Source organism: Haemaphysalis longicornis, unplaced genomic scaffold (genome assembly GCF_048455015.1).
Source record: "Haemaphysalis longicornis isolate Haplotype H1 unplaced genomic scaffold, Haemaphysalis longicornis Haplotype H1 scaffold_7, whole genome shotgun sequence".
Classification (NCBI taxonomy): Eukaryota; Metazoa; Arthropoda; class Arachnida; order Ixodida; family Ixodidae; genus Haemaphysalis; species Haemaphysalis longicornis.
This window is the reverse complement of record NW_027526422.1, coordinates 125,447,444-125,519,532: the sequence shown is the minus strand read 5'-3', so window position 1 is coordinate 125,519,532 and position 72,089 is coordinate 125,447,444. Positions and strand designations below refer to the sequence as shown.

Genomic DNA, 72,089 nt, shown 5'->3' with positions numbered 1-72,089 from the left:
AGCCCTTGCGCAAGCGCTGTCTCGCACAACCACCGGTTCAATACAAAAGCTTTCATTCTGATAAAAACACGATGTGATCCCTCATTTTCCCCCATGGCTGGTCTCTTCAAACGACAATTTCTTTGCTGTCGTCGGTGCAGCCCTTGAAGCCGCCTCAGATAACTTAATGGTTCAACAAGTAAGAGTGCACTATCGCTAGCAATAATACACTTTTTTTATATAGATTAGATGCTGCAACAAAATAATGTAATCTTGTGAGAAGGGAAAAGTTTCTTCGCGAATATTTACGCACCGGCCATTTTGATTTTGTGGTAGGTTGCAGCCAGGCTGCGCCACAACCTGGAATAGCGGACACACCTGTGAACATATCAGCTCGTAGAAAAAACAACACTCGTGTCCTCGGGTAACCAATCGGGGCAGCATAGCTCAAACACCAAGGCAACTACGGAAATTACCATCCTCTTATTCCACTGTATTACACGAAAAGTGAGTAGTAAAAGATCCGAGGTCGCTAGATGACTACTGCACACTGTGCTACAGCCTCGCTTGCTTCCTCACGACCAGTACCGTTTCTTAACATGCAGAACTGGAAGTCGTGAATCAGAAAGCCATGTCTCCCTCGAATCACGCTGATACCGGGTCCACAAGAGCGATCACAGATCAGAACAATCGACGAGTTCATCATGCAACGCACAACAGGTCGACTGTCTAATATATCTCCGAACCACTCACTCCCTCTGCGATAATTTAAATCCGCACTGCACAAACAGAGTACAACAGTGGGCCTGAAAATTATTATGCAGAAAACCGAGGTAATGATCAATAACCTCGGGACAGCACAGCGGTTTGAGATAGGTGGCAAAGCAGTGGAAGTGGTAAGGGAACATATCTACTTAGGCCAAGTTGTGACCCCGGATCCTAACCATGAGGCAGAGATAATTAGAAGGATAAGAATGCGGTGGAGTGCATACGGCAGACATTCTCAGATAATGAATGGTAGCCTACCATTGTTCCTGAAGAAGAAAGTGTATGACAGCTGCATCTTACCGGTACTCACCTATGGGGCACAAACTTGAAGGCTCACTAAGTGGGTTCGACTTAAATTGAGAACGACTCATCGGGCAATGGAGCGGAACATGATAGGTGTAACATTAAAGGACAAGAAGAGATCGGAGTGGGTCAGGGAACAAACGCGTGTTAAGGACATATTAGTAGAAATTAAGAAGAAGAAATGGACGTGGGCAGGGCATGTAATGCGAAGGCAAGATAACCGTTGGTCATTATGGGTAACATAGTGGATCCCTAGAGAAGGCAAGCGTTGCAGGGGGCGGCAGATAGTTAGATGGGCAGATGAGATCAAGAAATTTGCGGGAATAAATTGGCCGCTGTTAGCACAGGACCGGTGTAATTGGAGATTAATGAGAGAGGCCTTTGCCCTGCAATGGGCGTAGATAGGCTGGTGATGATGATGAAATCTACACGTCTTGGCTTCTGCCGCCCCACCGTATATCCGTATATTCACGATTGGCATGTGTCCTCCAAAAAACAGGCCACCCCACAAAATGCGGGCCATGGATGGGTGTATGCGTACTACCTCACACATGTTCTGAACCATTTACGTGGCTTAAACGCCAACGCCTTGGGGAAAAAACTTTTCGAGTCACGGCGTGGACCAGTCCTTCTCACCCGAGCTTGAAAGGCATTCTTCTCTTCCTTTGGATCGTGTTGGAACTGCAGGCTATTTAAGACGGCTTACAGTACGCGCAATTCACATTTCTAATTGGTACTATAAATTGGCTCCCGAGACTCGACAGGTCTGCCATCACATACACCTGCTTCATAGGCAAGTGTTATCACGAGTGTTTGTACTGTGAGTGCTCGACCGCAGCAATGTTTCTGGTAATTGATGCGTTGACGCTCTGGCTCAAAATTTCCGAGCACCACCGTAACCTGCTCTGCTCCCACGAAACCTACGGACCAGACAAATGCCTGCCGAGAAAACTAAACGCGACTGCTTTATACACCACGTTCTGTACCCCCCCCCCCTTTGAGGTTATTGTACGGAAGATACGGTTGGGGGTAGCTTTTACTCCTGCCGGCACGAGCGGATATAAGGGGGACCATCGCGGAGACCTTTCATTACGAACCTGCTTAGGCACCACTACCTTTGATAGCTCCGCAATTTCTCCTGGATATGCTATGGAACCAATGACACGCGGCAAAGATATGAGATACCGATACGCCTGTGTTTGAGGTAAGACACGCGCTACCATCGGTGACCTTACTGGCCTGCCTACCGTGCCTCTCTTAACTACATCATCATCATCATCTTCATCATCAGGCTGTCTACGCCCACTGCAGGGCAAAGGCCTCTCCCATTATTCTCCAATTACCCCGGTCCTGCGATAACTGCGACCACTTTATCCCCGCAAGCTTCTTGATCTCATCTGCCCATCTAACTTTCTCCCGCCCCCTGCCACGCTTGCCTTCTCTAGGGGTCCACTCTCCAACGGTTATCTTGCCTTCGCATAGCATGCCCTGCCCACGTCCATTTGTTCTTCTTAATTTCTACTAATATGTCCTTAACACGCGTTTTCTCTCTTACACACACTCCACTTTATTCTTGTCCCTTAATGCTACGCCTATCATCTTCCGTTCTATTGCTCGTATAGTCGTTCTCAATTTAAGTTGAACCCTTTTAGTGAGCCTCCAAGTTTCTTCCCCGTAGGTGAGTACCAGTAATATGCAGCTGTCATACACTTTCTTCTTCAGGGACAATGGTAGGCTGCCATTCATTATCTAAGAATGCCTGCCGAATGCACTCCACCCCATTCTTATCCTTCTAATTATCTCTGCCTCGTGGTTGGGATCCGGGGTCACAACTTGGCCTAAGTAGATATATTCGCTTACCACTTCCACTGCATCGCCACCTATCTCAAACCGCTGTGCTGTCCCGAGGTTATAGATCATTACTTTAGTTTTCTGCATATAATTTTCAGGCCCATGATTCTACTGTGCTTGTCCAGTGCGGTAATCATGCTTTGCATGCCGGATGATAACTGGCCTTCTGAATGCAACCCCAACTGTCTTGTCATACACTAAAACCTGAGGTTAAGAACAAACATAGCCACAACGATAGCACTACTTCAACCTCCATAAGCACAGCCCACATTCCCCATCACTACCAACTGGGAGCAGGCCCTGGGTAGCTTTTGGCTCGTGGACCAAAAAGCGCTGATGCAACGGGCTCTACAGGTCGCTTCAGCCAGCCGGGCTGAGACCCCACCCCCAACCAGGACCTTGTGTCAACACAATCAAGAGTTTTTCTCTCCCTATATCTCACGTGGGTAGTACACGTATCCATTTTGTTAGTTCATAGCCCCACAGAGCCCCATTCCGACCCTACCACCGGTCTATTCAAATGGCCTAGTCTTCCCTTCTAGTACTCCTCCCCATCTCACACATATTTAGTATACCTGCGCGGGTTTCTATGCAAACTTTATGGCCTGCTATAAAGTACAGGAAGCGCACAAGAAATTCATCATGACTTGCAGATTTTCTCGTAACAAAAACACCGGTGCCAAAAGAATACAACATGCAAGTGCTGCTCCTGACCCGCGTTTGTATGCTCACACAAGACTTAAGTCATTGCGGTCGAATGCCCAAAGTTGGAAATCTAATGCTTAGCTCGAAAGGCCAGGAGCGTCACCTGGCCGGAGACAGCACACATATATGAACACACGGCCAATACCTCCTCTGGTGATCAATCAAAGCTTCGCTTCATTGATATTTGTCAGGCCCGCCATCTTCATTGCTTGTTTTCCCGGAGTCCGGAAGTGCGCGTATTGCGCAGTCAGTGACGTTCTCTGGGAAAACTTAATTGCTACTTCTCTTTTAAATTCCATTGGTCAACATCTCCTGTTGAGACCTGACCTTGGGCGAATTTCTTTGAGACCGTTCTTTAGACTCCTGTATATGCAAGTAACCCAAAACAGCAAAACACACTTTACTCCTCCTTCACAATACGGGTTTTTGTGACGTTTTGCAGCACACCATCAGTACACGGAATACAATTTCTTTTTTATGAAAAAATGGGCAGGTCTCATATGGTTTACATATGTTAAGTGACAATGCTCTCGCTAGGGATACCCCGTACGGTTCCCATGAATGCGCAACCACCCCGCTGTATGAGTTCCTGTGAGACTCTCTGGAACGGGATAGGGAAGTGTGCAGCCTTCAGCCACATGTGTCCACCTACTGGATACGACCATGTCCTTGAATCGCGAGATGGTTAGTGTTACCCGCTGTATAGAGGATGTCGTAAAAGAATACGGTAATGTGGCCGGCGGCAAGTCCCCTATTTGTCTATGCGTTGTGTCCAAGGCGCCCTATTTTGCATTCAAATTTAAATCATGATTTCGTTAAGACCACGCCTTTATTCGGACCGTTAGTCTATTGTGCGTGCGACATCACAGCGCATCGTGATATGCATGCATGCTGTACAATAGAAGCCTGGAAGATATCTTCTTCAGGCTAACGGGTGTAACTGTCAACTTGTCAACTCGGGTTGCATTGTTACCGCGATCATCCGGGTTACGTGTCGGTGGTAGTTTGGTTTCGCATTTTGTGCGTGACGCACGTCTCACTCATGCTGAGTCGCCCAATTATCCGGATTGTATGCCTCAAGCGAAACAATACGTCGTAAAACGAATTGGTGTGCACACTATACACCGTCTACCCCACTCCCGATGCGCCTTTTATATGCTCAAGTAGCTGCGCCCACTGCATATTTCATCCCCTGAATTGCCCACAATGTAAGCGTTGTAAACGTGCTCGTTAGTGGTCATCACCGATTACCATCCCCATATCTGTGCAGTAAAGTACTACATCGTGGCGCACGTCCCATGCGGTACTATGTCTCTCAGTGTTTCAAAGCTGCTTAATCTTTCTGCGGTACCTGCAGAAAGAGCAGTCTTGCCAAAAAGGTTGCCCTTCTACCCTTTCGCTTTGGCTACGTGCTTGCTGAGACAAGAGATCATGGCGAAATTTTGTTAGGTTTAGAACACTACAAGGTACTTTGCTTGGTTTTGATTGTTCTAACGCTGCAGAACAAAGGGGACGTATCTAGTCACCGCAGCCATGACATTGCATCCTCGATTCTCTCCCTCCCGCGTTGAATGCGACAGGAACGTCGGTAAGTGCTTTACTGGAAATCATAAGAATAATTCTGCAGGGTTTCCACGAATTGAATGCTTAGCATTCTTATGCCACTCGTGTCGAGTGTGAGTTCTTTACAACCAATTTTTTTGTGTTTTCATTAATCATGTCCGAACAATTATGCCCATTTACGCTGTATTAACTATTACAGGTGAAACTTCCGCGAAATCTGCATTATTGTGGAAATTCAGGGCGTAACACGGTTTGCCCTTGTGCGCAATTTTTTTTATTTTCCTTATTTTTTGTTTAACATTTTTTTTTGGCAAATTATCTCTGTTTACGCTAATGTAACGACTACATTAAGAACTTCCACAAAATGTGCTATTACTGTAAAAATGCAGGGCGTTGTACGGTTCGCAGTTATGGGATTTTCTATATTTTGCTTTGTTTTTAGGCTTTCAAAATTTCGTTCGACCAATTATCTCCATTTACGCCATTCTAACGAGAACAGGTGGAAGTTTCGTGAAATCTGCATTATGTATTGGGGGAATGCAGGGAGTTGCATGGCTCGTCATTTTTCGTAATTTTTATATTCTTCTTATTTTTTTTTAGTATTTCAAAATCAGCTTTGGCCACTTATCTCCATTTACGCTATTATAACGATTATAGGTGGAACATTTGCGAAATCTGCGTTATTGTAGAAACGCAGGGCGTTATATGGTTTGCCATTTTCCACTTTTTTATATTTTTCTTATTTCTCACAGTTTCCAAATTTTTCTCGGCAAATTATCTCCATTCATGCTATTAAAACGATTACATTATGGAAATTCGCGAAATCTGCTTTGTGGCATGAATGCAGGGCGTTTTACGCTCGCCATTTTCCTATTTTTTATATTTCTGTTATTTTTTTAGTGTCTTAAAATTTCGGTCTTCCAGTTACCTCCACTTGGGCCAATATAACGATCACAGGTCTAGTTTCCGCAAAATCTGAATTATTATGGAAATGCAGGGCATTATGCGTTTTGCCCTTTTCCGTAATTTTGTTATATTTGTGTTATTTTTTAATGTTAGTTTTTTTTTTGTAATCTCGTGCCACCAGTCACCTCCATTTACGCTATTATAACGATTGCAGGTGGAACTTGTGAGATATCAGCTTATTTGTGGAAGTGGAGGGCGTTACGCGGTCCTGGATAAGGGGGGTGGGGGGTACGCGGTAAAGAATGCTACGCATTAAAATACGGCGAAACTTAAAAAGCTCATGGAGGAATCTTGTGTCCCGGTAAAAGCAAGAACATGTTATTAATACGTAGCATTCTTTGCCGAGTACCTCACAGCCAGGACCGTGTCACGCCCTGCATTTCCACAATAATGCAGATTTCGCGAACGTTTCACCTATAATCGTTAACATATCGTAAATGGAAATAATTGGTCGGAAGAAATTTTGAAAAACTGGAAAATAAGAAAAAAATTTAAAATTACTGAAAATGGCAAAACGTATAACGCATGGCATTTCCGCAATAATGAAGATTTCACGAAAGTTGCAATTCTAATCGTTATAACAGCGTAAATGGGGATAATTGGTCATACAGGATTTAGAAAAACCAAAAATTATGGCTCTAAAAAGCTCAATGTCAAGACAAGCGACATCAGAATGCTACGCATTAGTAGACATTCTCGGTAGAAATTCTAGTAGTAGACATTTTCCCCCGCCGCGGTGGCCCAGTGGCTAAGGCGTTGCGCTGCTGAGCACAAGGTCGCGGGTTCGATTCCCGGCCACGGCGGCCGCTTTTCTGATGGAGGCGAAAAGCAGAAACGCCCGTGTGTACGATATTTCGGCGCACGTTAAAGATCCCCAGGTGGTGAAAATTAATCCGGAGCCCTCCACTACGGTGCACCTCATCGCCTGCGTTGTGTCGGCGCGCTAAAACCCTACAATCAATCAATCAGTAGGAATTCTCGGAATTTCTGCATAACTTTCAGGAGCAAAACTTATCGTACTGGCTGCAGGCAACCATCTCCATATTTTGCGGTCGTTACTTTCAGAGTTCTTTGCATACTGGCAGTTTTATGCCAAGACTTCTACACCCGTTTATGCGCTGCAACACTTCATTGAACGTGTCTGTAGTTGAGCCAGCCACCGTTTCAACCAATGAAATGTACAAAAAGGATTCTCCTTCATGGTATAACACTGCACTCAACTCTGAATAACCTTGGGCTGAAGCAAGGTCTTCCCAAAGCAAATTTATGTTCAACAGTCGTTTCTTTCTCGACACACTCCTAATTCGTTCTCAATGAACAGTATGACCATAAAACAAATCACTCAAGTTTCCCTTAACTGTTGATATGAGCTGGCATACAATGCGATGACTAAAAAAAGTATACGGGCGTCTGCTGCCCCACAAGGCATTTATAGGCCAATAGCTGCGTCAAGTACGCAACGCAGGACAATTACACGACCCAGCATGAAAGATTGATCTTCGCTATGCATCCCGCAATCGAGACAATGCGTGACGCGTCGCATGTCGGGATATCTTAGTGGGGATGTGGCACCTTATTGTAGCACCAAGTGCCACAAATGCTGCTCTCACCCATTTCTCATGTGTCGAGTGTGTCGAGCCATTCATGTACATCTTAATGGCTGTTTCTCTATCCGACTGGTTGCCGAACGCAATGCAAAGTACTTCGCTCGGGTGATGTACGCAGAAGTGAAATTGAGTCACTCACTATCAGTTTTCTCTTAAACTCTGCCGTGCTCCCGGTTAAACTGCTCTCCTTCGTGCCGTACTGCGAACATTATGCATTTTTCTCTGCAATTAGCTGCGCCGCCGGAACTACCGCTAAGATGTTTACTGACTTGTTTGGAGTTGTACGATACGCCTGAGTTATTTTAAGTAAACAAATCTCCGCATGGACCGCAATTCCCTGCGTTTATGCTGGTGGCCCGAGTGCCATACCGGTGCAGCGTACACAATGATGCGTTCTATCCCCTTTTTGCACACAGATATCAACTGCTGCCCCTAAATCCCCAGCCGAGGCCCGCAAATGCGACCAGTTTGCTGTTCACGTTTTGAACCTTTTTCCTGTACACCTTCTAGGTGCGGTAGAAAGGATAAGCCGGGATCAAATGCTCATCCCAGAATTTTCGACAATTTTTCTTTTTTATTAGCTCGTCCATCCAATGCTACTTTGAGGGTTTTGCCCTGATATTTCTTCCCTATCACCAGCATTTTACTTTTTTACATGTTAAATTGGACTCCCATTTCTGCAACTCACTATTCTGCCGCTTTGTAAGGATAATTGGCCTCTTGTTCAAGGGCGTTTCTGCTCTTCGCCACGGCGGCCATCCTCCCGTCGCCCGCCAAGGCTTGAACTTGTACCCCATGTGGGACCGCCTTATTTAATAAGGATGATACCACACTATGTTGCATAGCAATGGGCTCAGTAGGGATCCCTGTGGGGAGCCCTGAGCATTGTTACACTCTAGTTTTTTTTTTCTCGCATTAGTATGACAGCTTTCTTTTTCTTAGCCCACCTACACACAGTACATGTAAGTTTTCGGGACAGTTGTTTTGGGAGAGGTATGAGTCTATGTATTCTGCATTAATGCAATAAAATGTTTTCGAGATGTCTAGTGCTAATAGAACGGCGCTCTCTCCTCTTCCATTTGCTTCCTCCACGATCGGTGATATGATGCTGAAGTGCGATGTTTAAACCCGTATTGGTGCTCAAAGAGATCACTCTTATTCATAAAGTAGTAAAAACTGTTACTAAGTAACTTCTCTAAAACCATCCCCGAAACGGAGGTAATCGCTATGTGTCGCACACTTTTGATGGCGTTCGCCGCTTATTTTTTCTAGCGCCGTCAGAATGAGGATTATTCTTGCTAACTTCCATCGCCGAGAGAAGTGTCCTAGTCTTTATGCTGCGTTAAAAAGGCTTTGAGAGAACTCCTGGTGGTAATTATAGCTCTTTAGGAAGCTTGGGCGTATTTCGTCCGCTCCTGGGCCACATTACTGCGCAAATCAATAACGTGTCATACTCCGTTAAGCGCAGTAAAGAAAACATGGGTGAGACAAGGACCAGCGCTCGTACCCATACGTCATTAACGCAGTTGTGCACCTCAAGTTTGGTGAACAGGCTATTGTTCAGGGCTTTATCCCCTTAACCTCTCATCTCCTGTGGCTCGGTTACTGGAAATTCAGCCACAACTTTGTGTAACTTCCACATGAGGTAGGTGATTGATTTCCCTGGAGCTTTGGGGCAGTCGGAGTTTTGTTTTCTTGTAGTACCCAAAAAACTTTTATTTTATTTCGGGCTGTTTTGTAGGGTAAGTTGAAAGGGTTCTCCTTAGGCGCCGCTGAGCAAAGCTCTTTCCAACTAGCGTGTTTAGCTTTTGCTATGTTTGCCACGTAAGTTTTGGGAGCTTCATAGCGATCTTTTTATTGAGTTTCCGCTCGGGTTCATTCGATTTCTGGTACCTTCTCCGACGCGCCATTACCCATTTCCTCTCAATCTCTAGTACAACGTTCCACCAGTGCTTAGCCTGCTCATTGTTACTTTAAGCCACCCTGGCATGCTTCCCCTTCGGTCATTTGTCTTTTTATACAGGGTATCAATTATTGCTTCTATCTTTGGTATTGTTGCTAATTCTGTGACTGCAAACCATGCGTCGTATTGTAGTATATTGAGGACGTTAACTTCACATTTCACTGTTAAGCGCTTCGTTTTTGTCGCTTCTTCTTTAGAAAGTTTAATTGCTATGCATCTGTGACCGCTGGCCGTATTAAGCCCAAGAAGTAGCAGTTTTTATGTCCCGAATTCAATTGGCGGAAACAGCTCTTACTTGACCGGAGCGTGGGTAGAAATTTTATGACATTTTGAATATAGACGTTTTTCGAAACGAAAAATTCCGATACTACTCTTCCTATTTCTTCTATCTTCTGGCCTCCCCGAACCATAGGCTTTGCGTTGACATATCCTAAAACTGTTATTTTATTGCAGTGATAATTGTCAAATACTTCCTCTATTTGTGTTAATGTCTCCTTGATGTCCTCTGCTGGGGTGGGCGCAACAGTTGATAGAAAGTATTTTATGCGTTTTATAAGTAATTCATTTGGCCACCAGTGCGTGACGGACCCGAACGGAGAACGCCCCTAGTTTAGAGCCAGGAACTATTGTTGCGACTTTGGCTTTGCCGGTTGCTGCAGTTACCCAATTTTTTAAGAGAAAGCCCATCAACGTTTCTTGAAAAAATATGGTTCTTGAATGAGGATGATCTCATGGGGACTGTCTTATTGATCTACATTGAAAAATTAATTAGCTCCAAAATAACATGCTAGGTTGGCTTTAATTAGGCTCAGCGACTCCATACTTTAAACGCACGCCCCACAGTTGCCCTCTTTAGCTGTTTACGGTACACGGGGCACCGGAAGGACTGCATGAGTGGCCACGATCTTGGTAGCCATGGTCGCCGCAGCCGGGGCAGTCACATTTGCTCCCGTTACACCGATCCGTGGTGTGCGGGACACTACAGTGCATACGTGATGGGCTCCTCTGTTTGCACTTCCTGTAGTAATGCCCGTGCCGGACACTGTGCGTGCACCTGGCTATGTTTGGGTTCTTGTAGAGAGCGCAGACTATCCCGCCGGTCTGAGTTTTGTCCCGAGTGAACAGAGGCCTGCTAATATCCTTGGACACCTCGACAACTGCCACGCACGTACCCGCTTCATTCCGCGTGTCCTCCAAAATGCGACACTCTTCTTTTTCGCCCTACAAATAATTTTGTCCGGTAAGCCTGGACACCGGTGTGTCTGGCTCAACGCAAGCTTCAACCCCAACCAGCTTGTAGACTTGTCTGCGCTCGCTACCAGGTCGGACTGCGAGTTAATGAGTGGCCGGCCTGTCCTCTATGGCTAAAGCCAGCTTCTCCAGGCCTGTCTCATCGTCAGCAAGGGCCACCATTTCCCTATCTATGGACCGAATATTAACCTCCTTCCACTCCATCGCCCTTGGGTCGACCGATATGCTTACAAACAATTGGTCCTTCTTGAGGTGGGTGGCCCGAACGTCCTTTGTCGCCACAAGCAGAACTTTGGGCTCGTTTTCCACGCTTTTGGCGCTCTTATTTGCTTTAGTGGTTTCTTCTTCTGCCTCGACTGACCCTTTTTGCTGCGGCTGAACTCTCCTCTCACGCATAACAAAAAGAAAAAAAAATTGGCGCACATTGCACTAGTGGCGCAAGAGTGGAGGTTTAACCAGCCGAGCTGGTGGCTCCTCTACCTTCGTCGGAGACCCCGCTGTTGCACCTTACATAGTTTTTCGAACTTGCCGCTGTAAGTTCTACATTACTGACAGACCCGGATAATTTTGTCATCATGCTTCCACACCTCTCCCAAAGTGGACCGGATTAACATGCGCTAGTACCCGCGGCAACAGGCTACGCGAACTCAGCTTCTGTAGCGCGAACTCAACGTCTGTGCTTCCCGCTTCAGGTGCGACCGCACGTCAACTGTCAAGGAGAACAGCACGCGAGAGTTTACGCCACGGACGCTGGGCAGAGTGTTCTCGAAGGTCGAGATGGCCGACGCCGAGCGCTCCTCACGATGCGCACGCTCACGTCCGCTCGGTTTATTTCTGATAGTTTGTGCTAGGTTCTCGCGTGGCGCGAGCCCACGCGCAAGTCTGGACGACGCCGGGCACTCCCTCCTCACGAGGCACACGCTCACATCCCCTCAGCTGTGCTGAGCTTTCTGGTAACGCTTGACGGCGGAACTGAAAGCTTAAACAGCTCTGCTGTTAAAAAGGGCGGGTGGGAACGAGGGCTCAGGCCTTCGCACATTTTGCTTGCTGTGAGCCGCGAGTGATTCACTCCCGATCATGTGCCCCCAGGGCCAAAAGGAGCTTTTCTTCTGAATTTAGCCAAAAACGGCGGCCGAATCCAACGCTTTCCTAAATGTAGGCACTACTGATCGTCAGCAGAGTCCAGCAACCATGGTACGAAAAAAAAATGGTCACAAAACCATAATTTCGCCGAACTTTTACAAAAAAAAAACTAGATATTTAGATAGCCCTTGTCCTGGTGGTTACATTTGTAGGTTATAATTCTCCGTAGGCCCAAAAGTCGTCTATGTATTGGAGTTCTTGTGCGCTTCCCTGTCCCACGCTGGGTCGTTCCCTGCTCGAAGATGATTCTCGGATGGGCGGTGCGGGCACTTCGCTGCCTGCGCAGATTTACAGTCTTTTCTCTTATTGGGCAACTCTACGATGTATCGGAGGGCTTTTGGAACCCTTCTGAACAGTTTATATGACTTGCCCTTTGATTTTATTATAGTTTCACGACTCCAAACGAACCCTCGGCTGCTTAGGGTTAGGCTGCTGCTATTCGATTACCTTGCTTTCGGACGTAGCGCAACAACTATTTCTAGATTATCCTGTTTACGAATGCCTTTTCAATGCAGCAGTGAAGGCAGGGGGGGGGGGTGTTGGTTGCACTTTTTCAACTGTTTATATACCCCCGCCTAGCGGTTGAATTACCTTATAGAAGCTCTGCCCGCCGGTTTGGCCGGTTAGGGTTACTTTGCTTACGCTTTGCTTACATATCGCCTTTTAAATGCAGAGCATTTCTTTAACTCACGATGTCACCCGGCGTTGTCGGCGTTGGCGTGCCTCGGCGTCCGCAACAGCCGTTCCAGGTGCGCCCTCTCCCCCACTCCTCCTCGCCTGCTCTCCGCTGCTCCTCGCGTGTTCTCTGCGTGCTCGGATCGCGTTCAGCAACAGGTGGGGCGCGCATGCGTCCTAGTTTGGCGCGGGAGCAACAACAGTTGTGGCGTCATCGTGACGTAGTCGTGACGTGGTCGTGGCGCGGTCGTGCCGTGATGGGGCGGTTCGCGGCGTTCGCTCTCGCTGTCAATTTCTTTCGAACCAAATAAAATCGGGTATGTGCGGGGCTCCAATCCAGTCATCGCCTGCGCTCTCTTCAGATGCTGTCGTCGGAGTCAGCGTTGTACGCGATGGAATCAAGACCTTCAACCAGTGCTGCGACGCAATCCAACAACTGCAACAACTGCAACAACATTAACGTAACCCAACCTACTTAACGTCGTGCGCCCCCCGAAAATGCTCTGCATTTGACCGTTCCCCTCGCGAGGGGGATGTTTTTTACTACAACTTTACAAAAAATGCGTCAAAGGAGCTAAAGGGTAAGTGCTCGAAAAATCGGAACGATAATTTTTGAACTGGTGATAGCAACGAGTGATGTAACACAAGGCGCACGGAGACGTGTGGGTTCTTTGGACGTCGTCTAGTTCCGTTTGCCTTCCCCAAATACCCAGCTTTGCGTGGCTAACTCTGATCCCCGATATTATATATTACAAGGCACCACAATACACGATGACTCTATTTTAACAGCGAAGCTGTTCTTGGTCGAGGCTTTTATGGGAAGAAACGCGGTAACGCGGTCGCGGCTATGTGGAGAGGGCATAGCCTAGCGAGGAGGAGCGCAAACGCCAAGCACACATGCAACAAGTAAGAAGAATGTTTCGACGATACGTTTATATAGGGAACGCTTTTTTAAACTACTAAATCTGGTGGCAATGTTTATACTCGTCAACATTGTTGAGCAAAAAGAAAACATTAAGCATATTTGGGCCAATGCATAGGTTATATATTCATCGTTTTTTTAACTAAAAATACATGGCTGCTTTGTTTTTCGATAGCAAATAAAAAATTGACCGCGAAAAAAAAAGTGCTAGCTACTCCCCCTCGTGGCAGTGTTCCAAGTTCAAAAGTAACAAGTGGTTCCAGTAGATGGCGCCAGCGGTGGAACACGGCAAAAATGAATTGGCGTGAACGGGTATCGATCTGCCAGTTTTGAGAGGTTCTATGAAGCTTAGCCTTGTGGTTGGGGAGCGCCAGGCAGCTTCGCTATCAACATCAGCGTTCGCGACGTTAAATCAGCGAGGCTGGGCTAATTTTTTTAGAAAGTCCGAGCAGCTCAAGGCTAGTATGCGCGAGGGCCTCTCCGCAGCAAGAAAACGGTGTCGTTGGCGCCGTCGTGCAACTTTCTATCACTTCACTTTAGCTGCTCCCGATTAAGAAACCGTGTTTAACTAGTTGGCACTGCGGCCGGTGGTCGTGTTAGTGAATGATGTCATAAAATTTTGTCGGTCAGAGTAAAAGAGGTAAAATGATAAGTCTTAAACAGGTGCCAACGATGCATGACGTCCTATTACATGCATAAAACCTTACAAAGCATAGGCATGCATCTGCGGTCTAAGAACAAGGCTGCATTCTAAGGTTGGAGAAGTTATGTTGCCCTAGTTTGTCACGACGGCAAGCACACAAGAAATAAATGCAATAACCCTTAAAGAACCACGACGTAACATATAGCGCAGTGGGCAATAGTTTCGTGCATTATGCTGCGCCCCAATTCGGACCATCGGTAATTAAATCATTAAAATTTATGGAAAGATTCTAATTGCTGGTTCTGGTTAAGTGAAAGAAGAAACTCCGTTTGCATCCTTCTATACGGAGCCCCTTTCAGCTGTGTCATCGTTGTTAAAGATACTGGAGAAATACTCCAAAATATTCCTGCATCCCTGCGGCAGCAGTTTACTTATTACCACCGTCCTGCGTAAAACAACATGCGTCCGCAAGTCAGGAAGGTGCGTAAATGACATTCTACGCAAGCAACACAGAAATATTTGTAGGCTGGTCGTGCCCGGGCGTCCTGCTTATCACTTCCAGCAGTGTGGTTACAGACCACAGTTTTATAGGCGTGCCTGGTAGGCAATAGCCAGAAGAGAACAACCCCCGAGACCATAAGGGCCTCAGCAAATTCATTGGCTCGGCGTCAAGCTCCTCATCATGCCATTTCAGTGTTGTCAGACAACTACCTTCGGTTGCTTCCGGATCTTCCATGAGAAAAAAACAGCAAGTGCACTTTTTTTGCTTGTGAGAAATAAATATATGTTTTTCTTACGATAAAAATAATACTTGCTAGTCAGGGCTGTGCCCATGTCCCTCTTCTCTCACCGGTGTGAAGTGGGCCCGACCTCAAAAATCTCCCCGTAGCCCTGTTTACATTCTTTTTGGTGGTACATAAATATTTTTGAGTTCAGTGGATGAAGGTCTGCGGTGCATGATTGGATGTATACGTTGACGGCGCGAAATGAGAAAACACTGTCGGCGAATTTCGCGGACGAGCTGAATCGGGCCAGCCAATGAACTGGTGTTTCCTTGGGCATATAAATATTATATGAGCCATTGCTATCTCAATGGCCATGTAATACGGAGCTGCGCTGCATATGAAGACGCTAAATACAGAGCCGTCTGAGCCGTCGGGCTCCTTGCCAAATGCAAGCAACACTGCCTATTCGCCCCAGTGGGTTGAGAACCTTGCAGATATCTGCATGAAATTTTTGTCTTAAATATTCAGCTAAGCAGCGGGCTAATGGCAAGAGAATTTGAATGCGAGTAGACCACCCTCGGATAATTGCGCGTGTGTGCGACCCGCTGAAAGCAAAGAAGGCAGCCAACATTGTTGAAACGCGTTTTGCCTGTTAATTCTCCGCTGCCTTCAGCGGGACGTTGTGTGAAAAATTGCGGCACCTTGAAGATAAGATTGCCTTGGAACGCGCTTCTTCGCCAGTGGGCCGTTGTTAGATGCGTCGGCTTTTAACAGTGGCACGGCCTTGTGCCACAGTTGTCTCAGGTTTCTCACACGTTCACATGCAAGCGCCGTGTACAGAATTAAGACGCCTTCTTCAAGCGTAGAACCAACAACCACCCGCGCGTCTTCTGAGGTATTACTGTAGGCAAAACATCATCGTCAGCCTGTCTGCGTCCACTGCAGGGCAAAGGCCTCTCCCATTAATCTCCAATTACCCCGGTTCTGCGCTAACTGCGACCAATTTATCCCCGCAAACTTCTTGATCTCATCTGCCCATCTAACTTTCTGCCGCCCCCTGCAACGCTTGCCTTGTGTAGGCAAGGCAAGCGTTACCTTCTCTGTAAGGTAAGGGTACCCCACTCTGTTACCCTTAATGACCAACGGTTATCTTGCCTTCGCATTACATGCCCTGCCCACGTCCATTTCTTCTTATTAATTTCTACTAATATGTCCTTAACACGCGTTTGTTCCCTGACACACTGACACACTCCGCTCTGTTCTTGTCCTTAATGTTACACCTATCATCTACCGCTCCATTGCTTGCTGAGTCGTCCTCAATTTAAGCTGAACCCGCTTCTTGAGCCTCCACGTTTCTGCCCCGTAGGTTAGGGCCTGTAAGATGCAGCTGATATATACTCTCGTCTTCAGTGACAATGGTAGGCTTCCATTCATTATCTGAGAACGCCTGACGAATGCACTCCACCCCATTCTTATGCTTCTAATTACCTTTGCATCATGGTTGGGATCCGTGGTCACTACTTGGCCTAAGTAGATATATTCGCTTACCACTTCCACTGCCTTGCCACCTACCTCAAACCGCTGTGCTGTCCCGAGGTTATTGATCGTTACTTTGGGTTTTTGCATAATAATTTTCAGGCCCACGTTTCTGCTCGCTTTGTCCAGTGCGGTAATTATGCTTCACAATTCGTCCCCCGAGGAAGTACTTACCAAGGCAACGTCATCAGCAAATCTGAGGTTACTCAGGTATTCTCCATTAACGCTTACGACCACCTGTTCCCAATGAAATTGAGATCTAGGCAAAACATAGCCTACAAAAAGTGCGGGGCGAAAGCACCTGTACCTGTCATTTCCACACAGCGCTTGCCCTTTGTGGCCGCTGTTGCCATTCTGAAGTGTAGGTGAGTCAGAAGTAGAGGTTGATGGGTGAAATGTCAGGGTGGACGCTTTCAGAAGTTAGTGCGGCGTCGCAGATTGCTACAAGGAAAGAAAGCTGGACACCAGTATATAGATTCATTTTCGTAAACGAAACAAACCGCACGAAGTTATTGACTCTACAGAAGTCTTTGCAATCGTGTTCAGGACAGGAAAGCGTTAAAAAAAATGACCGCCCTTCCTCGATCCCAGACGGAGGCGTATGCCATGTAGTGTTACACTACTGAATAAAAGTTCCCGCCAAGCGTAGGGTTTAGTAACAAAGACCGTACTTTTTGCGTGCTAATGATAGTTTCATTTGTTCCACTTCATTTCAAAATGTCCGCTGTTCCTTTTGAATTATCATCAAAAGCCTACTCAGGTCCACTGCAGTACGAAAGCCTATCCCATTGACCTCCAACCGCTTATGTCCTGCACTGCTCGAGCTCGCTCTTTGCCCCGAATTGTCTTATTTCATGAAGATCCTGAAGCGCTCAATTTTCCTTTTACAAGAATAAATAAACGTTTACTCCTCCTTATCCTCCTCCATCACTCAATTGTGTTACCGCGAATTTTAATTACAGTTTTCTTTTCACCTCAACGGCTCTGTTTTTTAAGGAGAAAGATTTAAGTGCCCTACTGTGCAAAAACCGACGTTGCTGCTGTTGTTCGGTAGAAAAAATGGCCGCCTCGGTAAGAGTAAATGTAAAAACCACTTTAGCGTTCGTGTGTAATTTGAATTCGGGTTGCCAGGGCATAAATTGAGTGCGCTACCACAGTGCTACCTCCCTAAGTTGGCAGCGCTTGAACAAAACTTAAAACAGTGCGTGTGGCGTGTCACGCGACGTAACGGCAGGGAAGTAAAAACTGCAGAAAGCTCACAGTAACGCGTAAGACTTGAAGGGAGTGAAGCTGCACGCAACCATCACGGCTATCACGATGGTTTAAGTCCATGATTGCAGCCTATTTGCTCTTCATCGCTGCCACAACGACCTTTACTCCATCATTGTTGCTGTGAGTGTCAGCTTCTTCATTTCTTGGGAAGTGACAATCATTGGACATCACCTTGCAGGGGCGTACGCTATAACCTGTCTTTTCGATCCGAGCAAGTGTTGCCACGATTACGGCGGACGCTGGAGTTTTCTTTTTTGGCCAATCTTGGCCAATCTCACTAAGTGGGGATGCTTCCCTCGACAAACGTACGCGGGGGACGCTGGCCGGTAGCCGCGACGCACGCACACAACCGCTAGACATTTGCTTGAATTTGTTAACTGCCGTGCGGTCGCCGCGAGACCAGCAGTTTCTTGGTATTGTTAACTGCGGGCGCAAAAAATTGCGTTTTGCTACACAGCTTCGCCGTTACACACACGGCGCGCCCCGGCTGCGCAGAACGCTGATTCAGGGGAAGTAGTGGCGTGGGCCACCAGTATGTTTGCTGTATTAATCCGCGCCACAAGGCGAAGAAAAAAATTACACCATCTTCCCTTAGGGTAACCCTGAGTAGTATGCGAAGCAGCCATGGGGTCGACCGAAGTTCCCATTAGTTTTCAGTTCGTCGTTTCTGTTGACGTTCGGCTTCGCGTGCCTTCGTTGTACGCTTCTTGACGTAGTTTGAATGCGGGAAGGACGTAAGGCGCGTTCGGCACATGCTCCCGTCTCGGTTTGTAGCGCAGTGGGAGGAGCGCCACGTACCTCCCGTTGCGGCCAGAGAGTCGTGGGATCGAAACCGGGCGCCGCCTAACTATTTCTTTTTATAGTGGACTGCGCTGACGTCAGCCCAAACGCTGACGGGGCTGAAGAGATGCGCATGCGCAGTAGAATACGGACGGCGGACGACAAGGGAGGGAGGGACACAGCCCCGAGCATGAGATGCTCCGCATCTAAAAGATGCAAATACAATGTTTTTTCAGCAGTAAAGAGGTCTTTGATGCGTATCGCCAGGTTTTCGCCGTCAAAGCTCGTAAGCTGATTTAAGTGCTCAAGATATACTATTCCCCATGCGCCGCTGGCTGTCTTGTCCGTCGTGTCGGTTGCGACGCCGATGAAGACGCTAGCTTTTTTTTTTTTTTTTACCTAACGAGTTAACTAACGTTTACGCATTAAAACGCGAAATAGTTTCACAGTGAAAATACGCTTGGTCGCCATCACCCTAACGTAAATATCTTGCCGCAATTTTCTTTCTCGCTTTCTTGCCCCAAGTACGGCTGCCGTCGGAGGAGACTCCTGTCACGGCTTTAACGGTGAGCGCCGCCAGACTTCACTGTAGGCACCACAAAGCTTATGCGAGAAGGCGGGCTGAAAGTTCGAATTTTCTCTGAGGATAAGAAATCAAGTAGCAAACTTTGTCCAACAACCGGAAATCGTGGATGGGGAAACAATTCGTGAGTTTAGTGTTTTGCTTCCAAGAGCGCTTGCTATATTAGTTGATGGCCTCAATTTGCGCCAGCAAACGCCGCTTCCCACGCCCAGGCAAAGAAGGTACATCCGTACACTTTCCGACTAGCTTACATGGAGGAAACAGTTTGTTCCTCCATACTTGCCTAAAGTATATTCTGTCGCTAGTGTCCACGCCATTCTGCGAAAGCGTTGTATGCCTCCATGGGCGCCAGAATAGTCAGTACTTCGGCCAGACGTTCGGCGTAGCACGGCCGGCAACGTTCTTGTAACTGCGTAAATTTAGTGGTTTGTTTAAACAATGGACGGGCCAAAAAGTTCTGCAGTTAATAAATGCTATTCCGCACAAATGAAGGTTTCTCTAATCCTTTCAAGGTTCGAAGTATGTGAAGCGTTATAAAAAAAAAAAAAGCAGGGGCCTTGCGTTTGCTGTTCACACCCAAACGGAGCAGGCCGTCGTTAATTTGTTAAGAAATAGTTATTACTCCGACCGGGGTATATCTTCGCTTTTCATTAACAGCACGAAACAAAAATATTGAAATGGCTTTCAATGTCATCATTCCACGGAAAGAAAAAAAAGATTATTAGAGGTCTCAGCTACGCAATGCTCCTGACTGCTTACTGGTCGGCGACGGCAATATGGTGCTTTATATTAGTTCCTTCAGAAATCGCCTACCTTAACTGAACACTACGACAACAATAACGCGGATTGCTTTACAGCGAAGCTGAATATCTCAAATCCCCCTAGTTCTCGCGCCTGTGTGGAACAAATACTCGACGTCATCATCATCATCATCCTTGTCAGCCTACTCGGGTCCATTGCAGGACGAAGGCTTCTCCCAATTACATCCAACAGCTCCTGTCCTGCGCCGCTCGAGTCACAGTTTACCCCAGAATTTCTTTACCGTATTTACTCGCGTAATGATCGCACTTCTTTTTCCCAAAAATATGGTGCAAAGTTAGGGGTGCGATTATTACGCGAGGTAAATTTTTCGGGAAAAAGTTTCAGCGAAGAAAATGCAAGTTGCAGGTCAGAATGTTTACGATAAGTCTCATGAACATAATAATAAACATAACAAATAAAAACATAATAAAAACTCCACTGACCACCGAATGACCACCGAGCGATGCAAAATGCAGTGTTTTCATTACGGAACGCGAAGAATTACGGAATTTCGGAACGCGCCGGAACGAGTTTGCTGTGAGGTGAGAACAGGTCGACCAATAAGCGGCTGCTGCTGTCACAGTGTGGGACATCAAGACACGGCTGCCGACGCAGCAAGCCGAGCGCGTTTTATTATGTTTTGTGAGTACATTAAGTGCATTTAGTGAGAGTTTCTTCCGCACCAATAATGAACTCATGCACGCTTGCCGATATCGCTAATATCATCAAGTCCACGGCGATAACGTAGCCATGTCCGCTTTGAAAGATTAGGAAACTAACGTAAGCAGGCCCATCGTCGTCTAGACTTGGCACACAGCGACATATGGCTGCGGCAAGTTCAGGGTGCGATCATTACGCGGGAAATAAAAAAAGTCATATTTTGACGATTAACTTCAGGGGTGCGATCATTGCGCGAGTGCGATCATTATGCGAGTAATTACGGTATTTCATCTCTCCAACGGATTACTGACCTTCCCCTCCTGGACCCATTTCTTGATACCCACTCTGTTACCCTAATTGTCCATCGGTTGTAATTTCGCCGAACTACGTGTCCATCCAAAGTCCATTTCGTTTTCTTTACGTGAACTATGATATATTCTACTATAGTTTGATCTCTGATCCAAGAAACTCGTTTACTTTGTTTAAGTGTTAGTCCGATCATTATTTGTTTCATGGCCCGTTGAGCCCATCTAAGTTGGCTTCCCAGTTGTTGAGTATAGATCCAAGTTTCCGCTTCGTTTGTCATCACCGGAAGGACGCATTGGTTGCATATTCTCCCTTTTAGTGATAGAGGTAGCTCGCTTTTTATTATTTGGGAGTTTGCCGAGTGCACCCTAGCCTATACGAATTATGCGCCGGATTTCTTTCTCGTCGTTGGGATCTGCACAGACGACCTGACCGACGTAGTTAAAATCTTCCACTTGTTCCAGCGTTTTGTTGCACATGCTGAACAGGGCGCTTTCGTCATGTTTATTCATCATTACTTTAGATTTACTTGTGTTTATTTTTAGCTCGACAGCCCTTTCGAAATTTAGTTCCTCAAGCATTTTATGCAAGTGTTCTGCCAGCTTGCTTAGCAAGACTATGTCGTCTGCGAACCTCGAATGACCCAAGCATTCTCCGTTTATTCCGTAATACAGTGTCTTCCCAGCCAACCTTCCTGAATACCCCCTACAGAAAAGCTGTGAAGTTTTGGCGAGACGGTATCACCCAAGCGTACGCCTCTAAGGATCCCGAATTTGTCGCTTGACTTGTGAAGAATTATCCTTCCCGTAAATCCTTTATATATGCCGTCTAGGAGTCTTATACGTTTCCTCTGTCCCCTGGTTTTTGTATACTCAGAGTGTGTGTGTGTGTGAGAGAGAGAGAGAGAGAGAGAGAGAGAGAGAGAGAGAAAGAAAGAGAGAGAGAGAGAGAGAGAGAGAGAGAGAGAGAGAGAGCTGTTTATTAGATGAAAGTAGAGAGGTTTGGCCGGCATGTTCCCGCCTAGATGCTACTCTGCGGGGATCGGGAGAATGGAGTAAAGGCCCTAAAAGAAGTAAGGCAGAAGAAAGGGGGAAAAAGACGTTAAAAGAAAAAGTTAACACAAAGCTTTGCGTGGTGAGGTAAAAGTTCACTCGATCAGCACTGCTGCTGTGCTCACTGAATCAAACGTTTTTTGATAGTCTATAAATGCCACGTGAATCGGTTTAGTGTATTCTGCGGATTTTTCTACCACTTCATTAACGACGCAGATCTGACCCATTGTTGAGTATCCTCTCCTAAACCCAGCCTTCTTTCTGGGTTGTTGGGAGTCTATGCTGTTACTCCTCTGGTTAACTATCATTGTTAAGCGTGCGTACAACTGAGGATAGTCTGATGTGTCTGCAGCTCTTAGGATAATGTTGGCGTTTTTACAGGCTGTGGAACGAAAACTCGGGGACTTGAGTTAGGCGGATGGAAAAATTCACAAAAAATATAATAACAAGGCCTTAGGGCCTCCATATTTTTATATGCGTTATACTGACCCTGAAAGAATGTCCTGCCTGCAGCGCGTTCGTATTTATAGGTGAAGCCGACTTTGAGGAACTTGGTGTATGCTTTTTCTTCATGAGCTTAGTAGGACTTGATTGCTGGCTAGTCGGTTCATGACGTACGAAGGAATAAGTTTGCGCTAGAGGACAACATAAAGGACAACACAATAGAGGACAACACAAGCGCTCGTCTTCTCCTCTCTTCTCCTCGTCGTCGTCTTTTGCGCAAAGTTATTCCTTCGTACTTTATAAGCGTGCTTTCCCACATTAGGTATTGCGCAGTGAAGCGTGGCCATTTACGGAGGGAGACTATGGTTACAGCTCCACTCTGTACACCTCTTCAGCGCCGCCGCCTCTTTCCCGAGTCGTGTATTCAGCTCGTCACGCGCGGCGTCTATCGTCCCGCTGCCATTTTTCGGCGTGCATTTGGGGGGCGTGTACGCGCAGCAGGCTTCACACGGTTACCACAGACATATCCACTCTTCTGTCTCACGCCACTATTCGACCAGAATGCTATCCTTCGTGGCGGAACAGTTTGACAAAGTGTACTGTTGGGCGAGTTGGTAGTTCATTGTAAAAGATGCTACATCGCGAAATAAAACACGGACACGGCAGTAAATGTGTAAGCCGGGCGTCTATTGCGTTGTCAAAAAAAGACAGACATCCTTTCGAACACGTGCTGCACTTTGCGCATGACGTGATTTGTTGGTTGTATAGATTGTGCCAAGTGCATTGAACGCGTGCTGGTATGGTTGTGTAATACTAGAGATTAGAATTTTTTGTAGTTATGTTAACATGAAGAATGTGTATTAAAGGTGCAAGGTTCGAAGTCAGCGCTCGTCCCGTCGTCTTTCTGTGTCCGTTTACAAGGAACAGTTTGGTTTGGTGTACTACACACTCAGCGAGATGCCTACGAAGCGCAGGGAAACGGACAGCCCATGTCTGTTGGAATAAAACTATAGTCCTTCCAACTTCCATTCAACTCAGCTAGGAAGTATGCTCAGTTGCAAATTACAAATAAATGTTCGTGCCCTCCTTCCATTGCGCCCAGCTGCGTTGGTCATCCTTCTTCACAGAGTGGAAGGGCACTGATCTTTTTGCCTTGGCGCAAAACTTTCTCAAATGGATGCCGTATGTTCACCCTAGCTAATTTCACGCAGAATGCAATTTGGGGAAGGGCCTAATAAGCGTCTCCCCGTTGATTTTGGATTTTGGCCGGAGATGGGATGCCAGGGTGAAGGTTGCATATGGCGACGCTGATTAGGCTCTTACCCCAACTTACCGTCTACTGCTTACTGCTATCCCGCCCGCTGCTTTAGCGCCGACAGGGGTTATGGTTTGTTGGCGACTGCGAACCGGAAAATTGTCTTATACCGGGCAGAAGTGCAACTGAATTAATCGGACATCTTGCACAATTTAATGCTCACGGAAGCCGAGGCAGTTAGCCCAGTGCATATGCCAGCTCCGGTTAATGCAAATTTGTTACGGTTATGCATTCACCCTCCATCGCTACGCTGGTTAGTAAACTCACTCACTCCAAATTTTAAAAATAGGGGGGTTTCAAGCATGCTTTCTAAGCCTTCAATATGAAGCTGCTGATACAATGCTGGTCCAGGCTGAATACAACACCAAAACCCCTTTCGAAGTCCATAGCCCGATCCGTAGCCGTACCAATCCAGTTCATACGCTATCCACAATTTAGATGGGGCATGCGATTCCAGCGACTGTTTCTGATTTAGGTAAAATATACACTTTGTCCCTCTCGTTTCACATCCTTCCGCAAACCGCTTTAAGTAGGCAGGTCTGCTGCACCCACTCTGTACCGCAGTGCCTCCTGTTCTGCGTGCCTGCTCCAGATTTCCGCGTATAAACGAACGAAAACGGAGAATTTTGCCATGTGCCACAAAGATCTGCTATCTACCCGTGCCCGTCCTCTTTGCCTGCTCTTCTTGCCCAAGTAGATGCCTGCGGCTCTGATTAGTGATCCCGATGAATAGCGAATCACACGCTTCCGAACGACAAATTCGAAAGTTCTATACGACAAATCAAACTTTCGAATCTACTTGATATACAGCCTTGGAATTTCAATATCTCATGTTCAACCATTTGAGCTGTTTGAGGGACTCACTTTTCCCACTGCGTTAATTTTACGTCGACCAGCTAGTTTGTACTTAGTTTCGGACAAATCTCCGGTGCGAAGCGAAAACAATACACTAACGTTGACACGCCATTTCTGTGGTGTCTACGAACTGGGATCCATTTCTAATTAAATTTCCCCCAGCAGTCCAAACGCAGCCGTACGCAATCCAGCAGGCGCTGTATTACATCATACAACACATTTACATGAAATTTATTTTAAAAAATTCTCCAGCGGCAATCCACTGCGTCCACGTCGTGAGCCAATGACAAAGTCACCGCTTAAGCAAGAACACCTGACATGGCAGAAGCAAGTTTATTTCAAAGCACCCACACACAACACACAGAAAGAAGCAAGATAAAACAAAGCCTCATTGGGCTCCAAACAAGTGAAGGGCGCTAGGAGACAAGTTGGACACGGATTCCACCCTCCCCTCCCCCTCGATTTTTTGTTCCCCTAGTTCGGCCACGGTGCCGCGGCTACTCCAGTATCTTCTTGATCTGGGCGCTGAACAGCTCCACGTTCTTGGTGATGACCCGGACCTGGTTCTCGAAGGCGGCGAAGGCCAACTGCATGGCGTCCATCACCTGGCGACCCGTCTCGTCCACCCATTTGGCCACCTGCGAAAACCAGTGACATGCCTTAGCCGGCCATGCAACGAGTCAAATTTATGGCCCAGTTTTTCAATGCATCTAATTTTGTCTCCAGCGCGCGACAATAGAATTCACCCGAAGACCTGGGGAGCGGGCGCAATATTCAAATCATGCGGAAGTGGCTTCGAACATCAATGAGAAAGTTGCGGCGAAAGCCTACCCAAAGCTTGACGACGCGAAACGTCCACTTATACCACGTGACCACGAGAGGCCTGGCAGCGGAAGGAGACATACCAGCAGTGTATTGGGAGTAATTACTCAGCGGCGGGCCCCAGACACCTAATCATGGCATATGGAAAGCCCACCGATATCTTCCACTATAGGATATCTGCTGTAACGACAGTTCCTGCCCGTGTCTTCTTTTAGGGCACGCGCACATGCCCGCCTTGACCTCTGCCGCCCAAAAGAGGCCTTGCACTGTGCACATGTCAAGGCTTTCTCTAGCGCGCCTATTGGGCGACAGCTAAAGGCACCTGGTAGTTTTTAACAGAGATGCTGTTTAAGTGCGGTTGGGCCGGCGAATGTGCGCAGGAAAACCTTCCCGGGCGATGACGTCATCGCGCGAGCTAGCACCACAGCTTTACCCTGTCCGAAACGCGATACAACTGGAACAAGCACCGCTTTGGAAACGCGTCGCGTGATAGCTCTCTTTATAGCTTGTTGCGACGAGTGATGCAGTTTCGACGGTGCAAAGAAAAGAAATCAGTGCCAAAATGAGAGAAGCCAAAAGGCCGAGAAGCGATAACGTTAATAAACTGTTTAATTAGAATACCACACGCCAGACCCCACAAGCCGAACGGTGGCCACTGAACTTTTTGAAAACCTTTGAGTAAACGCTCGTCCCGCTGCGCCCTTCGCTACTTCTGGGGCTTCATCTCAAAGCCTGTGGGCACGCCTACAATGAGCCAGTGTTCATTACTCTTTGGGAGGCAAACAACGACACCACGCAGAGAACTTGGCCGAGTCTCGAAGCGTAACCACGTATGAACTAAGCCGCACCAAGAATAAGCTAGATGGGGCCGCCAGTTTCGCTGTTTGCCTAGTCTTCGCGCAACTCGTGCGAAGCCGCCCAAATTTTTCTCATGTACCTGGACGGGCACCTTCGCATTTGGTCAGGACCTGCTGTTTTGACCCCCCCCCCCCCCGCCTTCTCTCCATACTTTCCTTCAGCCACACCGGCATGCAGTCACGAGACGTCCAGAGCTGGCCGACGCCGTCGACAATAGCGGCTACTGGGATCTCCACCGTCCTGTCCACCCCAGAGATAACTTACACTGTTCAGTCCTTTGTCTCTAAACCTGTGATATGCACGCAGGAGCTTCGCCAAAAATTGAAAACGTCAAAGGTACAGCATAAAGCTCATGATCTATATATCCCACAAAACAGCAAAAGCAAACGACCACATGAGAGAACTAAACAACCAAAGCTGGGCTAGCATGCGTAACTGCCTACAAAGTACGCTCGAATTCTTTTAAACTGGGGCACTCCTAAAATTAAATTCAAATGTCAAGGGTTTAACGCGCCGAAACTATATACACCTGCGCTATGAGGCGCGCCGTATTAGAGGGCTGCAAATTAATTTTGACCGCCTCGGGATCTAAACCCGGCCGAAATCTCGACACACGAGCGTTTTCGCTTTCCGCCTCCGTCTGAAAAGCAGCCACCACGGCCGGAGTCGAAGCCGCGTCCTTAAGCTCACAGCGCAATGTCTTAAGCACTGAGCAACAGCGGTGGGTACTCCTAAACAACTAGCAGACCCAGTTCAGAGCAGCCAGCAACAAAAAAAAACATTACAAGGTCGAACAGAACTTCTTTGAAGTCAGCAGTCGTAAGCAAAGTACACACCGATGACGTCGTCAACATACAGGTACAGCGGCAACAACGGCCCTATCGTAGACAGCCGAATCACGGTAGGCGCGATCACAAGGGCCCTCAATGACGTAACAAGAAGGAACTCAACACCTGACGAAGGCCAAATAACTTGTAAATACCCGAAGAACCTAGACGGCCCACCCACGAAGAGTGATGCACACTGCAACCGGAATGGACGCCCGCTAAGGAATTTTACCGAAGGCACGGTAAAGTATCAGTAAACAACATGAAGTCTATAGCGTTGGGCTCCTGTGTAGAGGCGCTAATAAACATTTAACCCTGGACAGCATTCAGAACCACATATGCACTAACAATCTTTTCCAAACCCCAACATACGCCTTTAAGCCCGAGTTATCAACTCAAGACATGTTGCGCCAAATAAAAGAGCAAGTCTCATACGCAGCATTGGACTAAGCAGCAATATGGACCCTTGGTATCAACACACGTTTGACAATATCAGCCCACCAAACAGTTCGATCAAACCTGAACCACCTAAACTGCTCACTAAAAATGTTCAACTATAATGGTGCCACCTAATACTGCCGGGCGGCCGCGATAGGAATGCCGAAATACGGGCACACAGGCACGAAGCAGCAACCAGAGGCACACCGCAGGGTTCGGTGGTATGCCTAATGCTCTTAAGCGTAACAATGTACATGCTTTCGAAAATCCCAAACAAGGTTCCCAGTATTCGAAAGCAGTACGTGCGGACAATATAGCCATATACGGACAATACTGCCATACGGACAACCATAGGATGAGAGCGAGAGAAGGAAGAAGCTCTGCACGCAGAAGCAACGGCTGCACAATGGTACGCTCACAGTGCGGACTTCGGTCATTCATTGAGTGATAACCCATTCAACGCGTGCGCTCAATCACGTAAAATCGCCATGACCTTGTCTTCGGTAACCGCAGAATGACGCGTACAGCATCTCTATTAGAGGCGGATTGAGACACCCAAACAGTATCCCGCATCAGGACTCCTGCCCCCACCCCCCACCCCAACTAACCCTTGTTACTCGATGTTGCAAGTCGTTATACCTTGATATGCGCTCAGGTAATTCTGGAGTTCCCTAGAAGGCCCTGTTTTATGTTATGTTCTGCGTTCCAAACTGGCCCCAGTGAGCGAACGGGCTACTTTTTTTACGCGTACCTGTGAAAGGAGGGGATGTAGGATGGGTATTTAAACGCACAGCCAACAGCTTTTTGTGGAGTGCGCGTCCTCTAGCTCACATAAAAGCTAGCGCTTTATATAGTGGTAACTACAAATAATTTCTAAATACATTGGCAGAAACAACTCATTTACAGTCGTAACACTACCATGCATATACAAACACCTCCGTTTTGCTTTCAGCGTGTGAGGCCACGGCTGCGGTACTGTGTGATTAAAAAGCCTCACCAAGGAATAGGAACGACTACACTTTCTTTTTGTATACCTCTTTTAATCTCGGGTACAATTATAAGTATGTTACCGCGCGGCTAAACGGCTAACTCTCATGGTAGCCAGCATTCGTTTTCGCAGCATACTTGATGTCTGCAAGGTCTAAAAATACTGTTTTCAAACGTTCTAGGGCCCTATCACGAAGCCCGTCTCTTTTCAAGGTGTTCTAAGCGATAGAGAGTATATGCTCCGCAAAAATCAGTCGGCTATTTTTTTTTTCAAGCACATTTTCCACTGAAATATCCGTTTTATTTTCGCATAGCCCCCGATGACGGCAGATACGGGGGATTTGTGTTTTTATTTCGTGCTTCACTGGAGGGTGCCTCGAAGCGAGAAAACTTCGTAATCCGCTGTAAGCTTGTATCGAATGCATAACTCGTGTTGCTTCGGACGTTTCTGGAACGTTGCTGTTTATGGTGCGAGGTGACAGCGAGACACGTCGGCGTCAAGCACCGCGCGCCCAGCCTTGACTTTCTTCCTGTTCGCTCCCGATGTCGACATCCGCGCACGAAACAATGGCAGCTTGACGGCACAGGCGTGCTTCCCATCACGTATGTACGCTGTGCCTCACTATGCGACAAAATTCTGCGTCGTTCCTTGAGAAACCGTGTCATACGTTTCGTAATGCCTTTCCGACACTCCATTCGCCTCTCGTTGTGGTGTCAAATACTTGCAATCCCACTAATAAAAGGTCTCGCGACCTATAAAATAAAGGGTCCCCACGGCCTTGTGAGGACGCAGCTCCGGGACTACGTCATCTAATGCCGCTTCGATCCATGATATTTGGGCGTGAATTTTTAAACGATAAAGACAAGTGATGACACTGCCAGGGCTCTCCGAACTGTCCGAACTTAAACCGGCCAGAATATTCTGCCTGGAATGCTGTGTTACGCTTTACCTACGTCTTTAACTCTCCCGGTGGGGTAATCAACTTAGAATGTTGCTTGCACTGTCGTAATAAATATGTCATGACATCGTCGCAAATTCTACCTTTATCTTAACGTGAAAGACGTTCGGTGCTTGCAGCGGGATTAAAAACCGCAGGGTACTGCGGTACTCTGAACTCGAGCTGGAATAAACATGACAGCTAGCAGAACACGCCCGTTATGCGGTAACGTTCAAGCGGATATCGAAGTAAGCAAGCTTCAGAACTGCCTCAAGAAAACAGGCTCGCACACTGCGACTCGTCGCAGCGGATACGTCACTCCGTTTCTGTCTTGCTTTTGCTGCGATTATAAAGTGGCTATTGGATGCATTAATTGCTGGCACTGAAAGGAATCCGGCCAATAGCCGCGACATCTAATCACGTCACTTGAGCGCACAAGCACCAACGCCGGGAAAGAGAGCAAAATTATTTCAGCAAATTTCAAAGACATACGATCGTGAAGGCGCAGTAATTTTTGGCAGGGGTACTTTGCGACCGTACTGCATGTACTGGATGCGGTTTGATACATTCCGAAAGCATTCCAGATTTAGGATAAAAATCCAGTGCTCTTTCGCTCTGTGAAGAAGGATGACAAGCGAAGCTGGGCGCTGTCTAAGGGTGCGTTCCAATTCACCCTTTAGACGGCTTCGCTGCCGTCTTCGCGGACAGTCCGCCGTGTTAAGCCCTGTTCCAATTCGAACGAAGCAGTCAACGAAGACGGCTTCGTAGAGACAGCATCGAAGTCAGCAACGATGCAGACTACCTTCCTGTCTAAACTACTAAGTGACGCCAGCGCCACCTTTTTGCGTGTTAATGTTGTAACAAAAGCACTTGTTCTTTCATTTAAATATTTAGTATAATTTAATAGTGATGAAAATGATTTTGTTTAATTTTTAAATGACGTAATCTTTGCAATAATAACGGTATTTACGAAACCTGCGGCTTGCGTTTCTCAGCATGTCTGGTATACGAGGTTGTCTGTGTTTCTGCTGCGTTCGTGACCGCTGCACCGTCCCAATTCTTATTCCTTTAGACGTCTAATTAGACTGCTTCGTAAGCTGTCTACAAAGCTGTCCGCGAATTGGTACGCAGCCTAAGTGTGCTTAACGTAGCAGCTCCCTGGACGCGCGATCTGCTGCGACGGAAACTTTTTCGCTCCCTCCCCCTTACTTCTAATCCCTCTTCAACCTGGTTTGTTTCGCGCATGCGCATAGGGCTGCGCCGGATGAGCTGCGTACACGGGACCACCGGATTCTTCTTTCACTTACCACAATATATGCTTCGCTTTAGAAGAAAAAAAACTTATTGCTGTCCCGTCAAGTCCCCGAGCTCTGCACCGCGTAGAGAAGAGAGAGCCGCATGTTCGTACGTGCTCGAGGTCAGCCTTGCGCTCGGGCTGGTCGACCGCCTGGCGGGCGGCGGCGTCGAGCTGGTCGATGAGGCCGCCGTACGTCTTGGCCCACTCGGCGATGACGGCCGTGTGCAGGGGCGAGACGAGGTCGAGGTAGAAGCGCACGCCCTGGCCGATGCGCGCCTCGTCGGTGGCGCCCTGCAGGTTCATCGAGTACAGGGCCCGGTTGGCGCCCAGGCTGGCGCACTGCTCGTGCACGTTCTCCAGGTACGCGGCCCACGTTGCCCGCACCTCGGTCTCCAGCTCGTGGCTGTCGTAGCTGAGCTGCCGCTTCTCGAACTGCGCGTGGAGTAGACAGACTTCGTTCCCGCCCCTCAAAAATAACTCAACAGGAGAAACACAGGTTGGCCTACAAATCATCATCATCATCACCATCAGCCTATCTACGCCAGCTGCAGGACAAAGGCATCTCCCATAGATCTCCAATTATCCCGTTCCTGTGCTAACTGCGACGAATTTATCCCCGCAAACTTCTTGAACTCATCCGCTCACCTAATTTTCTGCCGCCCCTGCCACGTTTGCCTTGTCTAGCGATCCACTCTGTTACCCTCAACGACAAACAGTTATCTTGCCTTCGCATTACATGCCCTGCCCACGTCCACTTCTTCGTCTTAATTTCTATGAATATGTCCTTAGCACGCGTTTGTTCCCTGACCCACTCCGCTCTCTTCTTGTCCCTTAATGTTACACCTATCATTTACCGCTCCATTGCCCTCTGAGTCGCCCTCAGTTTAAGTTGAACCCTCTTAGTGAGCCTCCGAGTTTCTGCCCCGTAGGTGAGTACCGGTAAGAGGCAGCTGTCATACACTTTATTCTTCAGGGACAATGGTAGGCTGACATTGATTATTTGAGAATGCCTGCCGAATGCACTCCACCCCATTCTTATCCTTCTAATTATATCTGCCTCATGGTTGGGATCCAGGGTCACTACTACCAAGTTACTCGCTGAGGCAACGCATACATGTCCTTCTGTAACGAAGGATAAAGTACTTCTGTTCATGCGCGTGTATGCTACCAGCATGAGCGGCAATTTTGTTTCTCAGCGTAAGACCTCAGCAGCCTGCTGCGTAAGAGTAGTAGGGGAAAATGACGCGCGAAAAACAACGGCAAGGTAGTAATGCCTGTGCTACGTGGCAACTTTCAATTGAAATTTAGCGCTTGCCCATGAGTGCGCCCTATGTATTTACGACGGGGCACTCGATAGACAATTGGTTCAAAGGCCTTCGGGAGGCCTCTGAAACGGCCGTGTAGCACAGGTGGTGCTACAATGGATGTGCTTGTCCCGTTTAAGCACTAGTACCCTTACCTTACTTCCATGAAAACACTATGCGACAACTGTCCGAATGTTTTACCGAGCACAGTGTTTCCATTAACTATAGAGACCAAGTACGAATGTTTGGAGGCAAGAATTGGACGCGGCCTGAGCAGGACAGGAGCGCTTGGAAATCCATGGCAGCGGCCGTCGTCCTACCGTAGACCAAAATAGGCGATGATGAGGATGATTCGGTTCCTTGGTATTACCAGTACACCTCAGCCGGAGATAATGTCGGGCTAGTTAAGGTTGATGTCCTTGCAATGCGTGCGTTGCACGGAAAGTACGTACAGCATATTTTCCTTTTTTGCTTGAGCCTGTCCTGTGATACCAGACAAAAAGAAGCTCTGAGGCCATGATCTGGGACCATTTCCCCGAACGCGATAAGCCAGAGATTAAGTTCTCAACTGCGACTCAAACGCTGCCTAGGAAATGACTCGTTTGTCCGAAACCTAAATAGGCAAGCGGATAAGTTGGCTCAGTTTACATCGGCTTTTCGGTCACCCACTTACTTGCCGTAGCCGACTTGTAACTTATTGTAGTCGGCGTAGCGGGAACTTATGCGTACGGGCGAGCGGGCCCAGGTTTTCCGAACAAACATACTATATAATTTCTAAAGCTTGAGCGAACATTACTAAATATCGCGAAAACTGCGTACACTGCGTGACTTCCGGGGCTAAAGGGAGGTCGACGTCTGTTGCAGTCGACTGCGGCGGCATCCGTTGCTTGTTCTTGTTCTAAGCTCAGGTGTGCGGAAGGAAGCGTAAGTAAAACACTTGGCATGAAAGTTAACCAAAGGAGTAACGCCAGGAGTTAATTAGGAGTTAACCAGTAACTCCCTTCGTACCAGTAACGCCCTTCCTACGCCCTTCCTTCTTACGTCCTTCCTATGTGCTAGACGTTTTCCATGCTCTTAAGAAAGTTCCGGTGGTTCAGTTGGCCCATGTTTTTTAAGTGAAATTGCGCCTCATCTCTTGAATAGAATTAAATAGATACTGAATGGCAGCCTACCGATGTCCCTGAAGAAGAAAGTGCATGACAGCTACATATTACCGGCTCTCACCCATGCGGGAGAAACTTGGAGGCTCACTAAGACGGCGACTAAGCGAGCAATGGAACGGAAGATGATAGGTGTAACGTTAAGAGACAAGAAGAGAACGGAGCGGGTCGGAACAAACGCGTGTTAAGGACATAGTAGAAATTAAGAAGAAGAAATGGACGAGAACAGGGCATGTAATGCGAAGGCAAGATAACCGTTGGTCATTGAGGGTAACAGAGTGGACCCCTAGAAAAGCCAAGCGTGGCAGGGGGCGGCGGAAAGTTAGGTGGGCAGTTTATATCAAGCAGTTTGCGGGGATAAATTGGTCGCAGTTAGCACAGGACCGGGGTAATAGGAGAATAATGGGAGAGGCCTTTGCCCTGAAGTGGGCGTAGAGAGGCTGATAATGATGGTAATTCTGGTTTACTTTCTGTACTCCTCGTTGTAGTTTTTTGTGTTAACATTTTCTCCACCAGCGTGACCCTTGCGCGAAGACGGCGTGCCCACCTCCTTCTGGATGCTGAAGATGGCCCTGTAGACGGTGTTGCCGGTCTCGAAGACGAACAGGGTCATGAGCGACGAGACGTCTCCGGTGAGCTGCTCGTCGACGAAGACGTTCAGCAGCTGCGGCTGCAGGCCCTCGGGCCGGCGCTCGGACGGGAAGCGCAGCGTGCGGGCCCACTGCCACAGGCCGATCTCGCGGTCCATGCGCTCGTGGGCCTCGATCGAGGCGCGCAGCACGGACACGTTGGCCTCCTGCAGACGGGTCTGCCACTCGGCCGACAGGCCCTGGGACGACCGCCAAGGGTATTGTCACGAAGGCAAGGACGACGCAGATCCTTTGACCAATAAAGCTTATTGGAGCGAATTTATTCGTTCTCCTTAATGAACATAAACAAAACCCAAACGTACAGGAAGCAGACCGCAGCGTGACGTGTATAGATGGGCGTCGTCGAAGCGAATGCCCCCGCATTTATGCTGCGAGCATTTATCTGTCCGCGGAAGTATTTCTACAATCGTCGAATCAAATCGAGAACGGCGAACACATGTAGTGGAACGTTCTAGTCGAGTTACGACAGGGCGATACACTCACTCTGTAAAATAAGAGCGTCCGCGGAATAAAAAAATTGGCCGCGTATCTGCTCCTTTCGTTGCAAATGCCGTCAATAGACGATAGTCTTTATCGACTTTTGTCAAGCAAATGCCTCCCTTCGCTTTCCCGCTCACCTCTCATGTTGTTCCTCTTGCATCGCGCTCCTCCCAAGGTAAAGACGCCAAGCGTTTGCTTAAATCATTTTAAATTTCCCGCGTTCCACTGCTCCAAACCGGGTGTCTCGATGCCAACGCTGCCGTACGGCGAAGACGCGTGTGAATCGACGCGCCCTACTTCAACGTTTATAGAACTGCGTTTCCCTAGTCCACGTGCGTTCCAAGCAGAACGTGGAACCTATCTATTGGAACCTTTATTAACTCTTGCCACTGGATTTCTTCAAATGCCGCCAGAAGCTATATGGCGCGGGCGACAGCAGGCGACGGCGGAGTGATATTTTTTTCTTCCGTTGATAAAGTAATTAATCTCGCCAAAATCAAACATGTACAATTTTTTGTAAAGGAACGCTGCAAATATCACTTCTGTATTAATTTCTTGTCTTATATATGCGTAATATCTTGTTGTTCTTCAACAATATTGACAAGTATGAACATTACACCGGACTTAGACGGGCACATTTAGCTGTGACTATATAATACTATTGCGCAGGCATTGTTTTACTTTGGCCGGGTGGCTGAATCGAGTCACAGACAGACAGAGGGACAGACAGACAGACAGACATACAGACAGACCAAAATTTCTGGGTTTAAGTAGCCCAAGAAAGACTATCGTCTTTAAAAGAAAGGAAAGGGTACACGCGTTTCCCTTTGAAAAGAGGTAAGCAGGGGCGCGGCCAGACGATAAAAACCAAAATGCAATATGAGTAAACAGAATGCATGGTTCGAACCAATGTTACATAGGCTTGTAAAAAAACCTCGCGCGGTCTTGAGCAGGGAAAGCCGATTGCCGCGACCCTTCCGGATGGGGGCATAACTAATAAAATATACCAACATACCGGTAACTTACGGAGGAGTTAACTATTAACTTAATACAATAAAGTCATCGAGGCAGGAAACTAGTTCCGTTATAAGAGATACTACGTTATAAGAAGCTACGATCAGGTGTGTGTATACATTGGGGTGGGGCCTAATACGAAGTGTGAAGGCCGATTCTCGGCGTTGATTTGTAGCCATGAAGAGCGACGTTAAGCCGTGCACGATGATGCAAGAGCGTAGAGGACGTGCCTGCCTCGATCGTCGTGCGTGCAAGCATGCAGCTTCGTTGCCGGCCGGCGCCTCTCTCATCATCATCATCATTCCGTTGGCGGTAAATTAGAAATCCCCCAGCAGGGCCCATAAAACACTTCCGTAAAGCGAGGTTTCCTCTAAAGCGACTATTATACGGGGTGATCAAAGTTAAGTACACAGGTTTTTATAAATTTAGGTGCTTAGATTTACGTGAAGACGACCTCCACAGTGAGGTTATGTGCCCAGGGGGACACAGAATTAGGTGGCAATTATTGATGTCGGTGGCTTAATTAAAATTCAATAATTAACTTTTAGTAGCTGCAGTAAACCGGCATGTTTGTATTCAAAAGTTGGACGAAATCGTGTTCCCACGCAGTTTGATTTAGCAGAATAGCTCCGGCAAAATTTATTTGCCGTTCGCATGATTACGCATGATGCTAGACACTGAAGACCGGCGCGAAGCCCCTCCCTTTCGTGACGCGCGCGCTGTGTACGCTGTTTAGTTTGACAACAGAGTGGAGGCATATGCAAAAGTGATAACTGGCACCCTTACAGTCTTGGCTGGCGTTATCGCAATCTGCAGTATGCGGAACCGCTGTCGAAACGCAGAGCAAAGGGGAGGAGCTTTGCGCCGATCTTCACTGTCTTGCATGCACAATCATGCGAATGGAAATTAAACTTCACAATTCGTTATGTCGGAGTACGAACGCGTCAGAAGAATTCCGCCAAATGAAACACCCTGGAAACACGATTGCGACAGTCTTTTCAATACAAACATTTCTGGTTACCGCAGCCACTAAGAAGTTAATTATGCAATTTCAGTTAAAAATAAGCCAACGACACCAGTAATTACCACCTAATTCTGTGTCCCCCTGAGCGCATAATCTATCAGCAGAAATGGTCTTCACGTACATCTAAACGCCTAATTAAAAAAAACCCTGTCAACTTAATTTTGATCCCCCTCTATGACTAGGACTCACTGTATTAGCGTTCTTTGGATCTTCATACAGATTTGCTCTTGTGCATGTGCTTTGCCTTTTTCCGTGACTGTGGGTCTTCTTTTGTGCGGACAAAAGCGAAAGGTCATCCACTTTATTCTCCGGAGAAGCAACGTGGTACCCTGAACGTAGTGGGGGTCGGGCAGAGACCAGCGCAGCAGGCGCATGTATGTTGCAACAACATCGCAAACAGTTTCTTCCTCAATGCCGTAAAGAATTGTTCCTCAGGATGACGTGCTTTCACACATGGAAGCCGTAATCAACGCACTGATCATAGCACAAAAACGGGGGTAACAGTCGTCGAGAAAGCGCTAGCTAAAGTGGCGGCTCAAGATTTTCGAGCTTCAACGAATATTAGGCAAAAATGTATGTGTCTACAAGAGCGGGCTTGTACTCTAGCTGTTGTCCTCTCTCGTTTTCATTTTCCAGTTTTCTTAGCGCTCTCGCGGCCTTGAATAATGCGCCATCGCTGTGATATTTTGATCACGCATATCAATTTCTTGATTTCTTAAACTCAAACTCAACGTTGATTACGACATCTAAGAGGCAATGCAATCTATTCTTAAAAACACAAAAAAAATCATTTTTGAAAAGTTCAAAATGTTAATGATGGTTACAACTTCCAGGATTCATTTTGTAAGTAGAACATACTGCGAAGAAAAAATCTAGAAAGTCGTGCGTATTAAGCGCTTAGTACTCAGCAAGGTCCAATCGACGTACGCAAACAGTCTTCGCTTTCACGCTATCGAACGCATCCCCGCTTTATTTTACTCGCCTAACCCTTAATCTCACTGCGTGCGATTCGGGAACCTTGCGTTTTCTGCGCTGTTATGACCCACACTGTCTCCTGTTGGGCCTGAACTGAAGCGCTGGCAGCCCCAAGCGGCGCGTACAAACCCACCTGGCAGCGGTTGAGGAAACGCAGGAAGTACTTTGCGAGGAAGAACTCGCTCCTCCACCAGCTGTCGCGCAGCTTGAGGCAGGCGGACACGATGCGGCAGAAGAGGTACTGCTCCGACAGGCCCGCAGGCACCGTGCGGCTCGGCTCTCCCATGTCCAGCAGCACCAACGAGCCCCACGTCATGGCCACGCGCCGCAGCTGCGCCACGGCCGCGTCCACCGTGTCCGCGTACAGCTGCACCTGCGGGTGGTGTGTACGGAGTGAGACGGATTGCACGTGCTCCCAGCACGCTCAAGTGCAGCTACTCTTTATGTCTCTGAGTGTCAATTGAACACGTATTTGGCGTATTAAGTTCATGTCTGGGCGCAGGAAAGTCGATGTTCCGCCTCTCTAGGAAGAGGAGGAGGAGAAAATTTTATTCCAGAGCGTGTCAGCGCGAGGCACGCTGGATGAGAGTACCTCCCTATTAACCGGATCCCATTGGCTGTCTGGCCCCTGGTAACCAGGCGTAGCTGATCCTCCAAGGCGTGCCTGGACAGCAATATCTCCCATTGCTCGTAGGGGAAAGGGTGTGGTTATTAGGGGAGGAACTAGGGAAGGCGGTGGGGGTGGGGGTGTTCTTGGCTGAAATCGCACTCTCCTCTCATTTGGGGAACAGCACCTATAGTTCATACCACAAGCTAGGTGCAGCACTGTGGAGGCTACATTGTTGTCAGCAGCCCGTCCCGTCAGGGCGCCTAACTCACCGCGAAGGAAGCGACAAAAGGCGCCAGGGCCTTGCGGTTCCACTTGCCGAGAGGGGAGAAAGACATGTCCTTTCAGGACCCCCTTCACGGTGAGTTAAGCACCCTCGGTGAGCGCACTGTTGGCAACAACGTAGCCTCCACAGTGCTGCACCTAGCTTGGGGTATGAACTATAGCTGTTTACATAATGTGCTGCTCTTGTACTGCTTGGGGAACATGACATTGTGTAAGCGGGGTTGAGGGAAGGACCCCGGTTGTCTTTGTCGATAAATTGCTTGCTGCTCCAGCGTAAATTTTGGGGTTTGGGTCAGGAGGTCCCTGCGTATCCTCTCGATAGCACCTCGCTGTCTCCCTGTATACGTGGACCATAGGCTGACTCCTAGCCTCTTCCACAGCCGTCGACCTTTCCCGGTGAGACAACAACCTAAGACTCGCTACAGTGCACTTTCGTTTCACCAAGCACTCACAACATTGCTGCGTCCTGCTAAACGCAGGCGTAAACAGCAGGCCGATAACTCAGGCCAGGCCTCGGGTGCGCTTGGACGGCGAGTCAGAGTAAAAATGGCCGACTCAGGCACACGAGCGTGGGGCAACATAGTCTTACGCCGTAATCTGAGCTTTCGGTAATCTGGAGCTGTCGGTTCTAGATTAATTAGGACCGCCTGGTGATACTTAACGAGCGCCCAAATCTCGAATTCACGGGCGTTCTAGATTTTCGCCTTTCTGCGTATCTCAAGCTCACTCACGGACTTTTTCATGTGTTTTTGTAACCCCACCCTTTATGTAATGTCCCTCCTAGGACCTTTAGAGTAATAAGATGAAACGGAATGAAATGAAAAACGGGTAACGCCTTTGTGAAAGTATTGCCGAGGGTAACGGGTTAGGAAAAACAGCGCAAATAACAGGGGCGAGAGGAACAAACCGCGCGGTGACTGTCCACTGTATTTTCTGCAACGAATTCTAAAACTTGTACCTTTCGGCGAAAGCGCTCTGATATAGACGTGTCACTTTTTCCGGGTGGTCGCTTCCCCTGTCACCAACAACCGGCGCGTCATGTGTTTTCCCCATTAACATTTTATCGCTGTTTAGTGCGCATTATCGTCACAATAATTACCTTAGTTGATTGTCGGCGCTCGTTTCGTGCGTTTTTCTTCCGTTGACCCCGTTATTGGCGCTCATTATTTCTAACCAGTCGTAAACAACTGTCATGAAATCTTAGCTCACTGCAGACGCCAAAGTTCTTGATCTGTACTTTGCGCCACTCAAGTCTGAGCATCTGGCCCGCAGTCACAAAAATCGAACCGGCTTTATCGCAACAGAATTAACGCATAGTATTTAGGCTTCGGTTCCCTCCGCCTCGTTGCCACCCTAAGCGTGTTTCAGAGCCCACCTGTCAAAGTTCTGGCTTACGAGAAAAGCTGTACACATTAGCTCCCTTTATATTGTCGAAGCGAATGGCAACGTGTGAGTGCACGTCCCTTTACTATCCTTTCCTCAACTTTACCTTTCCTTCCCGAAGAAAGTTGATAGAAGCGCGAAAGCTTTACTAAACCAAAACTGCGTTAAAAGCGCGTGTCGCGCCCTTCGCCAAAACTGCTTTCCACCCTTCGCGGAAACTGCTGCCAATTAGTCGACACACCATCAACGACTAAGAAGAACGAACCCATTGCGACGATTTTTCGCGCACTAAGTGAGCGCATCCACGAACGATCTAAATGTACACCAATACATGGCTTATGAGATAACGTCTCAGGTTAGGCTATACGCCGATGACTGCGTAGATTATCACAAAATTGCTTCTGCTGAGGATCACGCAAAGCTGAACAATTAATTTTCCAGTTTTTGTACTTGGTGCCAAACCTGGCAAATGAATGTAAATTTGCAAAAAAACTGTGTGCATGACATTTTCTACTCGGCCATCCGCTCATCTATTTCCCTACTCATTCGATGGTTGTCATTTAGAAAGAAAAATGGAACATAAGTACCTCGGCCTTCATTTCACTCATAACATGTCCTCGTCCAAGCACGTTGATATCACATATAACAAAGCCCTGAAGAGATTAGGTTACCTACAGCACGTTCTCCGTGTAGCACAAAAAGAGACCAAGCTATTAACTTTTAAAACTGTAGTACGGCCATTACTCGAATACGGTTCTGTCATTTGGAATCCACACAAAGCGTCCGACATTGCAAAATTAGAATCCATACAAAAAAAAAGCAGTCCGTTTTATCTGCCGAAGATATGACCGCGATTTTTCGCCTACGTCCAACTTAGCCCTTCGGGTTTAACTCCGTTATCTGCTCGGCGCCATTCAGAAAGCTTAAAATTCCTACACACCTTGAATAATTCGCCGCGCTTGCCGTCGCTTCACGGGTATCTGCAGTTTGCCACACCACCCTCTGTTCACACCAGAAGCCAACATGCGCTAAATATTACTCCATTTCACGCCAAAACTGATTTGTTGAAATATCGTTTTTTTCCTTTGACTATTGAGTTCTGGACCTCGCTACCCGGTGATACTCGCGGGCTCCCTTTAGATCAGATTCTGAGTGCAATATCACATGCATGTTAAGTAGAGATTTCTATGTTATCTTCTTTTATGTTATCTTATTTCTATGTTATCTTCTTTGATCTTGCCTTTGCTCATTCTGTATCTTGTGTAGTATTGTGAACCAGACAATCTGTGCCATACGTTCGTGTTTTTGTTCCTAATTTTTATCACTTGATCATTTGTATGTCCACTCCTGCAATAGCCCTAAGAAGGGCTGGAGCATGTAAAAATAAAATAAAATAAATAAATAAATAATAAATAAAGGCGCACTATGGCACTCCTTCATAATCGATGTGTGTATTGTCTTATCCAGAACCGTTCCTTCAGCGCGATTTTCCAGCAACAACCGCTTTGGCACAATGAAAGCCCGGTTTTACGCACGCGCCATGTGTCCAGATATTTTATCGGAGCTATTCGGTCGACCAACCGGTCTATGGGAAAATGCATTAGATTTTTTATAGGACGCCTTAGGTCCCACAATGAAAGATTCCACTTTAAAAAACGCGTGCGAACGCACGCCCGAATGCGCATCAGAGGGGTTTTCCAGCTCCAGGGGTTTTCCACTACGCGTAGGCATGAAAGCATGCGGCAATATAAAGCATTAGAAAGTGAAAGGACGGTAGGAATTTCACAACGAACACGAGACACGGTCAGCGGTGGCGCAAATGGTACACGCGAGAGGAGCCTTGTTTTATCTCATGGATGTATCTGTCTGCTTGTTCTAGCCGTTACGGTCGATCATGCCCGTTTGAAACGTCCACGATGCTATAGTTGAACACAAAACACACAAAATACACGATTTTCTGGTTATGAATCAATAGCACACCATTGCGGCCGTTTTAGTAGCTGCAGATTTGCTTGCGGAAGCGGTGACAGCGGCAAATGTGGCAAATAGGGCCACGCTAGCGATTTCTAGGGGGAACAAATACGAATACAGTGTTCCCCAGGTGAGGCTCCAACTCGCAGCCCCGGTATGGCTCACGAACACTGCCGTAGAAGTACCGTGCGTTAACCGATTTCACCAGCAGGGACTTCTGGTCGCACCCGCCGCAGTGGCTCAATGGCTAATTAAAGCGTTGGGCTGCTGAGTTTCACGGCCGCGGCGGCCGCTTTACTGACGGAGGCGAAAAGCGACAACGCCCGTGAGTTGGAGATATTGGCGCACGTTAAAGATACCTCGGTGGTCAAAATTGATTCGGAGCCCTCCACTGCAGCGCGCCTCATCGACTGGGCGTTGGCGCGTTAAACCTCATAATCAAATCAATCACTTCTGGTCATAGGCTCCGTTTCCGATATACTGGTGATATGCGTTCAGCGTTACATGTTCAATGTTCATGTACATGAACGCCAGTGTTTTTTTTTTGTTTGTTTTTTTTGCGAGGTGCGGGCGCAGCGGCACAAGCCGCGCGTTGCCAAGCGAAGAAATGGACAGCTAAACTTTTCAGTGAATACCATCTATAGGACGAGTTAGCCCCTTTATGTAGAGTGTGTAGTAGGCAGCACGACAGACACCAGCGCACCTGAATCTTCCTGGCGAGGTCCAGTGTCATGGCCTTCTCTCGCACGTCCTCAAGCTTCTTGGTCACGACGAGGCCGAGGCCGTCGATGTGACGGACGTACGTCTCGTACACCCTGGTGGCGTGCGCCACGTAGTCCTTGACGAGGGCCGGGTCCAGAAGCTCCCGGCGGGTGTCGCCCTGAGCGTCCGGGGAGGCGTAGCGGGGCTCGGTGGCCATACGGGCCAGCAGGTCCTGGAGGAACTTGTGCGAGTAGTAGCCGTCCAAGGCCTGGTAGCTGCTGTCATCCGCCAGGCTACTGCGTTGGGCGAACGAGGAGAACTTCGCTCTGACCCTGAACTTCCTTAGGCTGTGTTCCATTTCACGGACAGCTTTGTAGAAAGTCACGAAGCAGTATAACTAGGCGTCTAGAGGAATAAGTATAGGGATGGCGCAGCGGTCCCGAACGCAACACCAACGCAGACGACAACCTCGTAGCCGACATGCTGAGGAACACAAGCCGTTGGTTTCGTAAATTATATTACTCTCATTATTACAAACATTACGTGATTTCAAAATTAAATAAAATCACCTTCACCGCTGCTAAATTATACTGAACATTTCAATAAATGAACAAGTGTTTTTGCTGCATTAATACGCAAAAAATGTGGCGTTGGCGTCACTGATTAGTTCAGACAAAGGTAGCCTGCATCGTTGCTGACTGATGCCTGCTCCTCGAAGCAGTCTCTGTTGACTGCTTCATTCGAATTGGAACGGGGCTGAACATGGCGGGCTGTCCGCGAAGACGGCAACGAAGCCTTCTAACGGGGAAATTGTAACGCGCCCTCAGAGGTTCAAATGCTCGCGGCTTTCTTTGGTGGGTGAGCACACAAAACAAAATAGCCATTACCTTTGACCTGGGTGCGTTAAAAGGCACGAGTACAGTCAAACCCGGCTATGACGAACCCGGATAGAGCGAATTATGCTATATATCGAACAAAAATAATTCAGTTACGGAAATACATGGGAAACATATTCCTTATAACGAAGTTCACATCCGATATATCGAACTCTGGGCGCCTAGAATGGCCGCCGAAATGCACGATCTCGGAGCGGCGATTGAGATGTGGATTGGCCGCGACCACGGAGCAAGAGCCGCGACTGAAGACATTGCGCCTCGCATGGAGCCAACGTTTATAGATACTTTCTATAAACGTTGGCACGGAGCGACGTGACGCCCAATACTTTCCGTAACTGTTTCCGACGCGCGGGACTCGCGACGGAACCCCCCCCCCCCCCCCCGCAGTAAGCGAGTCCGGACCAAGATAGCAGCATCGGTGAACTGTGGGAAGAGCTCGCCAACGTTCCCGATGATGTCGTGAGTGAAATCAATCCGACGCTTATATTGAAGCGCTTCCGGCAGTCGATGTGCTCCGCCAATACTTTAGATTTTTTAAGACGCGGACTCGAACTGGTGCAAACAATGTTTTGTGTAGAGAATGCTATGCTAGTTGAAGCCGCCAAAGGGAAAGTGAAATAAAAAATCACCGCTTTTTTTGGCAACATGGGCAGTTAAGGCGGAAAGTAGCTTTATTACTTGCAATAAATGGATTATTTTGCTATGGTGATGGCTACTGTACTGTGTTCGTTGCTGCATACGCGGATGCCAGAGTTAGGAAGAGGGGGGGGGGGGGGGGGGGGGGCTCCCGCGGATTGCGAACTCGTAACAATAAGCTCGTTATAGGCGGGTTCGGCTATATCGAACTATTGGATATATCGAACTAATCGCGGTGCATATTGCAGTTCGCTATAAACGGGTTTGACTGTATACAGTATAATCTAAGCTGTGTAGCCAGTGCTTGACTAGACACTACATTCGGGTAAGTCTAGTGAACGCTAACAGAAGCACCACGTTTCCATTCGCCAGCTTTTAAGCGTTGCGTTTGTGTTAACCCAGCTTAATTTTTGTAAGGATACAGTTAGGGCTTACGAGTCTCCGACAGGCTTCACATTCATATACGGGCGCGGGATGCGCCTTAGTCGCAAATACTGTTTGGAATCAGACGTATACCAAGGCATCGGGCTGGGAGGGGGCCAAAGAAGAGCACGGTGCAAGCCGGCAGCCGCAGTAAGCGTTGGCGTCGCCTCCGATGTGCCAGTCGGTACTTAATTCCCGTTAATCATATAGGAGAGTCTTTGCTGGGCAAACTAATAAAGAAACTTTAGGTCGCTGTGTCGGTCTCGGATCAATAATTGTGCCGCGGCCACCGCCCAGTAAGGGCGTACACTGCGCGAACTCGTGAAATATGCCTTCACCTCTTCTTGCAAGATCGTTCTAACGTCACGGTCATAACTACACCCACCACTTTGGCATTTTCGCGGAACATGTAACTGTTCACTTCGACTACGCGGAAGCATTCACACTCGTTGTATAAAATCGGACTTGCACATTTCTTAACTCACCGTAAAAACTTAGCAAACCCACCTTGGGGGGTTGTAATCCCATCTTCCAGTACCGCCGTGCAAATCATATATAGTAGCAAATTATCCGCGGTGTGATATTTAACACGGCACGTTATTTGTCTAATTATTTCTCAATAAATTCCTTATGAAAAAAATATCTAATCCTCGCAACCTTGCCCACCCTACCAAACCAAGCGTGCTATTAAAAACAGGCGTTTTCACTTAAAAACATTTTAAAACACTCGCAAAAACACACGGTACGGGTGGCAGCTAGCTCCGCACGCTAAACCACTAGCCTGAAGATCCTTGAAGACAAAATGCAACATCGTTCACTTTGAAAGAACTGTCTTTTCTTAGCTCACTCAGCGCCTTTCCAGCTACGGAAGACGTTACTTTAAACGTTAAAAAATGCAAGACAATTTTTTATAAATTCAAATTTCGCGGTACAGTAACTACAGGGCAGAGGGCCGTAGTATGGGGCTAGAATCCCCATTCACTAGAGGCCCCCCTACAATCGCCCAGTCACGTTTTTTGGTAGTGGTACAGTGTAGTGAGAGAAAGGTGCGTCGTTCGGGGCCGCTTAGGGGGGTCCCTTTTGTGATGAAGATTTCAGCTGAGGAACTCCTGTTGTAAGCAGCGCCCCTGGCGGCAGCTGCTTACCAGTCGTTTTCAGGAGTTTTGTTTCTTAAATAAACCGTCATTTATTGCCCTAAATAGTGTTATTTCATTATTTTATGGCATAAAGTATTAATAAAAACGTCAAGTAACTGTTTAGTTTGATTCAAAAACTTATAGGTGGCGCTGGCTGCAACAGGAGTTCTATCGGGACCGCCTGCGCTCCATACAATTACATCATCACAAAAGGGACGCGCGCTCTCCATTGGTTTTTCCCCCGCACGACAGACCGCTAAATTATAGGACACTAGCGGTGGAACAGATAGGCGGCCACAATTAGCACGAACAAGATTCTGTGACGTCATAGATAAATCGCCCGAAAGTGGCTTACGTATCGCCACTGCATCATCTGTTTTTGTTTTTTTTTAATATCTCGCTTATTTGTTTGAGTCCTCGATAAAATTGATGATCATTGCAATCTGGACAAATCATTCTTTCTAATGAAACAAACATGGGTTTTTGTCTTCGTGGCCCCACAAAATTTTCCCGGGCCCAGAGTTTTTTTCATCAAATTCCTGGTGGGAGGAGTGGGTCCTGTCCTACGGCGGATCGAACGGCGTAGACGTATTTTCCTTCGCCTTCATTTGAAGCCAAAACAGGTACATCCGCGATAAGGCGTTGATTTCCATTATCTAGAGCTGGGCGCCTCGCTTCGAGGAATCAATACATGTGTATCGAACAGGCTAGCATACAGCATTACATCGGAAGCTAAAAATCCCCGCGGCCCCTACGTACAAGGGCTCACGCATGATTTTGTGCTTACAATAAATGCGCTGTGTTAAGAGCTTAACGAATGTCACGTGGGTGTCTTACATGTTGGGGCTGGAAATGAAGCCATAATTAGTTCTTCCCGTAATTAGGAGTGGGCTGGAACAAAAAAAAACGAGGAAGAGTTGTTTCAATCCTGGAAGCATCGCTAGAGTACCTGTCCAAGAATATGCTAGACGGTGCTACCTGCAGAAGCAACTGGATGTGTAGAGGCATTCTTCTTGGTGCAAAGGGCAAGCTCTAGTGTTGGCAACGAAAACTGCTGCCTGACGAGCGCTTTAATACAGAGCTGTAGAAGAACATAGAACCGGTCCCGGTGCGGTGCCCCCGGTACACGGTAGGTGCACTTGCACATGCGCCGAGCCGGTCTCTCCCCCTCTGAGCACGCGCAGTGGTGCCGGTCGGCTACCAGGTACCGTACCGGGACCGGTTCTCTGCTCTGCTATAACTCTCTAATATGACACGCCTGCAATTGAAGGCGACGCTGCATTAGACGTAGTTTTTACTCGCGATACCTTGAGATCTTTTTACGCTGAGCCATCTAGGGTCAAGTCGACGCACAATTCATTTAAACAAAGATGTGCTTTGCCATTCACTCGCCGTGCGAAAGGCTAATATATATGACCTCAAGATCCAGTTAGTCCCATGAATCGTCGTCGTCGTCTAGCACCTTAGGAACTCTCCGCCGAACGAATAACTAAGAAAGCGTACTTTAGCAACCTTTCACACGGCCCTGGGAACAGACCAGACTAAACTTATAAACCTGGTTCTCCCAAAACTCACAGCGCAGTGCTTCTAAACCAGCCGTAAATACAACTGTACAGTAGCGAAAGTTACGCGTTCAAGATTTTAAACCCAGCGCCGAAAGTTTTCGCCGAGGCTCAATTGTAAGAGCCACTTGTTTAAACTGCGGACAACATCAGCTACCCACTCGCTTCACGTGGTGCGTGGTCCGTGGGCTAAAAGGGTCCCCTGAAAATGGTGATTATTGGCCTTCACATATATGTGAAGCTTACTTTTCCTCCGTCTCCACATAGCTGTCATCGTCATCGTCGTCGTCGTCTTCTTCGACGGTGTACTCTTCCGGTTCCCCTGCGATAATTAATTAGAAGCCTCCGTCATCGCTTGTGCGACCGGAAGAAAATTACGCTCCGAATATGGCTGGCAAGTATTTTTAGAAGGTGCTTCAACTGCTTTCAAACCGTACGCTATAGGATGCAGGTTTCGGTCCCAGTGTTACCGCATTTTGGCGCGTCTAACCCGTACCACAAATGCAAATATTTTAGTGGCAAGTTAGGGGCGCGGATAAAACGCGGGGTTTTTCCTTTAGTGCAGTTTCACGGCAATGCGCGTTGTGCCGTGAAGCTCCTACGCAGTAACACTGACTAAGCCTTCCATGGCAGCGATTGCGCAAAACATACAAGGACAAGGAAGAAAAAACAAGCACGAGCGCACTCAAACAATTTTATTATGGAATTGGGGCTTTCGCCTTGCAGTCAGTGTATTCTGCCTGCTGAGTATACGCTTTTTCTGTCTACATAGTATGTGACGTGTTGCTTGAGCAGTAGCTTCGGTGCAGCCTTTTCTGTATCAAATGTGCGGTAAAATGCGGGTAACGCAGGCCAGTTGGTACACGATACTTAAAGAGAAAAACATCGCTAAAGACAGGACAAATGGCAGACTAGACACACGCACCGCTGTGCGGGCAATGTGCGGGCAATCGCGATGATTTTTTTTTTTCTTTTCCAGCTGGATCAAAGTGCGTGTGGGGATTATATGCAGGAACGGATTATACGCGCGAAAATACGGTATTGTCTTAGGTATTGGAATATGCCCGTGGAATACGGTTCGAAAGACACGTCAGTTGAGGCTGCGCTGGAAAACAGGTACAGTGGTAACTTTTCAATTTCTAGTTTTCGCCAATGTGTAACATTTTATCCATTGGTTCAGACGAATGCGCTGGATGGTATAGATGATCAATAAAAGCGATTAACAATCGCAAATAATTGACGAATTGCTCATTAGTACTCTATTATTTACTATTTTATTCAAAACGGAAGGCAACCGCTGTAGGTTCTACAAGGTATTTTAAAAAATGACCTAGGGGTCTTAATGAAAACACGCGCATCGGCGATCGTCCGTGACTGATATCCCGAAATGATGACTTGGCGGTCACTTTTGTAGCCTATAGTCAGCACCGAAGCCCCGCAACGTGAATTAACATTAAATTAGTTGGAGCGAAATGAACAATCGCTGCAGTTGGTGTTGGTGAATGTTTAAAACTGAATTAGCACTATATCCGACTACACAACAAGAGCGAGGCAACGGGGTTCTCGGTGACCCGCTTTCGCACAAGTCACTTTAACAAAAATGCTAGTAAAAAAGATAGTAACGAGTTGTATTTACTAACTCCTTACGAACTCCTTACTACCACCTCTAGAACGGTACGTAGGTCCTGCCCCTAAGTATGGAACCAAAACGCCATCGTTACTAGTCTAGACCGTGCACTTAGTATGCTGCTTGCTTAATAATGGCTGATAGAAACGAAATTCTATGAATTATTTAACATAATAACTGCAGCACATTTCCCACTCCAAATCACAACTAAACAGTTTTTGCAAATCCACATGCTGACCTGTATATGCTCACATTAGAATGCATAATTCTAAAATTGCCGCTAAAATGTTTGATTTTTGCGACAAGCCCGGGGCTTTCCGCTGCTGGCTATAAAAGCAAGAACAACAGATGTATTTCTGCGGTGACGGAGTTATACTCCCTCTCGCCGTGCATACCGTTCGTTTTCTTGCTCAATGCATTGGTTGTCTAAGCGTGATTAGTGCGTGTTGATGTGTGTCCGTCGTGCTTCGTGCTCAGCCGATCCACATTTTCACGCGTAGCTTTTTACTGAGATATGCATGGCAAGTTAGTAAAAGCACTAAGTACCCAGTGGATACGGCGACAAGTAACTTGTTAGTGTTCTTAAGAGTGCGGGGCCGTGCGATCTCCGTTCTTCAAAGGAGGATATAAAAATCTTTAGAATCTTTATATCCTCCTTGGTTCTTTCGCATTACAACTGGCAAAGATTTCTGAAATATTCCAGTGTGCGCACACGTAACGACTTTTGTAGCGTGCAAGGACTCGGGTTTGATTCCCGGAAGCAGTGACCGCTCTACTAGTGCAGGCGAGAAGCAAAAACGTCCGTGTGTCGAGATTTCAGGGCACCTTAAAGATCTCCAAGTGTTCAAAATTAATCCGGAGCCCTCTACTACGGCGCGGCTTACAGCCCAGGTGCCGCTACGTGTTAAACCCCGCAGTCACTTTCGTGTTGTTTACGGCAGTCGTGCTGATGCTAGGGACCTTTGGCTTAAGGTAGGGCACTCCGGGAGGCCTTTGCGAAAGTGATGTCACCGTCCCGCTGACAACAGCTGAGTTGGTCTTCAGAACGAAGGTTATTTTTTTTTCTGGATTGATTGGCTCACATTCACAAAACTTTTCACACTTACGTGAGGAGCAGTTTGTGACTAGCCCTGCAACCACGTATATGGTCGGTCAGTGCGCGATTAGGGAGGTGATGCTAGATAAATCACGAAATGTTCTTACGGCACCTCACCTGCCAACAGGCTCGTTAATCTGGGCCGAGGTTATTAATTGTTTGATGCCGGGGCGAATCTGAGACACTTTCTAGCGTAACTCATTGCAATCGAAGCTCGTGACGCAAGGGACATGGTCCGCTGGTGCTTTAGTAGCGTCCTTTAGTATTGCCGCAATTGGCAGCGACAAGCTTTAAACTTAGGGTGCCCTTTTTAATTAGGAATGTTGCCTATCTGAAACGTTCACAAAGTTCTGTTATTGAGCGTCTCCTACGGGTCTGAAGCCTATGCTACGGTTTTTACTAGGCAGGATCAAGATATACACGTAAACTTGCGGTCACTGGGCATAAACACTGCATGGAAAGACGCGTCGACGGGTATGTCGCCATTTGAACTACGAAAAAAAAAAGACCACAAAGCTATGCTCAGCAAAGATTATTCCGCTGTGCATCGTCCCCTTGTGCGGAATGTGCGGCCTACAGATTTCTCGCGCCTTACAAGAAAATGTACACACACCAGGCGAGCGGACGTAAGAACGGCCACCTAGAAAACGCCACAGCAATTTGCATCACACCGAGCGAATGCCCTGAACCATTTGATCGCTGAGAATAACACGGAACGCTCGAATTTGTCTGGTGTTGTAGTTGCAGCAAGAAGCCACAATGGAACAAGAAGTGCAGTCATGGTGCTTCGCTTCACGGGGCCGCGGTAACGCGCCCGTAATTACATGTTCACCCGCATGAGTGCGCACGCTCAGAAAAAAACAAAAAGCAAAAACAAAAAACAAAAAACAAAAAAAAAAACGAAAACTGCGCGCCCCGCCACGTAGTCACGCCGAGTGGCTTGGGGTCGCGGTGGCCTTTACGAGGTTCTGTTAAACTTCAAGCCACTCTTCTCTGAGTGGGCAACACTGCGCGCGTACGGGAAAACCAGGTATAAATCCGCGAAGGAAAGTTTAACATCCGCCTCAATGCAGCCGTACGGCTACAAATTAACTTACTCCACCTTGGTGATTTCCCCTAAATCTAATCTATTAACAAGTATAAATCGCTCTACGACGGCGAGGAGAGGTAATTCCGAAATCGGGTGGTGCGCATTAATCGTTTGTTAAAGTTTCCATGTCTCACTGAAGGCCTATGTCGCTTCAAAAATGGACTACCGGAAAGTCAACTTTCTTTGACGATGGTGATGACCGTGGTTGAAGTGAACGAAAAAAGCGCTTCCCGTGGTTGGGACGGAACCTGGATCCATCACGTTATGAAGCCGACGTCTACCCATTGCGCCATTCCGTCACGGTTGAAGCTGTTTGTATTTGGAGATGGGTGCAAAAGTAGACGGAAAAATCATACACCCCTTCCGTCCAACGACGATGTTGGTTGAACGCGAAGCTTTTTTTGTGAGAAATCAAATGGCAAAAAAGTTACAGCCGTTCCACTCCACGTGAAAACTGTTGGAAATGCAGAGCACTGATTCGCCATAATGGGCTGTAGCGCCGTTATCCGCTCACTGCTACCACCCGACGCATTTCAAATTTCCCGCCTTCGCAGTGCTCGCGCGCCCCCTGCCTGAAACTGCGCCAGCAGGAGTTCTGTTCTTTTTGTGCTTGTTTTCCCTCCCGCATCGCCGCCCGACGTTCACGAATGGCTGCGGCTTCTCGCTGGCGAAGTTCGGCGTCGGCGGCTCGCTTGCGGCGCTTGCGCTCAGCATCCGCAGCACGCCGCCGCGCCGCCTTCTCTTCCCGCGTAGACATTGTCGATGAAGTCGATGGTGAAACGTGAAACGTGCCGTGAACCCCCTGCCGCGGCTATGACGAAACGTGGAGCGGCTATGACGCAACGTGGCGCGGCTATGACGCAACACAATCCAACACAATCCACTTTAATCCAATCCAATCCAAATCCAAACCAATCCAATCCAATCCAAGCCAAGCCAATCCAATGCCAGACCGACGGGGAGCGATGCGGACTACGGACGCCAATGCGGGTGACATCGTGAGTTACTGAAATGCTCTGCATTTAAAAGTCGAGTCGAAGCCGCTGCGATCAGAAGCACAAACTGCGAGCGAGTGATTCAGACTCAAAGCTCCACGAGTCAAAGTACAAACTCAGACGACAACCAAGGAATCCCTCACTAGAAAGCTTCGCGTTCAACCATCGCCATGTTTGCCTGATTGTTTGTTTGGTCGTCTGTTTACACCCCAGCCCCCCCAAATGCAATGTTTTCTCAGCCAAGCAGTGACCTTTCCCCGTCTTCTTTTCCCCTCCACAGCTTCCTATAGGTTAGCCCAACGGCGTTGCATATCTACACCACTGCATAAGGCCCCGTCAGAGGCGTTTCTTGTTTCTCAATGACTCTTCGCGCTTGGGGCACAGCGCGAGGGAAAGGGGGGAGAAGGACGGTGTCGTGTTGGAAGACGCGACGGCTCCGCTAGTTCGCGCGGGCAATAAACTGCGTCCGGAGCCGGAAAAAAGCGAAAGAAAGGTCAGAGGAAGAGATGTGGGAAGGGAACAAATTAGAAGCAGAGCGTAGTAATTCTCTCACCAACGCGACCCCATTTCTTCGGCCGTCCCCCGCTCGAGGCAAGGCGATTCCCACAGCGCGGAATTACTTTTCTCTAAGGCGACGCGACACCTTGAGAATGCTTCTACACAAAAGCTAACTACGTGTATAAACAAAGCGTAAGTGTAAATCGGGATCACGAATGGACAACCTTGGTTCACCGTCATAAAGGTTTCTTCGCAACGGTGCCAATCTTAATTACCTGAGGCCACCCCACGAATATAAAAAAAAATAAACAGAGAATGAACGGGTCCGTCAGTATCTTAACTATCGTTGCTTTGTTTGGACGCCTTCCACCATGCCTTGCAGTTGAGTCAGCGTGCAATTTTTCGTAGTGGTAGTTAAATGGACAGACAATCGACTCTGGGGGATTGCATGTCGTCTAGCTCATATTAAAGCCAGCGTTTCATATAGCGGGAGGATCGTAAGAAATTTCTAAATGAACAGGCGGAAATAATGTTAATTTTGCTCAAAATTTTCTGAAGTGTGAAAGGTGCGACACATGGTGTCTGAACCTGACAGTACCTTACGTGTCCAAAAAACTCCGCCGATATCAGCGCGTCATTCAAAAACCGCAAGAAGTAATGGGAAAGGTTGCGCTGTTTTTTTTTTTAAGAGGGAGGAGTGTTTAAATACTTCTTTTAATCTCACGTGCCGTTAAGAGTGTGTTGCCACACGGATCCCTGTCATGGTCGGCAGCGGGCCTTTGTGGCGGGAGACTCGTATATGGCTGGTAGATTTAAAAATTGCGATTTCAAAAGTTCTAGGGCGCTCTCAGCAAAATCGTTGCGGGTTAAGGCGTTTTAAGCGATTCCTTTTGATTTGGGATAAAGAAAATATACTAGACAATAATCGGTTGTCTGTCTATTTAACGCGGACAAGGGTTTACGAGGCTGCGGAAAAACCGAATTTTGCCCGATTTAACGGACGGATTAACTATGTGTGGTACCATAGGTGTTTTTCGGAGTACCTAAGCAATTTTTGCTGCGTATCCTGCTGCACCAAGCATGTAACGCCTTGCATTTGCAGAAAAATCCGGGATGGGTGAGGTTAACAAATTTAATCTTGTTAATTTCGTAGAGGGATATTGGGCGAAGAGAATTTGTAAAAAAAATGAATGAACTATCATAATATCATAATCAAAAATGAATCTTAAACATCGCCCTCGGGCCATCCATACAAAAATAAAACACCCCAGAAAACAAACACGAAAAAGTAAACAGCACCGACAATGTAAGGGCTTGTATATTTGGCGCAGTTGTAGCATTTAAGCCATAAAAGTGTAAATGAAAATTATTGCTCAGAAATGTGTTAAGAGAACATGAACAAAAAATTCAAAAGGTACAAAGAAACTAACCAATTAACGCAATAAAAAAATTCTCATACAGCCCCCTCAACCCCGACAAAAAGAAGGAAGGAAAAAAATCACCAAAAACACAAACACCTAACACGGTCGTATACCTGCTGAAAAATTAAATTGGCAAAGTTGGCGCATTTACTCATTGTAATAGTGCACACGTACATACATCATTGGTTTTAAAAACTAGAAGTAACAAATGCAAATATATACCCAAATAAAAATAAAACTCGCCCTATAAATAAAACTCGCCCAGCGTGAAGTAAGGGAACGAAAAGTCCGAATGGGGCATCTCACTGCCATTTATCTGGCTATAAACAGTACAGTGGCGTAAGAATCCTTGCGCATTAGTATACAATTCTGGGAACTTCTGAATTTTTTTTTTCTTGATGATGTAACTAAGTGGCTTCTAGTTAACGATTTACCTGGCCCGAGGTATTAGGAATCTGACTACAACATTTAGTTGTGTCAGGCTTGAACTTGTCTGTTGCTCCTTCGGTGCGGCGGTGCGTTACTGAGCTCATAGCCGGTTCAATTCCCCACAGCTGTTCGTTTTCCTCATTGAAAGCAAAGAAGACAAACGGCCATGTGCGCATATGTGTGTGCGTGGGGGGGGGGGGGGGGTGCATCTTTGCGCGCGTTAGTTCTCTAAATTGCATTAAGGCTCACCTCGTAAGCAATGGGGCAACCTCCGCGCCTAAAATAATTCGGGATTTCAACGCTGGATTGGAGGAAGTGGGTATGAGAAAAGCGGCACTCCCCCTCCTGCGCCTTCGAAAACACCCCAAGACATTCCGTGTTCCAGGTTCCCCACAATACGCTAAACGGGCTAATTTAAACACACGGCGATTAAATTACAACAAATTACGAAGTGAGGCATATAATTTGTCTACGCAGTGCAATCGCGAAACACAAGCACGCCGTTCTTGTGCGTTCCGCGGTGGCACAGGTGAACACCACATTTTTTCGGAAAATGGTGTGCATTCAAAGTGCGGTCATTCCCCGAATTGGCTTCGTGGACGGCACGGATAAGGTCATGTGAGTGCATTGTGCTGAAGAAGAACAACGAGGTTGCCTTAGCGAGCGCATAATTGGTGTCTCGCATAAATGCGGAAAGCCCGTAGGAAGAAGAAAGTGAATGGACGTCCTTTATGTCCACTGCCACCCCCCCCCCCCCCCCTACCCTCCTCCCGGTGTAGTGGTAATTGGCTTGGCTCACGTGAGCCCTCGTGCGACGGAAAGTCGCAGCTTAGAGAAAGTGAACAGACGCCGTTTTGCCGCACATGCCGTTTTAATGATAAGCACACGGCCGCTGGCCTCAATTATCAGAACACAAAGACACACAAATGTGGCAACGATTAGGCCGCATTCACGGAGGGTAACCTCTCCATCAGCCCCCTCCCCCAGCACTCCTCCTGCAATGGCCTCCTCCTGCCGCCGCCGTGACACAAAAACTTTTGTTTTCAAATTAGGCCGCTGTGCATTGTTCAAGCTGAAGGAGTTGACAATTCAAAATGACAACTTGTCAAGAGGTATTCTTAAGAACGCGCACGCGGGGACCATCATTGGCGTGTATACGTTTCCTACGCTGTACAGTCACGAACAAATGAAACGCGAACACGAAAATATGAAGTACTGCACACAAATGGCACGATTTCTTTCGCTGCAGGTCAAATTTTCGCTTTGCAGAAACGAAGTGTGGATGTGTGTGTTTTTATTTTGTTTTAGGGGCAAAGCTCCTCTTGCTCGGGCCCTGTCCCGCCCGTACACGGCAGAATGATGGTGATTGTGGCAGGATCCCCCTAGGGATTGGCCAACCAAAGATTGGCCGAAGAGGTCAAAACGTTCAACGCGTTCGTTGCTACCCAACAAGGAGGAGAGGAAGAAGAAGAGGTTGTCGTTCGTCGCCTGCGAGCTCAAGACACGTACCGGGGGTGCGCGACACAAGACGGTCTCCAGAAGGCGACATCCAAGGTGGCTAAAATGTCACACATCGAATTCACCAACTTACCCATGGAAATTCTCGTCGTTCCAAACAAGCCCTACATAACCACCACAAACATCGACGTCGTCGACGGGCTTGTCAGCGGAGCGGTAAAAGCTTGACGTGTCGAGTCTTTATATGATGTGCGGGCGAATGTTTCACGGGTTTGCCGATAAGCATATGAGCTTCGCCCCTCTCATCATCATTCACTTCGTGGAGATGGCGGGATTTTTTTTATTATATACAACCAGCGGCCCGTCTGTTTCATGTCCACTATCGACGATTTCTGGTTTTGCGTGTTGTAGTTCATATTTTCGTGTTCACATTTGATTTCTTTGTGACTCATCGCGCTGCGCTCCGCCTCTAGGGTTTTGGTCCTGGGAAATGCAAGTACTCAGTTTAAAAAACGTGGACATTGGTACACATTTTGTAATGCGCGGATACCGTTTAAGCAAGGCTTAAAAATCGAGGTGCATGAGTTTTATGGGCATTCGTAACTAGCGGTCGCCAGCGTATGAGTGAAGATAACAAAATTTGTGGTATAGATAAATCAAGTTGCAGTCAAACCTCTTTATAACGAAGTAGTATCGAGACAGCAAATTAGTTCGTTATAATCGATATTCGTTGTAACAGTAGAGTAAAAATCGGCTATAACAAATCGACAATCTATCGCGCAAGAATACTTAATACAAAAATGCATTTTTTAAACACTTCGAACCCCCTATTAACAAGGTAACCCTTACCTAGTTAATAGTAAGGTAATGAACCGGAACATGACTGCGTGAAGATACAACAGAACAAAGTTAATTTTACGAAAAAAGCATGTGTCATTTTTGATTTGATGAAGGATGTGATCTTCGTATGGTGGCTACTCAGCAGGATGACGTTTTCCACAGTGTCCACGAACAAAAGGGCCTTTATACTTCTGCAGTTTCGGACTACGGTGGATTTTTCTAAGCAGCTTCTTACCCTCCTCGTCAAATATTTCTTCGTTATATCCGATATCGTGCGTGGCTCTCACGGTTGCAGTTTCGTTATAAAAGAATAAGTGTCAGTGAAATAAAGCATGACCAACCAAATTTTGTATTTCGTTCGCTATAGCCGATAATTCGCTATATCAGTGTTCGTCATAAAGACGGTCAACCTGTATTAGAATCGGGAACAAAGACTGCGTAACTTCGGCTATTCGGCTATTGTTCAGAGCTACAGGGGCTTCCTGCAATGTTTCTGAGGCAAAAAAAAAAAAAAAAAGAAATCGTAATTTAGCTCAGTATAGGCTTTGGCGGTCATTCCCGTTTGCTGGTGCTGCTAATTTGTAAAGTGCCAGCAGTTACTGCGCGCAGTTTAATGGCGCTAGGGCGTTTGAGGCCGCAGAGCGGCCACGCCACGGCTGCATGTCCTTGAAGCGCTATTTTTGTGCGCAAGGTTTTAATTATGACTCATCGGGGGAGCACAACACGGTTAGTAAGTAGAGTAGACGGCGCTCAATTTAATGTTTGACGATTCTCATAATGAAAAGTCAACGTCGTGATGTTCAGGCGTGAAAGACACCCCGATTACGAGAGAGAACAGTGATGATGGTAGGGCCCGAAGGCGGAGGGGGGTTCGATGTTACATCCGGTATGATATGAGACCTAGAAAACCTGTGTTACCAGCTAAGTTACAGCTACGTTTACCAGTTAAGTTAAGTTACCATCCAGTTAGGTTACCAGTTAGTTGCCAGATAAGCTAAGTAGAAGCTAATTTACCAGACTAGGCATGGGTCATCCGCTAAAACAAGGAAGGGAGTAGTGGTTATTTCGCATGAGCGCAGTTAAAGGAAATATCGCATTGTATCGTCGTTGCGAGCCGACCATTCAACGAAATACGGAGGACCTAGAGCCTCTGTCCGCACCTCCTGTGCAGTGGTGACTGTTCCGTTTAAAAACCACGTGGCACATGTCCTATTCGCACTCTGTGCATGAACAAGTTACTTTTGTTGTTCTTGACAGGCGATGTAAATGAAGTGTCGTGGTCTCAACCAAACTGACCGTACGTTCGCTGGCTAGCACGAAGTATTCGCGGGTGCTTTCATCAGCCAGAATGGCGACAGTAGTACAATTCCTTGACGTACTATGTTTCGTTCATTAAAAATGGCCGCCGTATCGCTATTTTCAGTTAAAAGCGGATTCTAGAGTACTTAGGTTCGGCCGCTTACGATACGAACTGCTAAGGCAAGCAACATCGGGCAAAAACAAATGTTTGTAAGTTTCAGCAACTTCGTTTTTCTGACCATTGTATACTGAAGGCACACGGTTCGTGGCAATGGAAGCACGTTTACGTGCGCTGTCACCCCGTGCCTGCAGCAAATATTTACCTACATGTCCTGCATCTCGGAAACACGGTAGTATCCGCCACCGAAGCTGGCGTAAACACCTCCACGCACCGCACTAGGCGTAAAAATAGGACGTTCCTCAGTAGGCGCACCCGAAAACTGACTGAACCTTCGCTGTAGTAAAAAAGGCCCGAAGAAAATTTCATTTCTACAAGTACTACGACATAAGCGATGGTGAAAGGAACGCATCGCTTTCTGGGTTTAGACAGCGATAAATTTAGTGATTCCGTTATAACGATGCGTCCTTACTCTTTGTGCAGTATATTTCGTCTCACAGTAACGAGTCCACGGCGGGTTCAGGGTAACGAGGGCTCACGGCTAAAATAATGGATGACATGATACACGGCATTTCACGAACCTGGCAAGAGGCTCTCTGGGGTAATTCGAAGGCGCAGAACGTGCAATCTCAGTCCCAGTAAAGCGACCCTTCCCCCACCCCCCTTTCCCCCGAGTTGTATGCTATAGTACTTGAGTACAACTTAAGAACGGCAACGGAAGTTGCCGCTGTGCCTCATCGCCGCAGCCGGATGTTACTCCGCGCGGCGCAAGCCGTGTGTTACTGGGAATATTTTGAACATGGCACGATCCGTTTTCGTGATTTTGGGGGGGATTAGTATGCTTTTAACTACTGCAGCGACGACAAACAAGCTACGTGAGAAAAGGCGGACGATATCACGCATTCATACCAATGTCGTTTCAAAACGCGCGCGCCCATATTGACATCCGGGCCCATCGCTTTGGCGGAGTGATACCGTACATGTGCTATTGCCGCTCTAAACTTGTTCCGGAGTACACAGGTACAGCCGAACTCCAGCCCGCGTGTAAGCGCACGCGCAAACTCCTACGTGCATCCCTCAAAACCAACCCATCCTGGCTACATAGCCTCCCGTGTATTGTGAGCCAAAGGAAACAGTACTCATACGTGGTGGTGCGAGTTAGCAATCGGTGCAAAATCAATGTCGCCAAAAGCACCGCGCTACACGTCGTTTCCGGAAGTTCAGCATGTGAGTTAAGAACGTTGCCCTCTGGTAGAAAAAGAGTTATTGGTACACGCTATGCGTCGTTGCAGAATGGATTTGCTTACCGTCCGGCGATGTGCCGCGGTTCGCCGTGATCACCGGGTCCTGTCGGATTGGCACCTCCCCTGAAACAAAGGCATGGGGTTTTGAAGCACAGCATGCCACCCGCAACATTCTCGCCGCTTCGAAAAAATAAAGGTGAAGAAGAAAAATGTCGAAGAAACACGATACTCGACTGGTACCCCTGCCAAGAAAAAGCATCCCTTCTCTTTGCCGCTCACCTCTCATGCTGTTCCTCTCCCGTCTAGTTCCTCCCAAGATAACACGCTAGAGGTCTGCTCAAGTGCATTTAAATTTACCGCGTTCCACAGCTCCAAGTCGGGTGCCTCGATGCCAGCGCTGCCGTGCGGCGGAGACGCGCGTGAATCGAGGCACGCACCTTACTGCGACGTTTAAAAATCCCGTTGCCTTACTCCACGAAACGGAACGCGGAACCTATCAAGTGGATCCTTTCGTTACTGTGGCCGTTTGATTTCTTAAATGCCGCTAGGAGCTATAGTAGCGCGGCCAACAGCGGGCAACGGTTTTCTGCAGTTGATGCGGTATTTCATTTGCCATCGCAAAAAGCAAGCATGCATTAATTTTTTTTAATAAGGGATAATTGCAAATATCACTGATGTATTGATTTTCTGCCTTATATTTGCGTAATGTCTTGTTCTTGTTCAACGTCTTGACAAGTACGAACATTGTCATTGGGCTTAAACGTTTAGATTTGGCTGTATACTATAGGTATATAAGACTATTGCGCAGCTCCTGTTTCACTTTGGCCGGGTGGCTGGATCGAGTCACAGACAGACAGACAGACAGACAGACAGACAGACAGACAGACAGACAGACGAAAATTTCTGCGTTTAAGTAGCCCAAGAAAAACTATCGTCTTTAAAAAAACATGTGGGAACTGAATTTACATTTCGCTGTTTCTGCTACCCGTTCAGACTTTTTCGTCGTCATGGTGCAAATACTGCATTACTGTGGTGGAATTCTGACCGAGTGATTCGTCGGTTGCACCTCTATTGCCGCTCCCGCTCGAGAAAGAAGCGAAAGCCTTCGAGATTCGCTGGATTGGTGCATCGCGCCACACGCAGGGCGAAGAGTATCGATATTGTTGCTATCCCCAAACCAGACAAATAATTAAAATTTTTATTACATGATGCAGGATGCTTTAAGTGGATATAGAGCTGTTGCCTAAAATAAATTGTGATTGATTGAAGATTTATTGGGGAAGGCCAGGGCCGACCTATGTAGAAAACTATCCGTTTGAGACAGCAAAAAACAGATTTCTACAATGTCATTATCATCATGATCACCATCATCATTATTGTGTTCAGTCCCCTTCCCCCTTCCTTCAAAACACTTATGAAGCCTCTGCCTACAAAGGGAAAACACGGGTCGGCAGGGTAGATTTAGCACTATTCAGGAGAGGGGGAGGGGGGGAGGGAGAGGAGGGGAGGCTTTAATCACCGCATAGGTGGGCACTAAGTAAAATGTTTTTTTTTTCTTCTTGTAATCAAAAACGTAGCACACAAAGGTTTCTTATATCACGCTGATTTCTCAATTGCCTCGCTGAATACATGAGTACAATTTATAACTGAAAAGCCGTCTCTATAGCCGACCTCTTCTGTCAGTTGTTGAAAGTTGTGGGAGTCTCTGGTTAGCTATTACTTCTGTAAGTAAACTGCATACAACAAAGCAGGATTATGGGCCAGCAACACTAAGCTTTTCAAGATTACATTATTTACATTATTGGCACTCGCAATCCGGCTCGCGTTTTTTTTTTTTTCAGGCTTGTGGCACCTTTAGGTCACCAGGCACAAATTCTACCAGCGTTTTCGCCACAAGGTCTCCATTGCGTAGTCAGTCCGCTGTAACTTTTTCTTCACCAGCAGCCTTGCCGTTTTAAGCGCAGCTTATTTAGCTTCTGTTCCGTGTTTTTTTGATGCCCGAGAACGCAAACACCCGAGTCTTCACTCAGGCACGTAGCCAGGATTGTGTTCGGAGCAAAAAAAAAAGGGGGGGGGGGGGGGGGGTCACAAGGCAACCTTGGCCCACTCACCAGTAGAAACGAGAATAACGCCCTACGGGTGAACATGCAAACCGAAAGAAATAAAGTGCATTTATCAGATACGCATGTGCGGTACACCTCCCCTTACTTGCCAAACAAGGAACCAGATCAAGCGAACTCGCCGAGAAAAACGCAAGAACGACACCGCCAAGAACAAGTAGGCCACAAGGAAAAAGTAAAATAAAGGTTGCTGCTAACGATATATTTTGCGGAGCGCTCACATTTCCTTTGGATCTCACGTTTACTGCTCTAGTAAGATAAGTCATTTCAAAACAGCCTCGTTATCTGGGAACTTGCTTAACTAAGCGTAGCTGTTGGGAGCGTACAACCGCGTAGAGCGAAAGACGCATCGATCCTAGAGCTTTGCGATCACCGCGGAACGTTCCAGTGACAGTGCCTTGCGTACAGGCTGAGCACATAAATACCGTTTGTCTTAACCGAGTGTTCAAGTTTATTGCACTTGTTCAAAGCGATACTTCAATAGGAACCTAGTGTTGACCAGCGAACAGTTATCAAGTACACGATTTATGAATTCATGAGGTAGGAGGGGGGGGGGGGGGGGGGGGGGTAATTTCAAAGGCGGAGCGCGAAGCGTTGGAACCGGTGTGGGTGCTATTAGCACGCTTCCACTCTGTAAAGTGGCACGCTGTTCAAAACATGATATGGATCTCAAGCCTATATATACGTATGATCCCTTGGATGTGCTGCTTTAGTATTTAGATGAGTAATAGAACAATATTTTCAAGATCAAAACATATCTTAGACCTCAAGGTTATTCTACATATCATCACTTAAATATACGTTTTGAGTAGAGTAAATATCAATTGGAACCATTTTCAACATCAGTAGAGCCAAAATAAAAGTGTGTGCGCGTCTTTCATAGAGATGGCCGCCATAAACGCTCAAGAGAAAAACTACATGCTCACACCTTTCACAAAACATTTGTGTAACCCCTATGTCGTATGCTGAAAAGCTTCGCTAGTCATCCACCTTCACCGAGTGGAATGGCTTGTGAATTTTTATTTTTTTAAGGGCGATTGCAACATTGTATGTATAGTTAGGCTCGAAGCCTGTTCGATGGCGCGGGTGAGTTTTCTGCATGCGTCAAGGTCGTAAACGTACGAACAGCCTTACATAGATAAAGCATAAAACAGCAACGTTGAACAGCTATGGCCTACCGTGAGCGCATAAATCCGTACTCCAAGGCCACATCGGCTGCATGAACTTTGGGAATTTAGCGTTGAACATTGGGATTAAATTAACGAATATGCTTGAAACCTCTGCCCCGATCACTTTCGCAGAGATACGTATGACAGATATACACCCCATTCACCACTGCCCACGGCAACTTCCGCCAGCCCAAAGGAAACACCAAAATTCACGCTGTGAAGATGCCACACGTGCTGTCGCAATAAAGAGGGTTTTGTTTTTGACAGAGTTTTGTGAAAAAAACATTCAGTTGGAGCAAAGGGCTCGAAACCAGGAATAGGTTTACATCGCATTCCGTAATTTAAGCCGAAGACTGACCTAACCGTACGAAGAAGGCGTCTAAAATGCGGGCTTGATTCGATGCCACCTAGTCGAGCTGTGAAAGGCCCGGCCAGGCGTTCGCTCCTTTTAGGGGCGAAGCCCCTTAGGGGCTCGGGCTGTTGGCGTCTCCTGTCTTCGTCGTAAGCTTCGTCTCACGTAGTCACGGTATCGTTTACGCCTCGCGGTGGAACGATTCGTGACGCGTGCTAAAAAACACTGGGACACTCGTTTACGCCTTGCACTGGAAGGATTCGGGCTTCAAAGGGACAAGACTTTTACAGCAAAGCTGTATACCTCTATCCCTAACGGTTTTATCTCCGTGGGCAAAAACACTAAGGCACCAAGAATGCACATAAACGGTAAGGCACCAAGAATGCACATATACACTGCATGCTTCGCCCCTCCCCAGGTTTCGCGTTAGTGGAAATGGCCCGGGATTTTTAAAGCAAAGCTTTCTGCCTCTACCCCCCAAGGATTCTTTCGCGACCGTTGGTGTCAACAGAAAACTCCCGCGAACAAATAAAAGATTTTACTGCCACCGCCACAAATCGAACCTGGGACTAATGGAGTAACAAAGCCAGTGCCCGTTGTCCTACCGATTTAGCTACGAGCCCACGCGGAGACGAGGAAGACAAGTGGTGCACTCACCAAGCACATCTACGGGTTTAACCCCTACATTCTCGCTGAATGCCACGCGATAGCGATTAAAGGAAGCTCACACCAACGCATGGCATCTCACTTCTAGTACGCCAATGTGCTAAAGCCTGTGGGCACCAGTGTTCACGAAAAAATCCCAGATCCTTGTAGTCCGCCCTCACGCCAAACAATACCTTATGGAAAATATTCAAATATTCCTTATGGCCAGGTCATCACTCCAAGCCCCAGCATCAAGATCCTGGGCCTACATCTCCACGCCAACACCAAGAGTGACGTATCCTTGCAGCGCCTCAAACACAGCATCAATAAAATCATACACATGATCAGGCGAGTTGCCACCAACAAGCGAGGTCTCAAGGAATCCGATACCTTTACGTAAGTTCAAGCTTTTGTCCTCTCGAGAATCACTTACGTCAACCCCCGTCTTCTTCTCGGCAAGGAGGACATAGAGATGCTTTATATAATGATTAGAAAGGTGGTTGAGCAGGCCGTTGGTGTTCCCATGAGTGCGTCCACAGAGAGGCTGCTTACCACAACAAAGTGGAAGAGCTGATAGAGGGCCATCTTTCTATCCAGAAGCTCCGAATGAGCAGAACTGCGACGGGTCACCGCATCCTTCACCAGATTGGCTGGGCGGCACAGATTGTCACTCTGCTTGATGTACTCCTGGACTTTTAGTCACAAGAACGAAAGATGCTCCCTTGGCTTAGAAATATGAACCCTTCACACGACGAGGGTCACCGACAAGCACGGGCTCAACACCGCCCTCGATGAGGATCATGCAGTTATCTACACAGACGCCTCCCAACGCCGAGGGCAGCAGTACGCCATTATCGTGGCTACCTCCAGAACCAACCTCCTTGCTCGTGCCCACTCAAGACCCAAGACATGACGGCAGCAGCAGAAGCAGCCATCGCCTTGGCTCTCATTCAACCAGGGGTTCGGAAGGTAGTCACCGATTCCTAACAAGCCTGCCGGAATTACCAGTCGGGTTTGGTGTCCCGACCTGCCCTGCGCGTGCTAAAAAACCACTCTCCAAATGGTTCCATTCAGCTCATCTGAAACCCACGCTTATGCTTCCATTGAGGGCAACGAATACGTCCACCAAGCCTGCGCTTTTACCCCCCGTTCTATGGAGCTGCACGAGAACAGTCACCCGCCGTCTTGTTCAGGGACATAACCCAGCATTATCGCTTTCTGAGACGGACCCTACCTTCGCCTTACTGTGACCTTTCCATAGAACAACAAACTACAATACGGCTCATACAATCCGGCTTCTTTCCACACCCGACGCGTCTTAACTTAATACACCCGAATCGCTACGACGATGAGTGTAAATTTTGCTCAGAAGTAGGAACACTCCGCCACATAATTGGGGTGTGCAACTTTAGCCCTGAGCACCATCCTCTCTTTCCGTCAACTACCAAACAAGAGCAATGGGAGATGATGCTGTCCAGCCCCTCTGCCCATCCAGCTTCAGCTGATGGACAGAGCACAGGCGGCGCGGACTGAATATGGGCTACAATGGAGAAAGAACCACTCCCCTGGGCCGCACTCTGGGCCGTTCAGAAATCTGAATAAAAGTATTTCCTCCTTCTCCTCCTACTCTTCCGTCTCTGCCGCCGATCTCGTCGCCTCCGTCCTCAACGGCAGAAACGGAGAAGTGAGATCGTCTAACACCGGGTTTGTGCTTCTTTATTTTATAAAAAAAGTTTTCACTCATGTGCTGCACTAATACAACTCAATCAACCACCGTTCATGCATCATGCATTGATTTAACCTTACCAAGAACTTCGAAGTAGTAGAGGGTGTGGTTAAGTGCATTTCCCTTCTGGTGCATTTCCTCTCTGGTTTCACTATTTTTAGAGCGACATGAGGGAATATAAGTGACGACGCATGGGTAATCGTTGTGGGTGCCGTTTACAGCTTTGCTTTACAACCACATTAACTGGGTGGATTGGCGCGATGTTTTTTTTTTTTTTTTTTTTTTTCATCTGGCCAGAGCTGTGTCCATTTAAAAAATGTCATTTGGACGTCCATTTCTATCGGGACGTAATCGCAATTCCAAAGCCTCGGAACGATCACAATCCCACTTATTATGCTGCGTCACCTACGGGTTGCGTGCTTTCAGCCAGCCAGGGCTCCCTCGAAATGGGCGCTTTGCGACGGAAATACAATGGACAACACTGAGAATCCCTCCTCTATACTAGGGAACAAGTTAAGGAAGGCAATGGCCCACTCACAGTATCACTCCGCCTTAGCGACGGACCCGGATGTCAGCGGGCGCACACGTTTTGAAAGGAGATCGCTATGAACGCGTGATATCGTCTGCCTTTTCTCACGTAGTTTGTTTGTCGTCGCTGCGGTAGTTTAAAATAATAGCGAGTTTAAAAAATCCCGGAAATGGCTCATGCCATATTCAAAATATTACCAGTAACGCCTTACTTGAGCCGCGCGGAGTAACATCCGGCTGTGGTGATGAGGCACAGCGGCAACTTCCGTTACCGCTACAGAGGCACAGTGTTAGAATGCGAGGGCATCCATCCAAATCTACACGAGGGAAACATTCGGATTACAGAAGCCCTAGGATTTAAGGGTAGCCCAGAGGAAGTTAACTTCAAGGCTGTCGAGGCGACGAAAAGAGGATTAGAATGCTGGTGGACGAAAAGCAGAAAGGGGAATATTGCCTAGGACAGCTAACGCCTGTAAAAGGAAAAAAAAATTACTCCATCTCCCCGAAGGGAACTATGTGGTGATGCAAAGCATCTCGGAGTTCCAAACCCCCCTACCCCCGTCGCGCGCGCGGCCGCTTTCGCGGCGCGGTAGCGTTGACGAGCGGCATCCGGATCCGCTTGGCGACGTTGGCGTGCCGAAGCGGCTTAGCTTTCTCTCAGTGTGGGATCCTCTGCTCGACGCTGGCGTTTCGAAGTGGCTTCACTTTCGACAGTTCGCTAACAGAATTGCTGGCGTCCATTCAGTTCATCGGACAAGCAGCAATTGAGGGAGCGGCGCGCGGAGAGGGGTAGAGGAGTAGCAGCGTGCGCGCTATCGCACAGCTGGTGTGGAGAGGGGGAGAGGAGTAGCAGCGTACGCGCTATCGCACAGCTGGCGTGGTGAGAGGGAGAGGAGGAGAGCGGCGTTATTGCACAGCTGGTGGGGAGAGGAGGAGAGGTGCGGACGGACGCCGACGGACGGACATAGCCCCGAGCAAGAGATGCCTAGCATCTAAAAATATTTTATGCCGAATAAGCTTTTTGTGCCTGCCCTAAGCAGCGCTAGTATTAAACCAAGAGTATAAAACATAGGTATATATATATATATATATATATATATATATATATATATATATATATATATATATATATATATATATATATATATATATATATATATATATATATATATTAGTCCTTTTTTGGTAAGATGACACGACATCACCCCGCCACAAAGGGGAAACCAATAACAATCATCAATCATCAAAGTCATCATCATCATCATCGTTGCCGTTCTTAACTTGTACCGGAGTATAGGGGCGCCGAGAAGCCAGGCCCCGTGTCCCCTACCTGGTTGCTCGACGCACGGCTTGTTGATCTCGGCGATGTCGCCACACACGGCGCCGTCGCGCATGAGGAAGATCTTCTCGGTGGCGGCGACCGGCTTCCTTTCCCCGCCCAGCTGGCCCTGGCCCGTCACTTCGCTCAGGGGAGACTCCATCCCGGCGACGCTGCTTGTCGCAGTGGACGCCGCCGCCGCCCGTCGGTGGAACAAGAGCTGTCAAGCTGGCAAACAAACAAACGAACAAGTAATGGGCAGTCGAACCTCGTTATAACGAAGTAGTGTAATTTAGTTCCTTATATACGATATTGTTTGCAACAGTAGAGCTAAAAATCGGTTCAAATCAATCGGTAATCTGGCTGCCGCCAAAATCCGATACAAGAACACATTTTAATCTTCCAACCTACAAGATTAACCCTTGTCTTACTCCTTGTGGCATTGCAACCTGAATGAACCAGAACATGACACGGTAAATTACAACAAAACAAAGTTCATTTGAGAAAACAGGTCTGTGTTCCTATTTTTTCGAGAAAGGACGTCATCTTTGTCGGGTAGCTATTCACAGCACTGAGCAGAATGAAGTTTCCCACAGTGTCCATGAACAATGGGGGCCTTTTCTACTTCTACAGCTTCGAACGCCGGAGTTTTTCCAGGTAGCTACTCAGCCTACCGGTCAAATATTTCTTCGTTATTTCCGATAGCGCGCGCGGCTCTCACAACTTCCCTTTCGTTATAAAGGAATAAGGGTCACTGAAATGAAGCGTGACCAACCAAAGCTTGTATTTCGTTCTCTAGAGCCGATAATTTGCTATATCAAGTGTTCGAGGTATAACTGTATATATTTTATACATAATATACATCAGTAAACCAAATAAATCTTCAGCGTCACCGAGAGGGAGTTATGAGATGAATGCGTGAGTCGCTCTGCAATACAGTGAGCCCCTTAAAGATGGCTTAACCATTGTGCTAAAATACATTGCTGGGGAGACACTTCTTCCGAGGCGATATATGCAGCCCGATATCGAAGTGTAAGGACCAAGCACTTTTTATTAAGTATTCTGTAAGACCCCCATGTATCGTCGCGAGGGCTGTTACAACCGAGGACGTTTTAGGTCGGCTTCACTGCATCACGAAGCTGCATTGCAAGAAGGATGTTTCTTTTCAGGGGCACTCGTACCGGCCTTACGAGAAAGGCCCGGGGCAGTTTATTTGTAGCATTTTAACATGCAGTGAGAGTGTGACGCGTAACGTGTTACAAACGGATAGACAGGTATTTTTTGTTGACTCCACGTAGAAATGCTTACGCATATGATAAAAACGACGCTGTCTGAACATTTGAGACGCGCTAACAGCTCCAAAGCACTGCCGCGTTCACGGAATGGTAGTGAACCTGAGGAGGCGCTGCAGGAAACAGTTTTCAGGAGAGACCAAGCATTACTGACCCATCCGGGGCGGCGACGGTAGGGACCCCCCCTTCCTCTTTCCCATCCTGTCGCGAAGCAGTGACCACTACGCTGCGTGTCGTTTACCTCATCACATCTTGGATATTATTTAGGCCTTCCGCCCTCCCTCCCATCTTCTCCCTAGCAACTGCTATCGCATTGCTAAGCCAACGGGTGTGTTGACTAGCGCGTGACCCCTAACCTGCTATAAGCTATTTCAGGTGGCATTTCTGCTTCGTTTGATGACGCGGCAATGCGCTTCAACTTTTTTTTTTAACACGGAATGGTCGGTTAAGGTGGTTTTAGGACATTTTCTTATTGCGTTTTTATTGCATTTTCTCATTGCATTTTCTACTGCCGCATCACGCCGACTCGCAATCGCTTCCGATGAGCCAGATAGAATGATGTTAATTAGGCAGCGAGCACCTCGGCACAACAGTCAGTCACGCAACGCAGCAAGAGAACGGTTCACCGACGAAGAGACATCCACCTGCGTCGCATCCTAATGTCATCGCGGCGTCGGGTGTTGTAACTACTGCGCCATTAAACAATAACTAGCAGCTTTTTGAGCACCGTTGAGTCCATTACCTGTGGCATTCGAACTGCACGGCGCCCAGGAACCTCGAAAAGTGGTGAGGCTACATTGAAGAAAACTAAGTAAACCGTGCTAACGGCTTAATGTACAAAACCCCCTGCGTTCTCCACTACACGCCAAAGTACTCCCACATAAGCGGTCTTTATTTCCCGTAGGATAAGGAACGCGGGCACTGCGGCCAGCAAATCCAACCCCCGAACCCACTGCGTAGAGCGCCATCCCTACTGAACAGCTGCCGTGCAACGCAATGCCTAAATTTTCCTGTTAAACGTCAACGGCCTCCGTGAGGTCGTCGCAGCCAACAACTTCGTGGGAAAGTGACATCAAGTAGCGCGTGTTTTTCCGCACTCTCAATGGCAGTGCCTCCCTCCCCCAGATGGTTAACCCATTCCGCCCACCGCTGTCATAACTCCTAACCATTAAATAGAAGGCAAGCGGCTACCGGTCGTGCTGGCGCATCACGACAAAAAAAAAAGTATTTACCGAACCTTGCGGGATACCTCGCCGAGGTGCCAGGCACTGCGGAGGAGGCGCGAAGATGACGTGCTGCTTGACTGGCCGGGACTTCTGAATTCCAAGCAGTGACGGTGGCAGCGGAAGCTCCGAACGAAGGTGCGCGAGCGCGGCGTTAGTGATGACGGTGCAAATCGCACGTGAATGACACGCCCGGCGCATTTCTCTTCTTCGTCTTCTACCTGTCCACTCTGAGCCCTTCGATATCCATTGCCCTCCTAAAGCTTTGTTCGTTTTTGCGATGCCGGGCATGCAGACATCGCCATTACTAAATCAGCGGACGCTCTGGCAGCATTGGATGGTCCCCTGGTGGAGGTTCTGGCGCCTATTCCGTACATTTTTCCTCTTCCAAAGTGCGGCTAACTACCCCCCGCGTTGTTGCTGTCGTCGTTCCTTTACTGATAACACTAACCCACCTTGGGGATTGGCCTAGAAACGGGGCGGCTTTTTAGGGCTAACACGCCCACCTCATAGCCCTATACAATCATCCTCTCGAATTGAATTTGGGAAATGGTTACAGAATTATATAATAGGACTGGGGAAGAATCAGAGATAAATCCAGACATCGAGCACCTATGCCACCCTGTTGTGGTTGTGCCTTCACTGACGACACATAACCACGTGGGGGATTGGCCAAGCAACGCCCTGTGAAATCGGTCTGATGGAAGTGCGGAAACGGTAAGGGAATTGAATAATAAAAGGGGCAAGAAATTTCTGCTAGTCATTGCAGTGGCATTCGGTGAGCGATCGCTAGCTTTTGAAGGCCATTCCCACTGGTTTCGCTGACGTGTTCAGTGTTCAAATTATCATTTGCCCCATTGTGCGCCGACCCCTGGCCTCACAGTGCTCATCACGACAAAGCCACGTGGGCGGCTCGTTTAACTAATTGTTCTTCTTACATTGTGCTCTTGTAATTCTATCATCCGGGGCAAAAAGTACTCAGTTTCTTCCACGGGTATCTTTGCCGCTTGGGGAGTGAGTGAGTGAGTGAGTGAGTGAGTGAGTGAGTGAGTGAGTGAGTGAGTGAGTGAGTGAGTGAGTGAGTGAGTGAGTGAGTGAGTGAGTGAGTGAGTGAGTGAACAAACTTTCATTGTCACCACTGAAAAGCGAGGGAACTGCCTGAGAGCGACACCGCCCCTCCTCGGTAGACGACCGTCACGAATCCTGGCGGCGTCCTCCGCAACCTGGATGACTGATTCTTTAACTGGGAGTTGTGAGCTGAGCAGCGCGACCTCCCAAGACACGCGAAAAATATCATAGTAGAGAGAGAGAGAGAGAGAGAGAGAGAGAGAGAGAGAGAGAGAGAGAGAGAGAGAGAGAGAGAGAGAGAGAGAGATAGAGAGAGAGAGAGGAAACTTTATTCTTTAAACAGCCCTAGTCCGGGCCGTCATGCCTCAGTCTCCTCATTAGGAGACGGCTGGTCCGTAGAACTCCCAGAGGTCCGCACTAACACGAAGGCAGTGGGCCGACAAACGTTCAGAGGTTTCTCTGGACAGGCCCATACATGTAAACGAGGGTCGCAGCCTGTGAGCCGCGCCATTAGCGTCGATCTGTGCAGCTCCTGGGTGGTTTCTACATGGCACATCTCAGAATGAGGGGACGTGCTACAAGATGCGGCAGTTTACGTATTGTAGGCGGTTGAGTGTGGGGTGCGCCTCGGGCAGCTTTATTCGACTGAGACGGCAGTGGCGTGAGATTTAGCGATGTGTGACCAAACTGCGTATTCCACCTCCCCTTGCCAATCCGAGTTGGCGAGTCTGCGGCAGTGGCGTCCCGGAAGCACAAACCTCGGACTGTCTCGTGTAAATCTCGTTTCCCGGAGGGGGGAATGGCGGGGGTAGTAGGTACGATACGGAGTGCGCCCGCGTCCATATCAGTCGAGTGTAGTGTAGGCGGGTATGCGGAACGTGATGCAGATCTTGACAGTGGGTGGGGAGGAAGAAGACCTTCCTCCTGCCAGGTTGCGCAGAGTTGCCTGGGAATCCGAAGATGAGCGTGGCCTGCGTCACAGTCATGGCGATAGCTATTGTCAATACATCCCCAGTGTCGGTATGCTCCTCGGGTGTGGTGCACAAGGTGGCTCTGTCGCCCTTTTAATCAAGCACCACACCCATGGTCAACGTAGCGCACGTGAAGAATGTTTTAAAGCGAAAGCTGTCTTATTGGGGCCGATGGCGTCTAGTCAAAAAACCTAATGCATTTCCCCATAGACCTGTTGGTCGACTTAAAAGCTCTGATAACGCATCTGGACACACGGCGAGTACTTTCGTGAAACCGGGCTTGCATTGTGTCAATACGGTTACTTGAAAATCGCGAAAAAGGGAAGGCTCTAGATAAGACAATACACGCATCGACCACGAAGAAGAAGCACAATAGCATACCATTGTTTCATAACGGACGTATCGGTGTTCATTTAGCAGTTCGCAGATGCGTTTGCGAAAAATTGTCGCACGGGTTCGTTCTTCATTGCAATTTGAGCCTTTCGAGGTTTGACGATTCATTGCACACACCTTCAGCGA

General features: G+C 47.7%; 1 protein-coding gene across 1 annotated transcript; it reads right to left on the bottom strand.

Annotated features, from left to right (window-relative positions):
- Positions 1 to 25,147: 25,147 nt before the first annotated feature.
- LOC144146515 (uncharacterized) lies at positions 25,148 to 67,179 on the bottom strand. The gene is made up of 8 exons (XM_077678461.1): positions 67,029 to 67,179; positions 59,222 to 59,281; positions 47,290 to 47,365; positions 42,392 to 42,686; positions 37,576 to 37,815; positions 33,847 to 34,128; positions 30,947 to 31,267; positions 25,148 to 25,306 (listed from the first exon to the last, which is right to left on the bottom strand). Exons 1-8 carry the CDS (start codon positions 67,177 to 67,179, stop codon positions 25,166 to 25,168), a joined length of 1,566 nt encoding a protein of 521 aa, XP_077534587.1. The 3' UTR covers positions 25,148 to 25,165.
- Positions 67,180 to 72,089: the final 4,910 nt, after the last annotated feature.

What these genes read in the sequence shown, in the direction of transcription:
- LOC144146515 (XM_077678461.1), bottom strand. Translation starts at nt 67,179, where the DNA reads ATGGAGTCTCCCCTGAGCGAAGTGACGGGCCAGGGCCAGCTGGGCGGG. An exon ending in GCCGTGCGTCGAGCAACCAG is followed by an intron (nt 59,282 to 67,028) that starts GTAGGGGACACG and finishes CCTTTGTTTCAG; the next exon opens with GGGAGGTGCCAATCCGACAG. An exon ending in ACCTCGCCAGGAAGATTCAG is followed by an intron (nt 37,816 to 42,391) that starts GTGCGCTGGTGT and finishes CACCACCCGCAG; the next exon opens with GTGCAGCTGTACGCGGACAC.